Source organism: Eleutherodactylus coqui, chromosome 6 (genome assembly GCF_035609145.1).
Source record: "Eleutherodactylus coqui strain aEleCoq1 chromosome 6, aEleCoq1.hap1, whole genome shotgun sequence".
Lineage (NCBI taxonomy): Eukaryota > Metazoa > Chordata > Amphibia > Anura > Eleutherodactylidae > Eleutherodactylus > Eleutherodactylus coqui.
In genome coordinates, this window is record NC_089842.1 from 227,382,811 (window position 1) to 227,444,906 (window position 62,096).

General features: G+C 45.1%; 2 protein-coding genes across 2 annotated transcripts; both read right to left on the bottom strand.

Moving 5' to 3' along the window:
• Positions 1 to 30,175: 30,175 nt before the first annotated feature.
• LOC136631630 (uncharacterized) lies at positions 30,176 to 35,420 on the bottom strand. The gene is made up of 2 exons (XM_066605917.1): positions 34,880 to 35,420; positions 30,176 to 30,899 (listed from the first exon to the last, which is right to left on the bottom strand). Exons 1-2 carry the CDS (start codon positions 35,307 to 35,309, stop codon positions 30,481 to 30,483), a joined length of 849 nt encoding a protein of 282 aa, XP_066462014.1. The 5' UTR covers positions 35,310 to 35,420; the 3' UTR covers positions 30,176 to 30,480.
• An 11,180-nt stretch (positions 35,421 to 46,600) lies between these two features.
• Positions 46,601 to 53,423, bottom strand: LOC136633348 (uncharacterized). The gene is made up of 2 exons (XM_066609020.1): positions 52,967 to 53,423; positions 46,601 to 50,025 (listed from the first exon to the last, which is right to left on the bottom strand). Exons 1-2 carry the CDS (start codon positions 53,292 to 53,294, stop codon positions 49,052 to 49,054), a joined length of 1,302 nt encoding a protein of 433 aa, XP_066465117.1. The 5' UTR covers positions 53,295 to 53,423; the 3' UTR covers positions 46,601 to 49,051.
• Positions 53,424 to 62,096: the final 8,673 nt, after the last annotated feature.

Here is a 62,096-nt window from a genome sequence, read left to right on the forward strand (position 1 = left end):
CGTTCGGCGCGAGACAACCCCGATGCAGGGGTTAAAAGAGAACACCGGACAGCGCTTACCTGAATCCCCGCGCTCCGGTGACTTCTTACTTACCTGCTGAAGATGGCCGCCGGCATCTTCTCCCTCGGTGGACCGCAGGGCTTCTGTGCGGTCCATTGCCGATTCCAGCCTCCTGATTGGCTGGAATCGGCACGTGACGGGGCGGAGCTACACGGAGCTACATGGAGCCCCATTGAGAAAAGGAGAAGACCCGGACTGCGCAAGCGTGTCTAATTTGGCCATTAGACGGTGAAAATTAGACGGCAACCATGGAGACGAGGACGCCAGCAACGGAACAGGTAAGTGAATAACTTTTGATAACTTCTGTATGGCTCATAATTAATGCACAATGTACATTACAAAGTGCATTAATATGGCCATACAGAAGTGTATAGACCCGCTTGCTGCCGCGGGACAACCCCTTTAAATCTACAGTCCACAAGTACCCCAAGATCCTTTTCAATATTACTTTTCCCTAGCAGCACCCCATTTAGTGTATATTGGTGACATCTGTTTCTCCTGCCCATGTGCATAACCTTACATTTATCCACATTGAACTTCATTTGCCATTTTTCTGCCCAAGGCCACCAGCTTATCCAGGTCCGTTTGTAGCTGTACATTGTCCTCTGTTGTATTAATTATCTGGTATATCTTTGTGTCATCTGCAAATATTGATATTTTACTGTGCAGTCCCTCTATCAGATCGTTGATAAATATATTGAACAGAATGGGGCCTAATACTGAACCTTGTGGCACCCCACTAGCAACGGAGGCCCAATCAGAGTATGAACCATTTATTACCACCCTCTGCTTTCTATCTCTGAGCCAATTCTTTACCTAGATACACACCTATTATGGGGCACAGTGTCAAATGCTTGAGAGAAGTCCAGATATACAAGATCAATAGACTCTCCCAGGTCCAGCCTAGAACTTACTTCATGGTAGAAGCTGATCAGTTGGTCTGACATGATCGACTCCTCATGAACCCATGCTGGTGAGGAGTTATTCTGTTGTTCTCCTTGAGGTATTTTACGATGGTGTCTCTCAGAAACCCCTCGAATATTTTTCCAATTACTGAAGTGAGACTTACCAGCCTGTAGTTACCAGGCTCTCTTTTGGACCCCTTTTTGTATATTGGAACCACATTGGCAATGCGCCAATGCAATGGTACCACCCCAGTCTTGATAGTATCCATAAATATTAGAAATAGCGGCTTAGCTATCACATTACTTAGGTCCCTCAGAACCCTTGGGTCAATTCCATCTGGGCCTGGCGATTTATCGATTTGAATCCTCTTTAACCGATTCTGCACTTCCTCCTGTGTTAGGTATGTAATATTTTGCCAGGAGTTCATTTTATTCCCCTGCATCTCATGTGGCATTTCCTTTTCGTTGGTGAATACACTTGAAAAGAAACTATTTAATAGGTTTGCTTTCTTCTATCATCTTCAATGATTTCTCCTGCATTATTAGTTAAAAGGCCAGTGCTCTCAGTGCAAATCCTTTTACTGTTAATATAATTGAAGAATAGTTTAGGGTTAGTTTTGCTCTGTTTAGCGATCAGTTTTTCAGCCTCCTCCTTAGCAATTTTGATCTTTTCTTTGCATATTTTGTTTTTTTCCCAGTATGATTTTAGTGCTTCTTCGCTGCCTTCTTGTTTTAGTAGTTTAATATGTTTTTATAGAAATTTTTACATATTAATCACATATAAACAGGACAACAGGTAGAGATACATAGATAACATTGGTTTTATGGCGGGTCGTGTGGGACCCCAGCTTGCGATTGAGGGTTTTAGTAATGAATGTCGTAGTGACTGAGTAACAGAGTCCTCATTCAATGGGCCTTCTTCATGTAATCTTGCGGGCCACCTTCCTAAACAATTAGGGTGTGTCGCTAGGCCCTCGTAACCAGCATCTTCTTACATTTACTTAACTGCATCACCTCTTAACTCAATGTACTCTCAAACATCAAAATTGTTAACCAACTTTGTATAGGACCAACAAACACATAAGAAACTTAGTGAATGATTAGAGATAAGAGAGAGAAGAGAAAGAATAAAGGAGAATCTCAGGAGAAGAGAAAGTAGCACAAGTGCAGGAGGTGGAGAGCCCCCCGTGGGTCTCGCTATTAATAGTTGTCCGGGTGCCTCTATGTCGCAGAACCGGCTCCCTGCGCCTCCCGAGGCCCATCGCCTCATTATCCCACCGCGAGCTGGAACTGTGGTAAGTCACAGTACGTGTTTCACGACTGCAAGGCTTGGTTACTTAGCCTGGGACCCCCCGCCCCATCGTCACCCAACTCCTCCATATACATTAACTGGTTCAGTTCTTGAACAAATTTCAGGATTGAGGGAGCTCATATGCTGCACCAGTGGCATGGGATCACCGCCCTGGCCGCTGTAAGGAAATGCCGTAGTAGCCCATTTTTGATGGAAGCGAATGGGCCCAGGATAATTGACAGCAGTGGCAGCTGCGTGGTGACCTCCGCTGTGCAATGCGATGCCCCTTCGTACAACTCAAATACTTTCCTCCAAAAGGGCTGGATAAGAGAACAATCCCACCAGATGTGCAGCATGGTACCCCTCCCGGACCCACACCTCCAGCAATCCTCCGAGGCTGAGGGGAAAATGCGGTAAATTACATCTGCGCATCTGTACCATCTGGAGAGAAGTTTGAAATTTTTTTCTTACGCGGCACAGGCAAGAGGCATCTTGTGGGCGAGCGTGAAGGCCCTCTCCCAATCAGAGTCCTGCAATTCCACCGAGAGCTCCCCCTCCCAGACGCGGACGTATCGTGGCAAGCCCTGCGTGAGCCCATTTAGAATGATTTTGTAGATTTGGGAAAGGACCCGGACCGGGGGTTCAGTTCTTAGAAATAGTTCCTCGATGGTTTCAGGGGGTCGCCTAAAAGTACATGACCCCAATTAGGTCTTCCAAAATGAGGACAGTTGAAGATATTCCATCCACAGCAATCTCTGATTGGGGCTGGACGCCTGTAATTCGTTAAAGGATGGGAGGCCCCCTGAGCCACTATCTGGCACCATCGGACATCCTTCTCCTCCTTCCAGCCCAGAAAATTCCGTCTCTCTTGTCCTGGTGGGAATGCAGGATTGTGGAATAGCGGACTTAGGGCTCCCCTTTGGTTGTTAATCTGTCCCATATTTCCAGACAGTTCAACGTTAATGGGGTGTGAGGCAGGGCTGCAGGTCTATCCTCCCTCCTAATCCACGGTAGTAATCGTAGGTAGGGCCAGATTAGAGTTGCTTCCAATCCCACACATTGCTTTGAAGCTGAATGATACTGCCAGTCTACCAGCCTGGTAAGCACCGACACTGAATAGTATATTTTCAGATCAGGGAGGCCCACTTCTCCCCTGGATTTTAGGCGCGACATGGTTCTATAGTTAATGTGGCTATTCCTCCCTCCCGACACGAATCTGCAGAATAGTTGGTAAATCTGTTTAAAATACTGCCCTGGTAGCTTAATTGGCAAGGTTTGAAAGAGATAGAGGAACTTTGGGGTCACGTCCATCTTTAGTACATTTATCTGCCCAAATCAGCTTAATTGTTTAGTAGCATACCCCTTCAGTTCTTTTGTCATTTTTTCTAACAGGGTAACATAATTAAGGTGGTATAGTGATGAGGCATCCGCCGCTATATGAACCCCTAGATATTGTATGGAGGTAGAGCGCCATTTGAAGTTGAACTGGTCCGCTAGGTGAGCTAAATCACTGGGGGGAAGTGAAATATTCAGGGCCCCCGACTTATGCAAATTTACTTTGAAGTTACTCAGATGGCCAAAAATCATCCGGGTTATTCCGCAATGCCACAGCTAAATGTTCCATGACAATGGTGTATAGGAGAGGGGACAGTGGGCATCCCTGTCTCGTCCCATTCCTAATAGGCACCAGGTCAGACAGGAGGCCATTTACTCTGATCTGCGCCGAAGGATTCCCATATAGCGCCAGAGTCCAGTTCAGAAATCGCGGACCTAGACCCAGATGCATCAATGAGGCACCCAGGAATTCCCAGCTCACGTGATCAAAAGCCTTCTCGGCGTCCACCGAGAGGAGGCGAAATGGTTGCGGCAAGCGTTGGGCCTGACTCAGCAGGAGGAGGGTCTTGTTGGTATTATCCCTTGCCTCCCGCCCCTTTATGAATCCAACTTGGTCATTGTGGATATGAGATGGGAGGATGGGAGCCAGTCTGTTCGCCAATATCTTTGAAAATAGCTTAACATCAACATTAAGAAGTGATAAGGGGCGATAACTGGAGCATAATCCAGCATCCTTGCCTGGTTTAGGTACTACTGTGATGTGGGCCATTGAGGAAGGAAGGGAACTGGGGGCGAAATTTGATTGAACGTCTCTTGTATGATAGGGGCGAGGGTCTCCTGGAATTGTTTGAAAAATCGGGGGGTAAACCCGTCTGGTCCTGGGACTTTCCCTGCTGGCGAGGACCTAATAGCTTCGTTAATCTCTTCCGCCGAGATCTCGGAGTCCAGGGACTCCCTAATCTCTCCCGAGATACCGGGAAGGGCTGTCTTCTGTATATACGCATCTATCTTGGCTCTTTGGCCGGCAGGGGTCATATCGGCCAATTGTCCCTGTATGTTATAGAGGTCGTGATAGTAAGCCCTAAAGGCCTCTGCGATTTCCCGAGGGTCGTGCTTCTTTTGGCCTGTACTATCTGCTATATGAGAGACATATGCAGCGCTCATTTTGCTATGTAGAAATCGCGCCAGCGAGCGTCCACATTTATTAGCATGCTCGTAGGAATATCGCTTCATATTGTCCCTATATCGCAGATATTTTTGGTCTAATAGATGTCTCCCCTGTGTTCAGCAGCTCGCTCTGCGTGGATTATTTTCTTGACTGGCGGAACTTTTTTTCTAGATTTGCTATTTTATCTAACAGGGAGATTATTTTGGCTGCTTTTTCCTTTTTCAGACGTGACCCATGTTTAATGATCACCCCCCTCAGAACGCACTTAAGCGTCTCCCACTGGACCGCTTTAGATGTTAGGTTAGCAGAGTGGTCCGCAAGAAAGTTTTCAATGGTACTTTGAATATCTGTGCAACACAGCGCATCTTTCAGGAGGCTATCATTCAATCTCCATGACCATGGTCTCTCCAAAACCCCTGGTACTGTTAAAGAGAGAAGAACTGGTGCGTGGTCTGACCAGATTGCTGACCCAATAGATGCCTCTGGATTCCATGTCAGAGCATAAGGATTTGTGACTATTAGGTCGATGCGGCTGTGAGACTGGTGTGCTTGAGAGAAGTACGAGTAGTCCCGCTCTTTGGGATGTGTCACCAAACGTCCACTAGCTGGAGCCGCCTAAGAGCGCTGTGAAATATGCGGAGCTGTGCCGCTGAAATTGATGCCCGTCCAGCTGAGCAATCCCGTTCCAGGTCCAGTGGAAAGTTAAAGTCGCCCCCTAGTATGACAACACCCTTCGCAAAATTTGCTAACCTGCCCAGGACAGCCCTACCCACTTGTGCAGGACTCTGATTGGGAAGGTACCATGCCGCAAGGGTAAAAAGCTTACCCCATATACGGACCTTCAGAAAGACATATCGCCCCTCCGAATCCAGCTCTGTGTCCAAGACCTCATGTGGAACCGCTCTGTGTATCGCGATTGACACTCCTCTCAATATGGTGGTGGGGTTTGTGCTGTGGTACCATGCCGCAAAGCGCCAATAACCTCAAGGCTGGAACATGTCCTGTACGAAAATGTGTCTCCTGCAGGAATAAGACATGAGATTTTAATTTATGCATTTGGTACAAAATCTGGCTTATTTTCTGCGCCACATTGAGGCCCCTAACACTGAGGGAGCAGAAGTTTAATTTGGCCATAATTATGGACAGCGGTATCGGCACAGCAGAGGCCACCCACAGCCCACTTCAGAGGGCACAGAGAGGCGGAGAAGATGAGGCTCAGAACAGCGCTTATAAGTATGGTTCGTCCCAGAGGTCTACTAGCAGGGGACGCACACAAGAGTTACCACCCTCCGGAGACTCAGTTAGAGGAATAAAAGGAAATAAGAGGAAGGAAGGGGGAAGAGAGGTATAAACAGGAGTTGAGAAAACAAGTAACCAATAACTCAAGCAGTGAAGTAAAGTTCTCTCAGTGCTAAATTGTCAGCGGTCCATTCAACGTTCGCTGATCAGTTGGGGCTCACACACCCCCCCCCCCCCCTTCTAGTGGGGAAGACGCCTGAGCCCCTAAGAACAGGAGACCCTCAAGATGACCTAATGTCCGTCTAGGGCCCCCAGTCGAGGATGTGCTTTCCAACGGCGGAGGACCACCCCGGAGGCGCCCCCAGCCCACCGTGCAGCAACAAAAAGTCATTATGCAACTTTTATGGGAAACCATTAATTAAGTGTCATCAGAAACAGCATGCTAGCAGCATATAGAACCTGTAGAGCATAGGCATTTTCACAGCCCTTTAAGTCTTGGTCAGCCACGTGGGGATCTGATGGCGAACGCGCTCAGTCTCGTCCTTCTCTGCATCTTCTCCTCCTTCTATTTCCCCTGTAAGGCTGCTGAGGGCGCTCATACCCCGGCAACGATGGTAGGGTTGGCCAGCCAAGGATGTCCGGGATCGGGAGGTTGAGCGGCTCGCAAAAGGCTGGTAACTCTTCTGGGTGTTGCAGCTCTCTCATGATTCCTCTGTGTCGGACTTGGAGGCGAAAGGGGAACCCCCAGCTGTAGGAGATCTCTCAGCGTCTGAGTTCTTCCAGCAGGGGATGGAGGGCCCGTCTTTTTGCCAGTGTGAATCTGGATATATCCGGCAATATTTGGAGCTGTGCCCCCTCATACTTTATGTCTCGTCGCTCTCGGGCTCCTCTCATTATTGCTTCCTTCAGCTGGAATTTGTGAACTCTGCACACTATATCGCGTGGTCTGTCAGGATCTCTAGACCTCGGCCCGAGGGCCCTGTGACATCTGTCCATTTCCAAAGGGGCATCCGGTGGGGCCTGTCGTAGGTCATTAAAGATGTTTCTAATAGTCATCTCTAATCGAGAGGCCTCTGATTCGAATATTATTCCTACGACCCCTGTTCTCGATGTCGCCTAGGGAGTCCATTAGGAAATGTAGCTGGTGGGATACCGTTGCTAAGGTATTTTCATGGCTTTCCACTCTGTCTGCATGGGATGCCACGTCGCCTTCAGTCGTCAATGCCCTCTCTCCTAGATGGTGGACCTCTTGATGGACAAAGCAGATCTCGGCTTTGTATGCTGACTCTAGCCGCAAGACATATGCCTCCATGTCTTCCCTAGTAGGAATAGATTGTAGCTGGGCGCGCAGTTCGCGGAGTTCAATCATCGTATAGTCATGAATCCCCTGGTGGGGAGGAGGTGTATTTGGGGCATATGGACTCCCCATTATATTCTCCATTCTCTGCGGCGCCTCTGAGCTTCTGTCTCTCGTCGTGCCCTTGTTTAGGGGTGATTTATTTGCACCGGACGCTTGTGACTCCTGTGCGATGCAGGGGTCGTTTTCTTGTGAGGGTGGCTGGGCGTGTATGTGTTTCTGGCCCCCATTTATGTTTGGGTTCAGAGCCCTTGTACTGGGGAACTGGACAGGGTCCATGGCTCCAGCTCCCTCCGCTTGGTGGGCTAATGGGGACCATCCCCTTGTGCCCTCAATGGCTTGTGCTTCCACCATGGGCTGTGGGCCTATCATTGAATGTCTATTACTAGGTTGAGTCCCCTTCACGTTGCCCCTCACACCTCCATTTGAGGTGAGGGGTGCCTCTTTAACTGCTGTATCATAGCTGTACTGCTGGGAGTCTGCTGCAAGTGCAGGGGTAGGTAAGTAGCAGTAGCCGCCATCTTGTGGGCTGCCATGTGTCGGTGGGGGCTTTTCTTGCCTGTTGGGGGAGGCTTGCATCTCCCTTTGGTGCTGACTTAATTCCTCAGGGGGTCGGATAAAGAGGTTCTGAGGCAGCTGCGGTCCCCTCCCAGTTCCCTCCATCCTACCTCCACTTTTCTCTTGCTTGCCACCTGAAGACTGTGTCGCTCCCCCTGCTGAAATGGGCGCTCTGCTCCACGTGGCGTTCTCAGTACTGGGGCCGGGGGAGCTGCTGCCGGTCTCCTAGCGCTGCTCCCAGCTCTCCTCGTTGCTACTGTCCATCATGAGAGCTGCTGTAGGGGAGCAGGGGGGATCTGCTTTCTCGGCTGGCTGCTGCATGGAAGCGCTGTGCTCGCATGGCCCTTCCGCCGGCGCCATCTTGCTGTCTCCGGCTCCGCTGACCTCCGAGGATGAAGGCTTCCAGTCCCCATCCCGTGGAGGTCCTGGAGAAAGTTGCGGGGTGTCTCTGGGGTCTGGTCTTCTTACTGCTGCTTATTGTGGTCTCCGGTTGGTGTAATTAGCCGCGCTGCGGGCTGTCGGCGCCCCCAGTCTCAGGAGCTCTTAGACTCTGCTGCTGTCCTCCGCCATGGCCAGGCCACCATTTTTAAAAGGTATGAACTGCTCACAGCAGGTGATAAGGATGCTTTTAAACTTTTCCCATTCGTCTGTACTGATATTTTTGAGGACACTGTCCCAATTAATGTTACCGATAGTAGTTCTAAGCTCATCAAATTTTGCTTTACTAAAGTTTAGTTTATTTGTCGCTCCCTGATAAGGCTTCTTATTGAATGACAGCTGGAAGTTAATTATCTTGTGGTCACTGTTCCCCAAGTGCCCCTCAACCTGCACCCCCATTATTTGGTCGTTTTTTAGTACTAAGTCCAGAGTGGCCCTCCCTCCAGTAGGCTCCTGTACAAGTTCGGTAAGGTAGTTATCTTTAATTGTTCTCAAGAACTTATCACCCCTGTGAGATTTGCAGGTCTCTTTATCCCATATTATATCTGGATAATGAAAGCCCCCCATGGTAATTACTTCATTGCGATTTGACATCTCTTCTATCCGCCTTAATAGTAAGGTTTCAGTTTCTTCTGTTGCTTTTGGTAGCTTATAGAAAACCCCTATCAGGATTTTGTTATTTTTTTTCTCCCTGTATTTCTACCCACAGAGATTCCACGTGTTTCTCTCCTGCCCCTGTATCCTCCCGTAGCCTCGGCATTAAGTAGGATTTAATGTACAGACATACCCCTCCCCTTTTCTGTTCCCTACGGTCTCTTCTAAGGAGATTGTAACCTTGTAAATGTTCCACCCAATTGCACTTATCATCAAGCCATGTTTCCGTTATTCCAACTATATTGTAGTTTTCATCAGTCATTTTTGCTTCAAGCTCACCCACTTTGCCATTCAGACTTCTTGCATTCGTAACCATATAATTTATACGGTTGTTTTTGTTCTTTAAATTAATTTTGCTAATTAATGGCTGTTCTGTCAATTCTAACTGTACTAATCCCAACCCCTGCTCGACCCCCATTTCCATTACTTAGACCCAGGTCACTAGCTACACTGACTACACCCTTGCCTCTCTTTTTGCCCTCCCCCAGTCCCTAGTTTAAACACTCCTCCAGCTTTCTAGCCATCTTCTCCACCAGCACAGCTGCACCCTCCCTATTGAGATGCAGCCCGTCCCTATGGTAGAGCCTGTAGCCGACAGCAAAGTCAGCGCAGTTCTCTAGGAACCCAAATCCCTCCTTTTTACACCAACTCTGGAGCCACTTGTTTACCTCCCTAAGATCCTGCTGCCTTTCTAGTGTGGCTTTAGGTGCAGGTAGTTTTTCCTGAGAAAACTACCCTGGAGGTCCTCGTCCTAAGCTTGGACCCTAAGTCCCTGAAATCATTTTTGAGGGCCCTCCATTGACCTCTAATTTGTTCATTAGTGCAAGCATGCACCATGACTGCTGGATCCTCACCAGCCCCTCCTAGTAATCTGTTGATCCGATACGCGATGTGTCAAACTCGAGCTCCAGGAAGACAACACACCGTTCCACGATCCCGGTCTTCATGGCAGATTTCCCTTTCTGTCCCCCTTATAATTGAGTCCCCCACCACTAGGACGTGTCTAGCCTGCCTGAACTCCCCGTCCCCGTCTCACTGGAGCAGTCATCTCCCTGTTGTTCAGAGGGCATGTTGTGCTGCAGCGGTGCTGGCTCTGTAATGGCATCACCCTCATCTGCCAACTTTGCAAGCTTGTTGGGTTGTGCCAGTTCAGGACTCGCCTCCCTGGTTCTCTTCCCTCTACCCCTCCTTCTATCTGTCACTCAGCCTAATGCCTGCTCCCCCTGCTCTTCCGTACTACCATCCTTCCCCACTTCTATTCCAGCAAACGTCTGCTCAGTAAGCACCAAACTCCTTTCCATGATGCCAATGGATCGCAGTGTTGCAAGTCGCTCATTTAGATCCAGGATTTGGGCTTCCAAATGTGCGATGTGCACGCATCTTGTGCAACAACATGTACACTCAATCAGCTGATCAAGGACCGCATACATTGCACAAGTAGCACACTGGATGAACTTTTCAGGCATGGAGCTCATCTTATTCGGGGTCTACAATTTACTTGTGCTCACACAACAAACATGCCTCCGCATGTGCGCAATCACTCCCACTTTGCCACTCGCGCGCGCAACCGCTCCCTCTTTGTCGTGCGTGCGCAACCACTCACTCTTTTTGAAGGCTCAGCGGACAGTCCCCCAGCCGCTCCGTCGGACTCATGGTGACCTCCTGGCACTGATACCGGCTCCTGCACTACTCCAGTGTCCCCTTCCTCCCTGCTCCTGGATAGCTTCTGGCGCCCGTTTCTGGCGTCTGACGTCACTTCCGGAATGTGAGGAGAGACCCACTCCTGCGAGGAGAGACCCACTCTACATGAAACTTGGGACTAGATATTAGAAAGCGAAAAGTTCCCCTTTGGATGGGTGTTTACGAGACAGAATGAAATTCCTTGTCAGCTCTCAGTAAGATCATAATAAACAGGACAACGTGACCAGCGAAGATGATCTCTCTCTTGTGGATCCTAACGGGAATTTGCCTTCAATGTGAGTATTTATTTTATAAGACTTTGCTTCAACATTGTCTTTGACACAAAGTGTGTTTGTTGTTATCAGTTGATTATGGCATTTGATACTTTTATATTGGGTATCTGGTTACCAATGTATGTGCCGGTAGAGTATGTTCACAAAGGACACCAAGAGAGAACATCCAAGCTCCTCGCAGTTGGTCCTTCAATCGAATTTGTAGCCAGGACTGCAGTGCTGCAAAATCAAGAGCAGAGCTCCTAGTGAGTTGCTCTGGTGGTCATAGTCCCGCATCCAAAAATATAGCCACATTTGCTTCAACTTTGTTACTATTTCCATAGCTGCAATACAAAATATCAAGTACATCACTGCTCAGAATACTGACATGGGTCTCACGTGCCAGAGGGAGCGGGCGCTTGGCTGTACGATAACAGCTGAGCTCCAGCTCTAACAGCTAGGACCAGAGAAACCTCTGATGCCAGCTGGTTCTCCCTTTATATGCTGTGGTCAATGTGACCATGGCATTTTAAAGGCTGACAGATGGAAGGGACTTTGAATGTGATGAAAATACAATTTAGTATTGTAAGGGGTCTAAACAGACCGTTCGGCTAATGCTGTCTGCCTCCCAATTGGTTTCAGGGTTGAGTACTCAAAGACAACTTAGATGGATGGCCACACAGGTATGTGGTTAGCCAAAGAAGAAGTGAAGTTTATTCAAAGAATTACAGATGATATAGAAAAGGTTTGCTGACGTATTGATTTGATTACTGGGCATGCCCCAGGCATGCCCAAGGCTACATAACATCTGCAAATTTTAATTGACAATACACATCTTTCAAAGAAGTCTCCTACATGAGCAATATATCAATGTCCGGTGACAACTGTAACAAAAACAAAATGTTCCTGGACGCTTCTACTAGAAGGGAGTGAGCTTTCTCAAGGGAAAGGAGACATGAGAGAGAAAGCGGATAAGGCATATGTGAACATATCCAAGGTCATTATTATAATTGGAATCTAACATCTTTCTAGGTAAAAGGTGAAATTAATACAGATACATGTATTGAAGCAAAACAAGCAAAGAGATACAAAATGGAGTCGCTGCAGTCTATTATTAAAGCGTCGGCCCTTACACATATAAGCTTAAACCTTTAGCAAAAGAAGACGCAAATTATAAACACATAAGTATTCTGTGAAATACACTTATCAATTTAAAAGGCATAAACGTGAATTAACCCCTTACATTCCCCGTTTTGGACATGGAGTCAAGACAAGTATGACTCCTAGTCCATAAACACGTGATTCATATTGGCGAAGAGAAAGCTTTTTCAGTACATTTAGAAATACATGAAATTATAACCTTAATTGCTCTATAAATGCATAATAAAATCATCACAACTTGTAATACACTTTGTAGAATCCCCATAAACCAACCTCCTAAACCAGAAAACCAATTGGCAGGGTTCAAAGAACTAAATGTGTTACCCCACCAGCTATCTCTGGTTTCTGAGTTTTCATTTGTCCATGCAAACAGTTCTTTTGACTGAACAGGAACAGCCAGGAAAGGAAAACCAGTGGCACCAGGTGTGTGTACAAGTCCAACAGTACTTGGTGGTGTCTAACAAGGTGGTTCTGGGCATTGTCCCTTTGCACCTTCTCACAAGGGCGAAGCATGGAGTGAGGAGTCCAAAAGTCCATCAATAAACAAAATGTCCTTCATTTTGTTTCCCTTCTCACGGGGGGAAAGGGGGGGGGCAAAGGTAGGGCGTGAAAAGTCCATTAGTCCCAAAACAAACAACAACTCCTTCAACCTTTACCACAGTAGGTGCGATCAGCAGGACTCGATAGGGCCCCTCGAGTCTGGGCTCTAGAGATTTCCGGACAAGCCTCTTTACGACCACCCAATTTCCAGGTAGTAGGGAATGAGATCTCTCTAGGTTGTCTGGGCCAGGAATGGGAGAAAAATACTAGATTCTGGGTTACCATTAGTTGGTCACACAGGTGCTTTACACATCCGGCTACTATGTCATAGCCCTGCTGTAGGACCTGTGGATGATACAGCCCCAATCTTGGCATAGAGCCAAACAACACTTTTTTTAACTTAAGCGTACCCTTTAGTCTTTTAACTTTGTCTAAACTCTGCAGGTGTGAAGTGTGTACCTTTGTTTGAGTCAATCACTTCCGGTGCCCCATATCTGCGGATTACCTCATTCATCAGCTCCTGTGCGATTACCTGCTTATTTACTTTGGTAACAGGGTAGGTCTCCGACCTGAAAAGACATCAACAACAACAAGCACGTATTCATACTTCCCAACAAGTGGGAGCTGAGTGTAGTCAATTTGCAATCCCTGAAATGGGTAGAGTGGTCTAGGCAAGTGTTATGTGGCAAATTTACTTCTGCCCTGTTGCTTACGGCAAAGATCATGCAAAATTGGACAAGTGATGATGCAGCAACTACAGAAAACCCAGGAGCCACCCGTCCTTGTTCAAGCGTCGACATCATTGCTGCTTTGAACGGGGTGCTGGATGAGGCAAGCATCGCCACCATGCTGAAGGAGGTGCTAGAAGGCCTGGAGTACCTGCATAAGAACAGCCAAATCCTCAGGGATGTTAAGGCTGGGAACATCCTCCTGGGTGAAGACGGTTCCGTGCAGATCGCAGATTTCGGCGTCAGTGCGTTTCTAGCCACAGGAGGCAACATTATCAGGAATAAAGTCAGAAAGACCCTCGTGGGCACGCCATGCCGGACGGCAGCAAAGGCGACGGAGCAGACTAGAGGACATGACCTCAAGGCGGACTTCTGGACCCCCGATAGGTGTGTCTTTCCGTGCATTCGCTGGGCCATCATGGGGCACAGGGACCGTGGTGGGCAAGTTCTGTTGACTGTTCGCCATTCACCGTCCCATTTCTGCTGCTCCCATATTTAGTCCATTTGTCTTTTTCTTCATTGCTGGCTTGTAACTGTAAAGTCTTTAGCATATCAAAGTCCAAAGTTTGTATCAAAGTCCAAGTTCATATCAAAGTAGTCAAAGTCCAAAGTTTATATCAAAGTCCAAAGTTATTGTTAAATTCTTCTTTTCTTCCACGGCTTAAGGGCCGCTGCCTTTGCTGTGTGATCTGTGATGGCGTTGCCTCTTGTTTCTCTGCTGTAGGAATTGGTGTGAGCTTTCCACTTTGTCACCGCTGCACCTTTCTTAATTGGCTGTCCTGCTGAGGTAACAAGCTGTCAGGCCTTCCATGTTAGGCCGTAGTCATGAGCTATGCCAAATGCATACCGGGAGTCAGTGTAAATGTTTGCCGTCTTACCTTCTACCACTCCACACGCCTCAGTGAGGGCCTGTAACTCCGCTTCCTGTCCTGGGACATGCGGAGGCATTCTGCTTTTAGGACATCTTGTCGCGTGACCACTGCATATCCAGCGTGGAGTCGTCAATTACCCTGGTACCATCTACAAAAACAACTCAGAATATGCATTATTAACAAGGGCTTTCAGTTAACATAAAGAAGAGACAGTGTCTGCAATTGCATCTTCCTGGACATGTGCCAGGGGGTACTGACGGACCAAGGGGGCTAAGAGCTTGTTCCTCTGCGTACGTAAGAGTGAGGATGGGTAGAGGTGTCGCTTGGTCTGCTGCCATCCGACATAAGGTCGGGTGACTTTCAGACCCGGGGTGTATACGAGCCTCACCGGACAGGTGAAGTTTGATACAACCTCGCAGGGGTCCCATCACGTCAGTTCTCAATATGCTTTCAGGACCTTGCAGCATAAGGAAGCGCGTGAGGTATCGTGATCCTTTAAACATTATCTCAAGCGGTTCAGTTTCTGCCAGCTGAATTGGCACTTCTGAAACCCCTTGCACCGATTACCGCTAGACAATCAGGCTAGTATTCTATTTTAAATAGATCATAACCTTGTTGTACGAAGGAAAAGAAAAAAAATTAAAAATTTAAAAATAGCTGACCTGCAATACCTAGATCACCTATATCTTCTCTCCCCCCCCCCCCTTTTGAACTAGGGTACTTAATTAGAAGGGTAACCGAGTTCAAGGTAGTAGCAACAGTGAGAAGAATGACAAGAGCACATTGACAAGAGCACATTGTAGCTGGATTTGACGGGCCAGAAATAAGTGCCTGGGTTGCACTTGCGTGTATATGCTCCGGGTGTCATGGGGGGGGTGAGGACCACTAGGGGGAGTTGGTTCAAGACCAACTCCGAAGATTTGTTAACCATTGCCTGTACTGCTGCCACCGCACAAACACATGAGGGAGCTCCTCGAGCCACTGGATACAGCTTCATGGAGTAGCATCCAGGTGGCCGTGGTTGTCCCCTGTGCTTTTGTGTCAATACTGTCGTCCCCTGGCCAGAAAATTCCGTACAGAAAAGAATAAAGGATAAAGTGTAAAAGGGTGAGAAATGAGCTTCAGGGGTGAAAGAGAAAAAAAAGAATGATTGAACGAAAACAAAGTGGACCCATGGGCGGCAGTATGAAAACAAGGCCCAGAAAGGTGTGGAGTTTGGCAGCAGATGTAAGTACAGGTATGGCCGTCCGTACGTTTCTTCTATAGAGCATTCTCAGAAACAGTATAATTGTGACTTGTTGGCAGGCTTCCAAATTATCAGCACACAGGGCCTACATCACACATTAACTCTCATCCGTTCATGCAGTCAAGTCTCATTCAAATATTAGTAAGAGTTCACACAGGACGTAACGCGTATGATGCAACTGTCCTCATCTTGCAAACAAATGCATTCAATCACTCCCACCCCTCCCTGGAATCAGTCAAACTTTAACTGTCTGTAATACCAGAGAAGTATACCAGATTTCACAACACTAATATTTCCCATAAAAGGAACACACATTTAGCAATTATGCACACGTCCAACCAGTTACAGAACTGACATTTACACAAAGAACAGCAAAACTAATATTCACTGGATTCATTACGGGTTTTGTTCTATTCAAGCAAGCAGGGTTACTCGTCCAGTGTTCTCCGCTCTAATCTTTGGCCTTGAGAGGCACTCTCACTATACCCCCCCTTCGGAGACAAGGGGGGGGGGGGGGCTTGCAGCTGCGGCTTTTCACAAGAAGCACACATTAACCCTCTATCTCTCTTATATTCTTCCATTTTCAAAACCATATAATTCACACAATACATTCAATGTCTGTCTTTCTTCTCTGACTTTGAATTTTTCATCTCTCTCTGGAACAGAAGAATCTTATATTTTTGGAAAACAGCCAGAATATCCAGGCTCCAAGCAACAAGAGAAAACTAATATTTATCTGCACTGACTATCAAACCCAGACGGCAGAGGAATAGTTAAACACATAAAAGAAAGGACAAAACGTATAGATTACATAACATGAAGACATACAGACAATATTGGTTATTTGACACATAATTAACCACAGATTCTACATGAACTTGCTTTATGTCCCAAAGGAACACAAACTATAAAAGAATTCCCTTTTTTTTTCTGATAATTACCGTATCTACACGTGCCTTACTCCATCCATCTAACATACGTTACCCAACTTTGGCTTATCTCTGAATCTTTCTGAGACTTGTGGGTCTCAGATTCCCAAAATTCTAACTTGCTTTGTCTGTCCTTTGTTATTTCTCTAACTTGCTTTTCTCAACAACTTGCTAGATTATCTATGGGGTCTGTCCCGGAGCTGGACCTTCTCCTCCTGGTTGCTATAGTATTTAACCGCCACTGCGGGGCGCTTCTCATCCATAGCAAACCCTACTGCCTTTTTATACAAGTCTCTGGGCTTGGCTTGTCGCCAGTCGGGGGTGCATGCTTTTATTTTATCTGCCAATGATGGGCCAACGCCTTGCATGAACGCTTCACACATCATTGGGTAGTACACTTCATCTGCACAGAGGGTGAGACCCACGTCTCTAGCCTTTGTTTCTAGTCTGCCAAAATAGCATTCAACGGTTTCATTCTTTCCCCGTCTACACATAGTTAAAGCTGTTTGTTTTTGTAAAGGGTTTTATTGTCCGCACCTGGGACAATGCCAATAAGGTTTTTCTCTTCGGGGCTCTTGTGGCGGATTTGCAGCGGTACAACTCTGATACTCAGGAAGAATTCCAGAGCTTTTTGTGGTTGGTAAGATCGGGTGCATTCTGGCTGGATCAGGCACCGGGGGTGCATACACAAGTATGCCCTCATTCCTCGGTTCACAATCCCACCGTTCTACGTTTACCTTTCTACTGTATTTGATTATGGCCTCTATTCCTTTATCTAGACCAGCGTCTTTGATAGCTTTCATGTGTTTTGTTCCGTACTGCCGCCAGAACTCATAGTTAAAAGTTCCTGCTCTTTTAAGCCCTATCAGCTTGTAAACTTTACGGGCTTGCTTATAACTGTCCTCCCCCTCTCTCTCCCTAATTATCTCAATAGGGGTCAAGAAAGTCTTAGACTGTCCGGACCCCATACTAATAATTGGACTTGCCATTTTTGATTTACCACAATCACGGAGTAGTGGGTAAATCTGGCGGTCGCAATGACCTTTTAGTCCCTTCTGCCATGTCGCGACTGGCAGGACACGAATGTTTACTATGGACTTGATGTCCGCTGTTTCTACCTCAGTCCTTCGGGTAGATCAGGACAGTCCCTTCTGCCAGGTACGCAGCTGGCAGGACACGTATGTTTACTTATTAGTAGACCTTTTTATGGAGAGAGAGGAGACCACGGATCACCTCTATATGCGGCTTTTGTAATCTTATAACAAATTACAGCTAGGAAAATGAGTGCGGCAGTCAAAGTACAACAAAAAAGCTATCAGTTCAATGCTTGCAGCAGACAGCATGGCAATATACACATGTGGGTTCTTCCGTCTAGCACGGTTATCAAGAACACCGTAAATAACGGGCAGAAGTATCCTATAAACATGCAGCAACAAACCGTTCTGTCGACACGTGGCTTGAAGTCAGAGGAGCTCAGATCTAGAATGGTAAGTCAATGGCTTACCTTACACCGGTGTTTTGTAGATCTGGGGTCCCGTGGCCTCCAGTCCGGCTGGTCGGCAGGCAGGGTCGTCAGGTATCGGCTGCAGGTAAAGAGTTAAATTCTGGCCCTCGTTGATGCGCCAAGTAATGTAAGGGGTCTAAACAGACCGTTCGGCTAATGCTGTCTGCCTCCCAATTGGTTTCAGGGTTGAGTACTCAAAGACAACTTAGATGGATGACCACACAGGTATGTGGTTAGCCAAAGAAGAAGTGAAGTTTATTCAAATAATTACAGATGATATAGAAAAGGTTTGCTGACGTATTGATTTGATTACTGCGCATGCCCCAGGCATGCCCAAGGCTACATAACATCTGCAAATTTTAATTGACAATACACATCTTTCAAAGAAGTCTCCTACATGAGCAATATATCAATGTCCGGTGACAACTGTAACAAAAACAAAATGTTCCCGGACGCTTCTACTAGAAGGGAGTGAGCTTTCTCAAGGGAAAGGAGACATGAGAGAGAAAGCGGATAAGGCATATGTAAACATATCCAAGGTCATTATTATAATTGGAATCTAACATCTTTCTAGGTAAAAGGTGAAATTAATACAGATACATGTATTGAAGCAAAACAAGCAAAGAGATACAAAATGGAGTCGCTGTAGTCTATTATTAAAGCGTCGGCCCTTACACATATAAGCTTAAACCTTTAGCAAAAGAAGACGCAAATTATAAACACATAAGTATTCTGTGAAATACACTTATCAATTTAAAAGGCATAAACGTGAATTAACCCCTTACAGTATCAAAGTAATTGCAGAATTAATTTAACATGTAATTAATATTGCAAGGTGAACACCATTAAAAAAAGTAAAAAGAAAAATACCAGAATTGCAGTCTTTTGATAATCTTGTCTCTGGAAAAGCAGAATAAAAAGTCATCAAAATGTAATATGTGACCAAAAATAGTAGTCTAGAAGTCCCAGCCTCTGGCTGATCCTCTTAGGCTAAATTGTTACGTCTTTGCGAGCGTCTAAGCATCACCCCCAGCACAAGTCAGTTTTCACATGGGACAAATAAACCCCAGAAAATCCCACATAAAACACTAAAACCACCACTAAACATAAACAAATGGGAAAAGATAGAGAATCTAGCCTTAGCAGCCGAAGGGGAAGGGGTGGGAGAAACATCCCTGGCTAAAATGAGGTGATCGCCTCGATAAGGATGGCCCCACACTGGAACCTAGGCCACCTGCACTTTCCCTGGGTGGAAATAGGGAATATCTAAAAAAAAAGTTGGTAACAACTAATGACAGTAGGAGCCAAGGCAGAAATAATACTAAGATAGAAACCAATACATAAACTACTTAGCTTGATCAGGATGGCAGGGGTAGAAATATATAAACCCCCTTTCAACTAGATTGGCCAACCAAGTAAAAGACAAACCACTTAAGGTAATTTACACATACGACTCCAATAACCCTTTATCAATGATGGGGTAACCCAAGGGGATAACAAACATATAACCAAGAAAGTGTCAGAGCATGGCTCGGACTAACCCTGTGCCGCCATTCCTTTTCTGCCTCACACCTGGTATACTACAGAACTGTCATGACTGTCAAACTGTGACAATAATACACTGCAATACTGACTCATAGCAGTGCATTGTACCAACGGTCAAACACAGTGACATTCAAGTCCCGTGGTGGGACTAATATTAACAGTTTTTGTAAAAAAAAATTTAAAAAATCAAAACCCCACCTTTCCCCCTTTATTATGTAAAAAGAATAGTAATAATCTTTATTTTTATAGCACTAACGTATTCCGCAGTGCTTTCAAGCATGGGAGATCACAGACAATACAACAAATTACATGTGGTATACAAGCAGTTTGATTCAGGAGGTACAGGGGGAGGGGGAGATGAGGCATGGGGAAACCTAGGCATTACGGGAATTACATGTGGAAATCAGTTATTAGGAAGTAAATGGGGTGGGGGTAGTAAGGAGGTACAGGAGTAGAGGTCATATACAATAGGCAGGGTGGAAGGTGTGAGGTGCCATGGGGAGGGGCAGGGGGACTAGGTCAAGAGATTTGGTATTCCTCCCTGAAGAGGTGCGTTTTTAGGGTGCGTCTGAGAATTCATGCATTGGGGATTGTCCAGATGCCTTGGGGTAGAGCATTCCAGAGGATCAGTGCTGCTCTGGTGAAGTCCTGAAGGCGAGCATGTGAGGTTCGTATAAGAGGGGTATTTAGTCTGAGTGTGTTTGCAGATCGGAGTGTGCGGGCTGTGTGGTGTACTGACAGGAGGGAAGTGATGTACAATGGAGAGCTTTGTGGGTGATGGTGAGGAGTTTAAATTTCGTTCTGCAGTGGATGGGCAGCCAATGCAGTGACTGGCATAGTGCAGAAGCATCTGAGAAACGGCTGAATAGAAAAATGAGTCTAGCTGCCGCATTTAGTATGGATTGGAATGGGGAGAGTCTGGTGCCAGAGGAGGCCGATGAACGGCAAAGTGCAGTAGTCAAGTCGGGAGTGGATGAAAGCGACAAGTGTCTTTAGCGTGTCCGTGGTCTGGAACGGCCAGATTTTAGCAATATTCTTGAGATGAAGGTGGCATGTTTTAGGCCAGAGATTGGATGGGGGGAGTAAAGGAGAGGTCAGAGTCTAGTGAGACCCCCAAGGCAGCGGGTGTACTGTCTGGGGGTTATGGTGGTGCCAGATAATGATATGGATATGTTGGGGGGAGGTCAGCTGGTTGAGGGTGGAAAGACAACCAGTTTTTGAGAGGTTACGTTTCAGAAAGAGGGAGGCCATGATGTTAGTGACAGTAGACAGATAGTCGGTGATGTTTTGGAGGAATGGTGTTGATATTTCACAGGAAGAGGTGTATAGCTGGGTGTTGTCAGCAGAGAGATAATATTGGAGGCCAAATTTGTGGATGGTTTATCTGATCGAGGCTGCATCAATAGAGAAGAGGAGGAGACCAAAAACCGAGCCCTGGGGGGACCCTGACAGCGTGAGGAAGTGGAGAGAAGGTAGAGCCAGTGAAGCAGAAAGAGTGGTCAGAGAGGTAGGAAGAGAACCAGGAGAGAGCAGTGTCCTTTAGGCCGATAGAGCGAAGCACAGTGAGGAGGAGGTCATGGTCAACAGTGTCAAATGCAGCAGAGAGGTCAAGAAGGATTGGTAGGGAGTAGTGGCCTCTAGTTTTTGCCATCATCATATCATTTGATACTTTTGTGAGAGCGGTTTCAGTAAAACGTATGGGGTAGAAACTAAACTGAAGGGGGTCAAGGAGAGAGTTGTCAGAGAGAAAGCGTGTGAGGCGGAAATAGACCAGGCATTCTAGTAATTTGGAGATGAAGGGGAGGTTTGAGGTGTGTTGGTAGTTGGCAATGTCTGTTGGGTCAAGGGTCGGTTTCTTTAGCAGAGGGGATATGATGAGTGTTTGAATGAGGGTGGAAAAATACCAGGGGTCAAGGAGAGGTTGAAAATGGTGGTGAGGTGGATAACGACTGTCGGGGAAAGGGACCAGAGGAGGTGAGAAGGAAGAGGGTCGCTAGCGCAGGTGGTGGGGCGAACAGCGGAAAGTAGTCTGGAGACTTCTTCCTCTGTCATTGGCTCTAATGTAGAAAGTGAGTGAGTGATGGATGCAGTTCTGAGAAGACTGGGATTCGGGCTAGCCGTGCAGTTTTCGGCGATTTCTTTTTGGATGTTGCCTATTTGTTTCTTTGTAATAGGAGGCTAGTTCTCCAGCACTCAGATCCGTCACAGGGGGCCTGTTTTTTGGGGCTGAGGAGGCAGTGGAAGGTGTTAAAGAGTTTGCCGTTGTGGGATAGTGCGGAGACTAGGGAGGTGAAATAAACTTGTTTGGCGTGGTGGAGGGCTAGGTTATATGTTTTAATCATAAATTTGAAGTGAAAGAAATCTGCGGGCTGCTTTGATTTTCTCCACAGCCGTTCAGCACACCTAGAGCACCGAAGAGTGTATGGGATCTGTGCATGAGTGAGGAGAGCAGGGAAGGGCTCATGTGGAAGCAGTATGTTGGGACTGGGTGTAGGAGGAAAGTGTTGAGGCTTGCAGTGAGGATAGCTGTGGAGGTTAGTGTGAAGATGAGGATATTAATGTGCAGTGTGTGAGTGAGCATGGAGTTACCTGTCTCCTGCCCTGTCTCCTGCGCTGTTTAATCAATCTCTCTCTCTCTCTCTCCAGAAGCTAGGGGTGTGACAGCTGTCACCACAACTGAACGCCCGTCACGCCCTTAGTTTTCAATTGTGACAGAAGATACAGCAGGGACCAGGGGAAATTCACAGCGCTCACCTACCCCATGTGCTTGCTGTCACTGTGCTCCCCGGGCTGCGTTCACCTTCCCCTTGCGGCCGCCCTAACTGTGCTCGCCTCTGTCGCACTGAATGCTGGCTGTGTCTTGCCATATGCCCCCTGCTGCCGTCACTATCCCCCCCTGCTGTTAGCCTGGGGCAGTACATCTCCTCCCTTCTGCAGCAGGCCGCCCTGCAGGGCCACGCTGTACATCTCTCCCCCACACCCACCGAGGAGACTGATGGCAGGGGACCAGTACCGCAGCAGGACACTAACTGCCACGCAGCTGCCGGGACAGAGCCGGGGCTGCCGATACAGTGAAGAAGGCAGCTAGCTGGCGCACAGGGAAAACTCACAGCAGAGGACCTGTTCTGCTGCCAGACACTCACAGCTGCGCAAGCAGCCGGGGAAGAGGCACGGCCACCAGTACTGTGAAGAAGGGAGCTTTGCGCACTGCCGGACACTGACAGCAGGGAAACAGTCCCGCCACTGGACACTCACAGCCACGCAACACTCAGGGAAGATGCTGGACACTTACAAGCGAGACAGGGAAGACCGACATGAAAAGGTGAGGGAGCAGCCATTGCATCAGGACGCGGGAATGCGAGCGGGGCGTGCCCTTAAAGTTCCCCTGGTCTCTTCTGTATCTTGTTTCCCTATCCGATGCTAGGGGCGTGACAGGGGCGTTCACTCCTGCTGGCAGCTGTCACACCCCCTAGCTTCCAGTGGCGTCAAGATACACCAGTACCTTTATTCTGCAGGCTGAACAAAAATGGTATAATTTCTTTTTTTTTTTCAATCTTCTCCCTCAATAGGAGTAATAAGTTATACAACATATTATATGTACCCCAAGATGATATCATTCAAAAATACAACTTATCCTGCAAAAAAAACCCACCCATCATGCAGTTATATCAATGGAACAATTAAAAAGTTATGGTTCTTGGAGTGTGACGATGAAAAAAATAGAAAATTGGTTGGTCATAAGGGCCTAAAATGTGCCAGTCATTAAAGGGTTAACTGCTGTTGATTACCCGTACCCAATTAGTAATTAGTATTAGTATCAAAGAGAAAACCTGCTTTTTGTATATTATGTCACTAGAGGGTGCTGCAGTACCATTACTGGAAACTCCTCATTATGTTTATGTCTATAGCATCTGGCATCTCTCCGCTATTATGTTTCATGCACCACAACTTCCTTTACTGCTGCTAACTGACACTGAGCTGTAATTTGATTTCTGTATACACTGAATGGCCACTTTATTAGAGACCCCCATCTAGTAACGCGTTAGACTTCCTTTGGCCTTCAGAACCACAGTAGTTTATTGAAGTGTCTATCCACAAGTATCAGAGGACCTGGATGTGCCAAGAAAACGATCGCGCTTCATCCGGTAGTGCTCTATGTGCGCCAAGCGGCTGTGGAGAAAGTCAAAGCTGACAGTAGACTTCCTCCACTTCAAATTAATGCTTAAAACTTATAACTTAGCCCTTCACCATGCCAAACAAGTTTATTTCCCCTCCCTTGTCTCCTCACTATCCCACAACCCCAAACGACTCTTTTAGACCTTCCACTCCCTCCACAGCCTCAAAGAACAGGCCCCTGTGACAGACCTGACTGCTAGAGAACTAGCTGCGTATTTCAAAGAAAAAATAGGCAACATTCGAAAAAAAATCTCTGAAAACTACATGGCTAGCCCCGATCCCAGCTTCCTCAGCACTGCTTCCAGAACGTACTCACTTTCTACGTTAGAACCAACAACAGAGGAAGAAGTCTCCAGGCTCCTTTCCACTGCCCGCCCCACCACCTGCGCTAGCGACCCTCTCCCCTCTCACCTCCTTCGGTCCCTTTCCCCAGCTCTCATTACTCGCCTCACCACAATCTGCAACCTCTCCCCCACCTGTGGCACTTTCCCCTCCTCATTTAAACACTCCATCATATCCCCTCTGCTTAAAAAAAAACAACCCTGGACCCAACTGATCCTGCCAACTATCGACCAGTCTCAAACCTCCCCTTCATCTCCAAATTACTAGAATGCCTGGTCTACTCCCGCCTTACTCGCTTTCTCTCTGACAACTCATTCCTCAACCCCCTCCAGTCTTGTTTCTGTTCTCTACACTCGACCGAAACTGCCCTCACAAAAGTAACAAATCACCTGATGACTGCAAAGTCGAGAGGTGACTACTCCCTACTAATTCTCATTGACCTGTCTGCTGCACCTCTTCAGGGAAGCATACCAAATCTCCTGACCTCCCTATGGTGCTCCACCCCTTTTGCCTTCTAATAACTGATTTCCACATGATATCCCCTATTGCCTGTGTTCCCCATGCCTTGCTCTCCCCCCCACCCCCTTGTACCTCCTGTACCACCCACAACCCATTTGTTTCAAACTGAATGTACCTCACATTGTAATTGTTGTATTGTTTTAAATTTATCCATGCCTGAAAGCGCTGCGGAATAAGTTGGTGCTATACAAATAAAGATTATTACTATATTATTATCCCCACACTATCACTCCATCTCAACCAGCCTTGAAAACCGCCCACTAACCCACTACTGCCCATTATCTTCCCATTAATCCCTTCCCGCCAAAGGATACAAGTTTACATACCGGCTCGAAAGGGATTCCCGCGAGAGGATGTAAACTTACATCCTATGGATGGTGTAGATTCAGAAGATAAGCCTGCGCCCTCTGCAATGTGAGCCAGCTCTGACAGTCAGCCTCCCGCTACATCAGTGGGGACTGGTGAGAACACTGATCCCCACTGTCAACCCCGTACATACCCCAATCAAAGTTGTTGCACCATGTAAAAGGTTCACAGAGGGAGGACACTTACGCGGCCAAAAATCGCACCATATGCACTATCTTTTCCAGACGATCCCCATTGATCTACTATTGATGTGCTATCCTAAGAATAGGCCATCAATAGTTTACAGATGGACACTCCCTTTAACCCCTTGTGTGGCACGCCCGGAAATTTTCTGCGACAAGCTCCACTGCCCATAATAATATAGCCTGGAAAATTTCCGGGCTATGTTTCACTATGGACCTGCAGAGCACAATACCATAAGCTGTGGCATTGTGATCTGCCTGCACAGTCCCACACAGAACAGTGTAGGACTTTAAACAAAGAAGCAGGAAGATAGAATCAATCTGCGGGAAACTTCCCGCTGCTATTTTTAAACTCCTGCACTGCTTTGTTTACAGGTTGCCATGGAGACCATCGGCTCTATGCGACTGCAGCATGTAAAGGGCTGTCACCATCGGACTCCCGGAATGTGATCATGGGGTCCTGATGGGTCTCTGTGGAAGTCCCCTAAAAGGGACAAAAAAATTTTTAAAAGTTAAAAAAAGTATTAAAAAAATAAAAACACTTTTCTCCCTTTACTTTGTAAAAATATTAAAAACAAAATTACACCTGTGGTATCACAAGCATCGTAACGACCAAGAGAAGGAAGTTAATACATTATTTAACCCCTTAATGACGCCCCCCGCCTTTTTTTTTTCCTCTATTCTTTTTTTTTTTTCAAAAAATCATAACTTTCTTTATTCATTGACGTCGCTGATAGATCCTCGCCTGCTGATAGTGCAGGGGACAGCAGGAGAAGAGCCGCATGCAAATGCGTTCTTCATCCCTGCGGGGGACACAGCAGCGGCCGACCGGTAAGTAATTTTTTTTTTACACTACCTTAAATTCGCTTTTCAGGGAAGGACTTATTAAGTCCTTCCTGAAAAGCCATTGACATCTGCCTGGGCTCAGCGGCGACTTCTGCCACTGTCCCCGGCTCTGTAGTGCTGCTGAGCTATCAGCAGCGAGGGATTTAAAACCCCTGGCTGCTGGTAGTTCTGATTGTGATTGGCTGAAGCGCCAATCACAATTAGAGCTACCGGTACCAGCAGGCGGGGATTTTAAATCCCTGGCTGCTGATAGCTGAGAGCTACAGAGCCGGGGACAGCGTCAGAAGCCGCCGCTGAGCTCCGGCAGGTGTGTATTTTTTTTCCCCAATATTTTAAAAGGCTTTTCAGGGAAGGGCTTATGAAGCCCTTCCCTGCAAAGCCATTGACAGCTGCCGGGGCTCAGCGGCAACTTCTGTCGCCGTCCCCGGCTCTGGAGCGCTGCTGAGCTATCAGCAGCCAGGGATTTAAAATCCCCACCTGCTGGTAGCTCTGATTGTGATTGGCTGAAGCACTTCAGCCAACCAAAACCAGAGCTACCAGCAGGCGGGGATTTTAAATCCCCGGCTGCTGAGAGTTCAGAACTACAGAGCCAGGGACAGCTGCAGAAGCCGCGGCTGAGCCCCGGCAGGTGAGTATTTTTTGTTGTTGTTTTTGGACACTATTTAACAGGCTTTTCAGGGAAGGGCTTATGAAGTCCTTCCCTGAAAAGCCATTGACGGCTTCCGGGGCTCGGCGGCGACTTTGGCCACTGTCCCCGGCTCTGCTCTGCTGTTTTGAGCTATCAGCAGCCGGGGATTTAAAATCCCCACCTGCTGGTAGCTCTGATTGTGATTGGTAACGGCAGCAGCGGAGAGGTAAGTTTTTTTTATTTTTTTTGTTTTGCACTAAAATGTTTCTTTTTCAGGGAAGGGCTTATATGTAAAGCACTTCCCTGATAAAGAATGCAAAAGGCCGGCAGAGCATTGTTTTCAATGGAGCCGCCAGCAGGAGCCACGGCTTCATTCACAACAAGCACACAGCTGCGTTCACACGTGTTTTTGCGCGTACCTAGGTGCGGATGTATGTACGCACAAAAACACGCTCGTCTGAACGCACCCTGAGGGCTTGTTTTTTTGCGGAACGATTTGTATATTTTAATGGTGCTATTTAAAGTACCATATAATGTACTGAAAAATTTTATACAATTCTAAGTAGAGTAAAATGAAAAAAAACCAATGACATTCCACCATCTTTCAGTGCGTTTTGTTTCTACGGCACACAAATTGCAACAAAAACAACATGATAACTTGTTACACGACATAGTTAAGCTCATTTTTTGCGGGATGTCCTGTAGTTTACGTTAGTCCTAATTCGTAATACATCCGACTTTTTGATCGCTTTTTATTGCATTTTTTCTGGCAGACAGGGTGACTGAAAAGTGCATTTGTGGTATTCTTTATTTTTTTTTCGGACAAAGTTCACCGTGCGAGGTAAATAATGCACTGCTTTGATAGATCAGACTTTTATGGACGCAGTGATACCAAATATTTATTTTTCTTCTATGATTTAGATTTTTATATTATAGATATGGCAAAAGGAGGGTGATTTAAACTTTTATTACTTTTTTTTTTTTTTTTTTTAAACTGTGAAAAAGTAGTGACAAAGTGAAAAACTATTACAATTTGGTATTGGCATAATCGTACACCTGTAGAATTACTTTAATATATTATTTATACTGCTCAGAGAATGCAGTGAAAAATAAAAATAAAAAACATCCCAGAATTATAGATTTTGTTAATCTTGCCACTAGAAAAAATGGAATAAAAGCGATCAATATTTTACATGTTCCTAAATTACATGCATTACTCACATTATTAATTCTGCACGCTGAATGCCATAAAAATGAAATCTAAATACCAAATTGCAGAATTTCTTTTTTTTCCCCAATATCCCTACAAATCTTTACAAAAGTTATGCAATACATTATATATATACCCCAAAATGATGCCATCAAAAAGTACAACTTGTCCCGCAAAAAACAAGCCCTTATATGCCTGTGTCAATGAAAAAATGAAAAAGTTATGGCTGTTGGAACAAGACTGGAAAATTAGTTAAAATTAAATGATTGGCCCATTGGAAATTAAACCTGCCCTGGTGGGTCTGACAGGGTGGTAAAAAACCTGCCACTCAAGGGGTTAAAGCTACTTACATATTTTTTATATTTGTATTACTATAGAGGCTGCAGATGGGCTACAGTAGTGAGAGACCAAACATAAACAGCCATCCAGGAGAAGTTATCATAGTAGCCTGGGCTGGATGAAGAAGAAAAGGAAACAACTACAATCAGAGAAGACAAAACTTGTGATCGCTGGATTTATAATAAGCCATCATATTTATTGACATAGTGAGAAGAATATACAGATAGGGTGAATATTTGGAAAATATATATTCTGCAATACCTGCCTCACGACAAGCTCAGCACCTCAACAATCTTCACCCGTTAACAAGCTACAAGTCCTGTCATGATAGGTTTCTTTACAAGCATTTTTCGGTGGTGTTCCTTTGCTCATAAATTTTGACTATCTGTGTACTAAATTGTCTTCTAGGGAAGCTACCCTCCAGTAGGTGGTGCGGTTAAGGAATATTCCATCGCTCATTTGCAAATCTTTTTCCCAGGGAACATTGCATAGCCTATAAGACTTCATACCCCACCACAGTGCTCTCCATGAGGAGAAACATTAGCCACCTGGACTGAGGAGCTTTTAAAGACTATTTTAGAAAATCTATGTCAGCAACATTTATAAACTCCGGATGGTCTCCTATACCGTTCTGCAGTGTGAGAGGACGGGATGAATGTTTAGTGTAGCTCTTACCGTAAAGCATTTTAATAGTTAATTGCAGCATATTTAATGATAATATCAAACTGTAGGAATTCCATTAATAAAGCACAAGTGTGTCTCAAAAGTGTGGAAGCACTCATATAGAATGAAAATGGTTTGTCAGACAGTGATGCAATTATGCATAGATGCTGTGGGGGAAGGGGGAAATCTGTTAGGCCAGGTCACCATCATGACAGCCATTTTGAATGCCATCATCTTGGATTTAACTCATTTTTTTTCAGTGAGATGTCTTATAGTAATAATATATGTATTGTATTATATATTATATATTTCAATATGTTTCTCACATCAGCCTGTGCAAGCACACACACACACACATATATATATATATATATATATATATATATATATATATATATATATATATATATATATATATATATATATACATATACATAAGATATTATGTGTTTAGTAGTAACACACACCTTAAGGCATTAACATGTGTCAATCACTACAAACTAAGCCAATCATGAGTTGTTATGATGTTGGGGGAGTGTATTTGTATTACTGCATCATTTTTGGGTATATCTGTACCGTGATGTTTATAATAAACCAGAGGGATATTGCCTTTGATACAGATGTGTGTGTCCCTGTCTCTCTGTCTCTGTCTCTCTCTCTCTCTCTCTCTCTCTCTCTCTCTCTCTCTCTCTCTCTCTCTCTATATATATATATATATATATATATATATATATATATATACACGCATTCTGTTCTCAGTATAATTAATTTGGAGCAGACAGTGAATTCAAAGGGACAAAGGGAGTATGACTTGTTCCCATACAGAAGGTAGGTGTTCTATATTAAACTGATGGAGAATTTTCCCAAGAAAACAATGGTGTGCTTCATTTTAACATAATTTAATTGTTTTCACATAATAATTTTTTTTAACTTCATTACTTTCAATGTGAATGATGGTGTTATCACATGCAGAATGTGATGAGAGATTTTGTCATTTTAATTTAACCCTTTCCAATCCGTTTATTTTTTTCTCATCCATTCTCCCCAGCTCCAATTTCTTTGGAGCTGGGGAGAATGGATGAGAAAAAATAAATTTTCCCTTCACCCTCCTGAGCTGACAGAGTTCAGGAGGGTGCAGGTGCTCACTGCACCGTGGGGGAATGCGGAAGTAATACTTCCGCATTCTCCCTTCTGCCTCCCGATTCTGCTATCATGTGACCGCTGGGGTCAGGTGGCACCTAGCGGTCACATGATCGCCGGGGGGCAGAAGGGAGAATGCAGAAGTATTACTTCCACATTCCTCCCACGGTGCAGGCTCCCGTCTCGGCGTTCATGTGACCGCTGGAGGTCAGGTAACACCGGCTGTCACATGATCGCCGGCCAGAATGTCTCTGCATTACATAGCACTAATTGAGCGCTGCGTAATGTGTAAAGGAGAAGGCAGAAAGGGTTAAAAACCCTTTCTGCCTTCTCCTCGGGGGTCCTTGATGAGGATCAGTGCAGGAGTGCATCTGCACCCGATGTGTCTGATGATCGGGTGCAGATACACTCCTGCACTGCAGTGTCGGGCCTGTCCCGACATCGGAGCTGTGGAGGGAAATGATGATGTTGGGGCAGTCCCAACATTGGATTGGAAAGGGTTAATAAATTAAGAAATTCCCTCTAGGATTTGCACATTTTGCTGATGCTCCTTTATTGACCAGTTCATGGAGCCTCTTGTCTGACTTCTACATCACAATGCTGCTTCCTCCTTCCTCAGGTCTGTCTTCTCCATGTCTTTGTTTCTTTTCTTGCCTCTTCAAACTAACTTCATAGACACCACTGTAATCCTTCGCTGTCTCCTGAGTGGATATAAGCTTTTGCATATGTAACATTTCCTTCTGCTGATCACAAATGCCATCCCTTATACTTGTCAGGAGGCCATTGGTGAATTTTTGCAGTTCAATTAACTGCTCTAATTTGGCTTCCAATTCTAGTGGTTGCTGTGGAGATTCATCAGCCGTGGCGAGATCAGTTGTACCATTTAATGCCACAGATAGGTTTGAGCTTGAGGATTCCTCTGAAGATAGCAACAGTGAAGACAAACTGTCATTATGGAACCCAGAGAGCGGTCCTCCATCAGGGCCATCTTCAACAATCAAATCATCTAGAGAAAAACACCAAATTAGATGCATGTGGTAGAGTTGGGAATAATATCTGGCAACCTAACAAGCGCTTTTCAGACAGTTCTCCCCTACAGTACTTAAGGCCAACTTAAAAGGGAAACATGTCATAACTTTTTAGTCCCATAAATCATCACTGTGCCATAATAGGAGGTTTATATCGGTAGGCCATGTAGGGTCATTAAAGCCAGTTCAAAATCTTATGGCATGACCAGTGTAGCTGTGCCAGCAGTAAGTGTGGCCCCCGCTAAGTGCCCCAGCTGTAAAAATGCCCCAAGAGTGGTCCTAGTTGTAATAGTGCTCTCCAGTGGTTTCAGTAGTAATAATTTCCCCACAGTTGCCCTAGTTATAATAGTGCATCAACTTATTTTTGCAACTGCATCCGCCCAAGCGGAGCAGGGCACACAAAGCACCTCTGACATGGCAGGAGCAATCACTTGTTTTATTACACATCACTGCCAGGTCTGAGGGGCTCTGTGTGTTCGGCTTAACTCAGCGGCTACAGTAGGAGAAAGAGTGCGAAGACTCAGCGGCGCTCTTCCCATATATGCACCTTAGGACTCACACAGGATGTGTAGTTTTGGTCCACAAAATATACAGCATTTTCACAGACCGAATATTTGCTTCTTGCAGGAGTATTCACTGCATTTTTCACGAGCACAAAAAAAATTTACAAGAAGGACCGAAGGATTTCTCCTGCCTTCCTCTGTAAATACGCATGTATACTCATTGTCAAAACCAATTGCTCCCCTAGAAAGAGTTGTGATAGTCAACTGAAACTTACTTATATCAATGTTACAATAGGGAGGCTCTAGTAGCCTGTTTTACCAGCTCTAGCTTGGGTACAAGATGTGATACGGATGGGCATAGAGGCTCTAGTACCCTGTTGTACCAGCTCTAGCTTGGATACAAGATGTGATATGGATGGGCATGGAGGTTCTAGAACCTAACACTGGCAGCTCCAGTTAGGGCTCATGCTTATGAAGGACTCAGTAAAATGCTGCAGATCTATCAGCAGCGATTTAGCAATGTTTGCAATCTACCGTCAGAGACCACGTATTGCTGCTAGTGTAATGCGTATGGCCGTGTATCACGTGCACATGAGCATGCGTAGTGTGACTCTTTTTTTTTTAAAATTCCTAGTTCCGTTTGAGAGGAGGATTATATATGAAAACACCACCCATAATGCCCATATCAATATATAGGGGTCACACTGTGTGGTATGCAGAGAGATAGAACATGCTGTGATCTATTTCTTGTACATATCTTGTACCTCTAGGGGCACACTGGGTCTACACGCACATGCGCATGGGTCAATGAAAGTCCATTGACTTTCACTGACTCAAATCACTCAGTCAAGTTCTGAATTTTTATGAAGTTTTAAAGCAAAAAAAAAATTTGATTTGGAGGAGGACATCCCTCTTGACCTCCTTCAGAGCTTTCATATTTTCCACTTATGCAACTTCATAAAAATTCAGAACTTGACTTGTAATAATGTTGCCATCCACTAGGTGGTCCTGCATCTCTTTCCATGTGCAGGTTTAAGGAAAGAGAAGACACATTATAAAACTGTCCTGAGCTCAGTGGACTGATTTACGATGTATGTCTCCCCTCTGTTTGTCTGTTGTTTTAAGTTTTGAGTGCAAAACAGTCTCAAATTTCTTTAGATCAACAGGAATGTGTTCTCCTCCCCTCTTCATCTGTATGTTATAATTATGTGCCATCCTAACTAGTTTCATTCAATAGCCTGACAAAGGGGGCGATATCCCCAAAAGCTTGCTGTAACATCATGTATTTTTGTTAGCCATTAAAACGTATCATATCTACAAGATTACTTGGTTTCTCTCACTGAGAACAATCACACTTTGCTCTGCTGGCTAACACGGTACCAAACCTTTTTTTTGTTTTACGTGATTGACAAAAACGTGCTAATTACTTTATTGTGATATACCGTTTCATCGATTTTTCTCAGTATCAAATTTTCAGTTGACTTTATTATATTTGGTGGCCTATAGAAAACCCCTATGAGGATTTTATTATTGTTTTCCCCTCCATGTATCTCTACCCATAGACACTCCACATGTTCATCTCCCTCCCATATATCTTCCCATAATGTGTGCTTTAACCAAGATTTTACATAAAGAAAAACCCCACCCCCTTTTCGGTTTTTGCAATCCCTTCTGGACTGTAACCTGGTAAGTTCACCACCCAGTCACAGCTTTCTTCCAACCAGGTCTCAGTTGCTCCCACTATGCCATAGTTTTCCTCAGACATTATTACTTCCAGTTCATCAACATTATTGGTCAGACTTCTAGCATTAGTCCCGTCATTAGTCACCGTACAGTTTTTGAAGGTTTTAGTTATTTTTACTTTAAGTGTATCCCTATTAACTATTCTGACAGTTTTAAGTGTACTAACCCCACCCACCACTCGCCCCTCTATTTTCATTACTTAGTCCCAAGTCATTGTCTACAATATCCTCCCCTGCATCTCTCTGGTTGCCCTCCAATCCCTAGTTTAAACACTTCTCCAAACTTCTAGCCATCTTCTCCTCCAGCACAGCTGCCTCCTCCCTGTTGAGATGCAGCTCAACTCTATAGTAGAACCTGTAGCTGACAGCAAAGTCATCCCAGTTCTCCAAGAACCCAAACCCCTCCTTCCTCCACCAACTCTGGAGCCACTTATTTACATCCCTAATCTCCCGTAGCCATTCTGGTGTGGCACGTAGTATAGGTAGTATTTCAGAGACTACTACTTTGGAGGTCCTCGCTTAAACTTACATCCTACCTTCTTGAAGGACTGTCCACCAACCTTGAACTTTGTCATTGGTGCCATGTGCACCATTACCACTGGATCCTCACCAGCACCTTCAGGTAATTTGTCGACCCAATTCACGATTAGTAACTCGAAAGCTAGGAAGACAACACACCGTTCGACAATCGTAGTCTTTGTGGCAGATTGCTCTGTCTGTCCTTCTAATAATTGAGTCTCCCACTACCAGGACCTGTCTAGCCCGTCCTGCACTCCTATTCCCCTTCTTGCTCTAGCAGACATCCCCCTGCGATCAGAGGGTATGTTGTGCTGCAGCAGTGCTAATCCTTTTAATGGCACCCCCTCATCTGCCAACTTTGCATACTTGTTGGAGTGTGCCAGTTCAGGACTAGCCCCGATGGTTCTCTTTTCCTCTACCCCTCCTCCTGTCACCCAGCTAGCTGCCTGCTCGTCCTGTTCTCCCGACCTACCATCCACCCCCACATCTACCCAGCGGGTGCTCAGTGAGCAGCACTTTCTATGGTGACTGTGGATCTCAGTGTTACAAGCTGCTCATTTAGATCTAAGATCTGGGCTTCCAAATGTGCAATGCGATCACATCTCCTCCAGCAGTATGCACCCGGCTGGTCCAGGATGGCATACACGGCATAAGATGTACACTGTACGGCATTGTCAGTCATGGAGCGCATTCTAAATGGGGATCATAGAGATAGATTAGATGAAAGTAGTATATGCAAAAATTCAAATAGATAAACAATTCTTAAACCCAGGTGAAGCTTCCAAAGTTCCTGACTCCAAAGTCACTAATCCCAAGCCACACTTATGATACAGGAGTTAGCATACAGCCACACACACTCACTCAGCTCGCACGTTCGCCTAGGCTTTGATTGATATAGCACTTAGCTGTAGCACTTCTATTCTTCCTCTATTTGGGATGGACACAAAAAATTAACGGGCACAAAACCCGTGGATTAATGGTGTGGCCTAATGATAAAGAAAAAATAGTCGGCCTGAGTACAAAAACCACATGCTACATTAGCACAATAAAGATATTTTTTTTAAGATTACCCTCCCCCATCAGACCTACCCAAAGTTCTAAAACAAAGCTTTAAATGCAAACAAAAATACATTGTTGACATAACCCATCATTTTGAGCCATGATTAGGACCAAAAAGATTTTTTTTGCCTTTACCTGGACGGTTTTCCTCAAGTTCCGTGCGAATTGCTTCATCGATATGAAAGTATCGGACAATCCTCATATCTCTTTTACCTAAAATGGTCTCCAGCTGGTGAAGGCTTTCTGATGATCTTCTGACTTTCTGTTTCAGGCTTCTTTTGTAGCTATTCCATCTAACCTTACATTCACCAATGGTGTGGCTTGTCGGACCTGCTTTGTTCACTTCCTTCATTACTTCTCTCCAGGCACTGATTTTCTTCTCTCTTGAATTAGCTTTAAATAATTGGTCTAAGTTCTGGGAGATTTCAGTGATGAGTCTCTCAACCTGAACAGCACTAAACTTTTTCCTTTTTTTCTTGGAAGGTTGTAGGTTTCTTGCTGCTTGGTCTTCACTTTGAAGCATACCTTGTCCCTGTTCTTCCGTCCTCCCAAAGACTGCGGACATGATGGGCTCGTTCTTCTGCTACTGAATCAAACAGTGGAACATGAGAATAACCATTGACGAAAGGCTTACAGTAATATAATACTGTCTTCCAGTTGGACTAGAACAGACATGTACAGGTCTCATCTGTGACTTGTTGTGGTGTCCCTCTGGGTACAGTTCAGATGCTGCAGTTTATGTCATTTGTTTGTATGTTCCAGGAACACATCGTAACATAGTAACAATGTGTAAGGCTGCAAATAGACATATCCATCCAGCTCAGCCTATTACCTCCCAGTCTATCAATCAACATAATCCCTGAATCAACAACTCCACACATTTCTCTGTTTTACCTTGTATCATTGGTTCTACATAGCGAAAACGGAGTGCATATATATTAAACAGGTGCCCGTGTTTGTAATTGCTGAAAATCAATTTGATATTGTACTTATAAATGTTTTATTGCATAATATTACGTCCCATGTCTACGAATACAGCGAGTATAATACTGCCCCTCATGTTCAAGACTGTAATTATGCCCCCCTATGTACTAGAATAAAACTGCTATAATATTGCCCCCTATGTACAAGAATATAGCTACTATAATACTGCTACTATGTGCAAGAATATAACTACTATAATACTGCCACTATGTACAAGAATATAACAACTATAATACTGCCCCCTATGTACAATAATATAACTACTATAATACTGTTCCATATGTTGAAGAAAATAACTACTATTATACTGCCCACTATGTACAAGGATATAACTACTATAATACTGTCCCCTATGTACAAGTATATTACTACTATAATACTGTCCACTATGTAAAAGAATAAAACTACTATAATACTGCCCCCTATGCACAAGAATATAACTACTACAATCCTGCCCCATATGTTGAAGAACATAACTACTATAATACTGCCCCCTATGTACAAGAATATAACAACTATAATACGGCTCCTATGTACAAGTATATTACTACTATAATACTGTCCCCTATGTACAAGAATATAACTACTACAATGCTGCACCCTTTGTACGAGAATATAACTGCTATAATACTGCTCCTATGTACAAGTATATTACTACTATAATACTGTCCCCTATGTACAAGGATATAACTACTGTAATACTGCCTCTATGTACAAGAATATAACTACCATACTACTGCTCCTATGTTTAAGAATATAACTACCATAATACTGCCTCTATGTACAAGAATATAACTACCATACTACTGCTCCTATGTTTAAGAATATAACTACCATAATACTGTCCCCTATGTACAAGAATATAACTGCTATAATACTGCCCCCTATGTACAAGAATATAACTACTATAATACTGCCCCCTATGTACAAGAATATAACTACTATAATACTGCCTCCTATGTACAAGAAAATAACTACTATAATACTGCCTCTATGTACAAGAATATAACTACTATAATACTGCCCCTATGTACAAGAATATAACTACTATAATAGTGCCCCCTATGTACAAGAAAATAACTACTATAATACTGCCTCTATGTACAAGAATATAACTACTATAATACTGCCCCTATGTACAAGAATATAACTACTATAATACTGTCCCCTATGTACAAGAATATAACTACTATAATACTGCCCCTATGTACAAGAATATAACTACTATAATACTGTCCCCTATGTACAAGAATATAACTATTATAATACTGCCACCTATGTACAAGAATATAACTGCTATAATACTGCCCCTATGTACAAGAATATAACTACTATAGTACTGCCACCTATGTACAAGAATATATCTACTATAATACTGCCCCTATGTACAAGAATATAACTACTATAATACTGTCCCCTATGTACAAGAATATAACTACTATAATACTGCCACCTATGTACAAGAATATAACTACTATAATACTGCCCCTATGTACAAGATTATAGCTACTATAATACTGCCCCTATGTACAAGAATATAACTACTATAATACTGTCCCCTATGTACAAGAATATAGCTACTATAATACTGCCCCTATGTACAAGAATATAACTACTATAATACTGCCCCTATGTACAAGAATATAACTACTATAATACTGCCCCCTATGTACAAGAACATAACTACTATAATACTACCCCCTATGTACAAGAATATAACTACTATAATACTGCCTCCTATGTACAAGAATATAACTACTATAATACTGCCTCCTATGTACAAGAATATAACTACTATAATACTGCCCCTATGTACAAGAATATAACTACTATAATACTGCCTCCTATGTACAAGACTATAACTACTATAAAACTACCTCCTATGTACAAGAATATAACTACTATAATACTGCCTCCTATGTACAAGAATATAACTACTATAATACTGCCTCCTATGTACAAGAATATAACTACTATAATACTGCCCCTATGTACAAGAATATAACTACTATAATACTGCCCCTATGTACAAGAAAATAACTACTATAATACTGCCTCCTATGTACAAGAATATAACTACTATAATACTGCCCCCTATGTACAAGAACATAACTACTATAATACTGCCTCCTATGTACAAGAACATAACTACTATAATACTGCCTCCTATGTACAAGAATATAACTACTATAATACTGTCCCCTATGTACAAGAATATAACTACTATAATACTGCCCCCTATGTACAAGAACATAACTACTATAATACTGCCTCCTATGTACAAGAACATAACTACTATAATACTGCCTCCTATGTACAAGAATATAACTACTATAATACTGTCCCCTATGTACAAGAATATTACTATTATAATACTGCCCCTGTACAGTATTATAAAGCCGCCCCTGTACAGTGGTGAGAGTTTTTGGTCTAAGGCCGGTCAGGGCAGGGCAGTGGGGAATATCCTGACTGTCATGTTGGGTATGTGAGTGGAAACAGAATTTAGGAACAGGGACAGAGAAATGTGTTGCTGGGAGAACATTTGTTAATGTAATTTCTCTTAATGTTCTGCTCTTGGGCCGCTATAATTCATACACTAATAGCAATTCTCTATATTGGATCTTATTGAAGCCATAGTCAGCCCATGGGACTAAATATTGTTGCAAGATAAAGCAACTTAGTGTTTTATATTTGCATTGCTGTAATGGCTGTGGATGGGCTACAGTAGTGAGAGACCAAAGAAAAACAGTCATCCAGAAGAAGTTATCATAGTGGCCTGGCTGGATGTAGAAGACAAGGAAACGTACAATCAGAGAACATGAAGCCTGTGATCACTTATAGAGGTTGGGTGCTCGTTGCTTGAGTCGAACTTTTCGTAATGCTCGAGAGTTTGTTTCGACTAACGAACCCCATTGAAGTCAATGGGGGACTCGAGCATTTTTTTATGGGACCAATGCTCCGCATAGCTGATGACTTGTCAAACACCAGAAAACATCAGAAAGTCATGGAAACACCACAGAAACGGATAGGGAAGGGCAGGGGCAGCATGCATGAATGCATCTGAGGCTCCCAGGTCCCACTATTAAGCCAAAATGGGGGCAAGAGTCTGGCGGTCACCCCCCTAACAATTTACTTCGGACAAATCGGCATAAGCAAGGCACACGCGCTGGCACACCTTAGCTAAGCACCACACTACCTGCAACCAAGGACAATCACTGCCTGCGGGTGACAGCGCTGCCTCTTCTCTTGGGTTACATGCTGGCATTGCTGTCCAACCCCCTGCACGACCCTCCGTCCACAACACACACAAAAGTTTCCCAGTGCAGCGTTCAGCTGCCCTCATGCCACACGCTTGCTTCACAGCCACACCACCCTCATGTCTATTTATAAGTGCGTACTGGATCAGGAGGAACCGAAGGCACACACTGCAGAGGATTGGCAGGGCCAGGCAGTGACCCTCTTTTAAAGTGTGGGCGATAGCCCACAATGCTGTTGAGAATTGATGATAAATTGACTACGATCATCATTCCAATCCCGTGCCACCTCCGTCACAAAATTGTCAGGAGCCGCAAACGTGGGCATAAAGGGGTCTCAGGTGCCAGCACTTCTACACATCTCCACAATGCAGCAATACTCTGTGTAGGAAGCACATGAGGGGGCCCAGGGTCAGGCTCGGTCCCAACCTTCACCTTGTGTGACCCCAGGTGCAGCGAGTTACATAGCAATGGTAAATCCATGTGTCCCCACACAATTCATTCTGTGTAGGTGTCAGATAGCTCAACACTGCAATGGGAAGTCTTTGAGTTCCTTGGGCTCGCCTATGGCAGAGTTTCCCCCCGCCCACATTTCTACCCTAGTCAGTCAGTGTATTTCTAGCAAACAGGTAAAACACCGCTATGGGAAGCATAGGCGAGCCCAAGGAATTTGAAGATGGTATTACACATGAGGAAATCAGAGCGCCCAACCATGGCAGAGTTTCACCACACCAAGGACCTTGGCCCACATTTCTAACCTAGTCAGTCAGTGTATTTGTGCCAGACCGGTAAAACACCACAATGGGAAGTCTTTGTGCACCCACAGCATAGGCGAGCCCAAGGAACTTAAAGATGGTATTACACATAAAGAAATCACAGCACCCAAACATGGCAGAGTTTCACCCCACCAAGGACCTCGGCCCAGATTTCTACCCTAGTCAGTCAGTGTATTTGTGCCAGACCGGTAAAACACCGCAATGGGAAGTCTTTGTGCACCCACAGCATAGGCGAGCCCAAGGAACTTAAAGATGGTATTACACATAAAGAAATCAGAGCGCCCAAACAAGGCAGTTTCAACCTGCCCAGGACCTCAACCTCGGCTCACACCCTCCTTAATCGTGGGCATAAAGCCGACTCAGAATGCTAGTGCAGCTGTGAACGGCTCATTAATGCAGTAAATCTCCTTTTGTTTGGCCCAAACCAGTGTCTCAGATAACTGTGGTAACATGAGAGAAAATACATGTTGCCCAGCGCTGATCCCCAGACCCCAAGCAGGAGGAGGAGGTGGCCTTACAAGGCCAAGAAACCATGACCGAAGTAGGATCTGCAATACTCTGTGTGGGAAGTACGTGAGCATACCCTGGGTCAGGCTCGGTTCCAGCCTCCACCTTGTGTGACCCAAGGTGTCGTGAGCTAAATAGCTATGGGAAATCCATGTGTCCCCACACAATTCATTCTGTGTAGGTGTCAGATAGCTCAACACTGCAAAGGGAAGTCTTTGAGTTCATTGGGCTCGCCTATGCTGTCAGTGCACAAAGATGGAATTACTCAGGAAGAAATCAAAGTGCCCAAACAAGGCAGAGTTTCACCCCGCCAAGGACCTCGGCCTTGGCACACATTTCTGCCCAAGTCAGACAGTGTATTTGTGCCACATAGGTAAAACACCCCGATGGGAAGTCTTTGTGCACCCACAGCATAGGCAGACCCCAGTAACATTTCTGTAGCAAAGGTATAGGCGGACCCCAGTAACATTTCCGTAGCAAAAGTATAGGTGAACCCCTCAACCATTCAGTTGAAACTGCATAGGCGCACCCCAGTAATATTTCTGTAGCAAAGGTATAGGCAGACCCCAGTAACATTTCTGTAGCAAGATTATAGGCAGACCCCAGTAACATTTCAGTAGCAAAGGTATTGGCAGACCCCTGTAACATTTCTGTAGCAAGAGTATAGGGAGACCCCTGTAGCATTTCTGTAGCAAGAGTATAGGCGGACCCCAGCAACATTTCAGTAGCAAAAGTATAGGCGGACTCCAGTAACATTTCCGTTGAAAAAGTATAGGTGAACCCCTCAAACCATTCAGTTGAAACAGCATAGGCGGTCGCCAGTAACATTTCTGTAGAAAAAGTATAGGCAGACCCCAGTAACATTTCTGTAGCAAAAGTATAGACGTACTCCAGTAACATTTCTGTAGCAAGAGTGTAGGCGAACCCCTGAAACATTGGTGTACCAAGAGTATAGGCGGAACCCCAGTAACATTTCTGTAGCAAAAGTATAGACGAACCCCTCAAACCATTCAGTAGAGACTGCATAGGCAGACCGCAGTAACATTTCTGTAGCAAAAGTATAGACGTACTCCAGTAACATTTCTGTAGCAAGAGTGTAGGCGAACCCCTGAAACATTGGTGTACCAAGAGTATAGGCGGAACCCCAGTAACATTTCTGCAGCAAAAGTATAGGCGGAACCTTGTAATATTTCTGTAGCAAGAGTATAGGCAGACCCCAGAAACATTTCTGTAGCAAGAGTATAGGCAGACCTCTGTAACATTTCTATAGCAAGAATGTAGGCGAACCCCTGAAACATTGGTGTACCAAGACTATAGGCGGACCCCTGTAACATTTCTGTGGCAAGAGTATAGGCAGACCTCTGTAACATTTCTGTAGCAAGAGTGTAGGCGAACCCCTGAAAAAATTTGGTTACCAAGAGTATAGGCAAAAGCCGGAAAAAATAGTTAGAAAACAATATAGTGGAGGGCCAGAAAAATTGGTCTACCAAGAGTACAAGTGCACCCCTGAAAAATTACTCAACCGCGAGGGCAGGTGAAACCCATAAACATTTTTTAAAGATACAGCTTGCTGTTGCTTAATTTGTAACAGAGCCTGGAGCCAGTCCTGTGAAAAAAATTGGTGTCTGTTAAAGTATCAATACTCAAGAAACGTTGAAAAATTGTAAAACTCTTTTAAACAGAGCCTTTTGGCAGTTCAGCGTGACGACATGCTGTTTTAGAAGGAGTAGTAGGAGGAGGAGTAATAATATCTGAGTGTGATTGACAAAGCTAATTCCCCCTTTTTTTGTGGTGATAAAGGATGCATTTTTCTCCTGTTGCAGTGAAAAGAATCTTTGGGTTCCGCTGCTTTCTGCCAGTGGAGAAGAGAAGTCTGGTGAAATTCAGCCTTTGTTCATCTTTATGAGTGTAAGCATGTCGGCACTGGCAGTTGACAGGCGCGTACGCTTATCCGTGATGATTCCCCCAGCTGCACTAAACACCCTCTCTGACAAGATGCTAGCGGCAGGGCAGTCCAGAACCTCCAGGGCATACAGCACAAGTTCGTGCCACGTGTCCAGCTTTGACACCCAATAGTTGTATGGAGCAGAGGCATCACGGAGGACGGTGGTATGACCGGCTAGGTACTCCCTCACCATCTTTTTACAGTGCTCCCTCTGACTCAGCCTTGACTAGGAAGTGGTGACACAGTCTTGCTGGGGAGCCATAAAGCTGGCAAAGGCCTTGGAGAGTGTTCCCCTGCCTGCACTGGACATGCTGCCTGATCCCCGCTCCTTACCTGCTGCTACTTGGCCCTCTGAACTGTGTCTTCTGCCACTAGTGCTGTCAGATGGGAACTTTAGCATCACTTTTTCCACCAGGGCCCTGTGGTATTGCATTACTCTCGTACCCCTTTCCTCTTCGGGAATGAGAGTGGAAAGGTTCTCCTTATACCATGGGTCGAGAAGGGTGTACACCCAGTAATCCGTATTGGCCAAAATGCGTCTAAAGCGAGGGTCACGAGAAAGGCAGCCTAAAATGAAGTCAGCCATGTGTGCCAGGGTACCAGTACGCAACACATCGCTGTCCTCACTAGGAAGATGACTTTCAGGATCCTCCTCTTCCTCCTCCAGCCCATACACACTGAACAGATGAGAGGCAAGCAGCATGGGTACCCTCTGCAGTGTGGCCAGCTGTCTCTTCCCCCTCCTGCTTCTCCCCCTCCTCCTCCAAAATGCGCTGAGATATAGACATAAGGGTGGTCTGGCTATCAAGCGACATACTGTCATCCCCCGTCTCCTGTTCCATCCGCGCCGGCCTTTATGCTTAGCAGGGAACTTCTCAGCAGGCAAAGCAGCGGGATGGTAACGCTAATGATTGCCGTATCGCCGCTCACCATCTGGGTAGACTGCTCAAAGTTTCCGAGGACCTGGCAGATATCTGCCATCCATGCCCACTTCTCAGTAAAGAATTGCGAAGGCTGACTACCACTCCACCACCCATGTTGCAGCTGGTATTCCACAATTGCTCTACGCTGCTTGTACAGCCTGGCCAACATGTGCATTGTAGAATTCCAGCATGTGGGCACGTCGCACAGCAGTCGGTGCTCCAGCAGCTGAATCCGACATTGCAGGGTCCTCAGGGTGGCAGCGTCCGTGGTGGACTTGCGGAAATATGTGAGCAGGTCAGACAAGTGGGGGTAGTTTTTCAGAAACCGCTGAACCACCAGATTGAAGACGTGGACCAGGCATAGCACGTGTGTGAGGCTGCCGAGCTGTAGAGCCACCACCAGGTTATGGCCGTTGTCACACACGACCATGCCCGGTTGGAGGCTCAGCGGCGAAAGCCAGAGGTCGGTCTGCTCTATCAGACCCTGCAGCAGCTCAGGGGCCGTGTGCCTGTTGTCTCCTAAGCTGATTAGCGTTAGCACGGCTTGCTGACAATTGTCCACCGCTGTGCTGCATCGTCGTGCGCTACCGACTGCTGGCGACGTGCTCACACTTCTTAATTGAGAGGTAGAGGTGGCAGAGGAGGAAGAGTGGGAGGGTTTGGAGGAGGTGGCATAAAACGCTGCAGATACCAGGCCCGAGGTAGGACCCGCTATCCTGGGTGTGGGTAAGACGTGAGCGGTCCTAGGCTCTGACTCGGTCCCAGCCTCCACCAAGTTCACCCAATATGCCGTCAGGGAGATATAGTGGCCCTGCCCGCCAGTACCTGTCCACGTGTCCATGGTTATGTGGACCTTCACAGTTACTGCATTGGTGAAGGAACAATTTATTTTGCGGGAGACGTGCTGGTGTAGGGCTGGGACAGCACACCGGGAAAAATAGTGGCAACTAGGGACCGAGTAGCACTGGACCACCGCCGCCATCATGTTTTTGAAAGCCTCCATTTCCACAAGCCTGTACAGCAGCATCTCCAGGCTGATTAATGATTATGTGCATGTTTAAAGCTTGTGCATGTGGGTGGGTGGCGGTGTATTTGCGCTTTTGCTCCAACGCTTGTGTTAGCGACTGCTGAGAGACATTGCTGGATGGAGTGGAGGACGGTGGAGGTGAGGGTGTGGGTGCAGGCCGGGAGGCGCTCGTGCCTGTGTCCTGGGAGGGGGTTGGATCTGTGTGGCAGGCTGGGGCACAGGGGAAGAGGCAGTGGTGTGACCTGGAGGCGGTGAATGGCCTTTGTCATACCTTGTGGGGTGCTTGACCATCATGTGCTTGCGCATGCTGGTGGTGGGGAGGTTGGTAGTGGTGGCTCCTCGGCTGATCTTGGTGTGACACAGGTTGCACACCACTGTTCGTCGGTAGTCCACGTTCTCACTAAAAAAGTTCCACACCCTTGAACACCTAGCCCTCTGCACGGAGGCTTGCCGTGAGGGGGTGCTTGGGGAAACAGTTGGAGGATTCTTCGTTCTGGCCCTGCCTCTACTCCTGGCCACAACACTTCCTCTTCCAACCTATCCTGCTGCTGCACTTGCCTCCCCCTCTGAAGCCATATAGGCTTAGCAAACTAGGGGGGGGGGGGGGTCAGTCACCTCATCGTCCAGCTGCTCTTCCCCTGAATCCTCTGTGCGCTTCTCCCTCGGACTTACTGCCCTTACTACTACCTCACTGACAGACAACTGTGTCTCCTCATCCTCATCCACAAAAAGCTCTTGAGACAGTTGCCGGAAGTCCCCGGCCTCATCACCCGGAGTCTGGGAACTTTCCAAAGGTTGGGCATTGGTCACGACAAACTCCTCAGGTGAGAGAGGAACCATTTTTTTCCCACTCATGGCAGGGACCCGAGAACAGTTCCTGGGAGTCTGCCTGCTCAGAATATGTCATTTTCCTGGAGTGAGGAGGCTGGGAGGAAGGAGGAACAGCCAGAGGATTTAGAGTTGCAGTCCCTAGGCCGGGAGTGGTGGACTGCATAGAAGACTCAGTGGACGATACATTGCCGGGGGCGTTTTCTGTCATCCATGACAGGACCTGCTCGCACTGCTCTGTTTGTAATAAAGGTCTACCACGCGGACCTGTAAATTGTGATATGAAGCTGGGGAGCCCAGAAACTTGTCTCTCTCCTAATCCCGCAGCAGCCGGCTGTGATTCCCCTGGACCAGGAACTCGGCCTGTGCCCACACCCTCACTTGGACGTCTGCTTCCTTGACCCCTACTCCTCATCATGGTGGATTAAGAATAGAGCAGGCCCAAATAAATCACCCCACTGTACAGCACTGACAACTGTGGCTTAATTCACCGCACACAGAGACTTGGAGATAGCGGAGGCTCTATGCTGTAACATGAAAAAATTAACCCGCTGTCTTGCGCTGATACCTAGGGGTAATTTACTGCTCGCAGAGACTTGTAGATAAGAGAGGCTGTATGGAGTGGGAGAAGACTCTAAAGCCAGTGGATAGTGCTGGTAACTGCGGCTATCTCAACCCCACCAAGGAAAGGGTATTGTGAGACGCTCCGCACAGCAGCAGAGCTGAAATAGTTTGAAGTGCCCCAGGAAATATTACAGTACTGTTTAGCGGTGAGACCTCTGCCTAATGCACTGCAGACTGAGACCGGTATAACTGAAGTTGTTTACAGGAGGCTAGGAAATATTAGAGAGCAATTTCACGGTGAGAGCTGGTTGTACGGCACTGCAGGCTGAGAACACTATTACTGAAAGGCTGGGAACAGGCCTAGATGCATAATACAAAAATTTATGCACTACTACTCCCAGCAAGCCACAACTATAATGCATATGACCAGATGTAGCTCTTGAAGACAGGATCCTACTCTAACACTTTCCCTATATAAGCAGCTCTTTCCTTTAACTCTGCCTACAGCACTGCAGACAGAGAACAGTATAGCTGAAATGGCCTGCACAGCCCCAGATGCTTAAAAAAAATTGGTGCACTACTGCTCCCAGCCAGCCACAACAGTAATGCACACTATGAAGAGTAGCCCTAAGAAGGACCAATGGGGTTCTTGAAGACAGGATCCTACTCTAACACTTTCCCTATATCAGCAGCAGCACTTTCCCTAACCTCTGCCAGCATGCGTCTGAGGTGAGCCACGGGCGGGACGAGTTTAAGTACTCGGTGGTTACCTGATCAGCCCAGCCAGTCACTACTGTGGGGATGGAGAGGGCTGGCCCGTCACAGCAGGAAGTGGTAATGGCTTCCCCGCATGTCTATTGGCTAGAAAATGGCGCTAAACATGCGGGGAAGGAAATGCAATTGAATCGAGTACCGCCTGGTGTTCGTCTCGAGTAACGAGCATCTTGAGTACCCTAATATTCGACGAGCATCAAGCTCGGACGAGTGTGCTCGCTCATCTCCTCATAAATGTTGACTTCTAGCGCAAGACAAATTAAACACATTTTTAAATGTAAATTGTTTATTTGTAAATTTTTTAGGTTGGGTACAGAAAAGATAAAAGGGGAGAGTATTAAGCAAAAGAAATACATATTTATTGATTTTCACCAAAAAGAACAGATTTTACCTCTCTCACTTCAGTATTACAAAAACTGTATAGAAAGGGGGGCGGGGTTTGAACTTTTTAGACATATTTAAGAATTACAACTTTTTAAAAATTTACAAAATGTGTTGCAATCTGACTCCCGTATCTGTGTGGTGTACTAAGTTGGCCTATAGGGAAGCTGCCTTCCAGTAGGTGGTGCTAAGAAGGAATATTTCATTTGCAAAGCTTTTTCCCAAAGAGCATTGCATGTTCTTTAAGACTCCCTACACCCTCACTGTGCTCGCCATGAGGAGAAACATTAGCCACCTGGACTGAGGAGCTTCTTAAGACTATTTTAAAAAATTGGTATCAGCATCATCTATAACTTATGGATGGTCTCCTTTACCATTCTGTAGTGTGAGAGGACGGGCTGAATGTGTAGTGTAGCTCTTACCGTAAAGCAGTTTAATATTAATTACAGCATATTTATTGATATTATCAAGCCATAGTCATTAATAAAGCACCGGATGTCTGAAAAGTGTGGAATCACTTATATAGAAGGAAAATGAATATAGAAGGCAGCAGAAGAATCGTGGTGCATAAAAATCAAGTTTTATTCCTCCATCTTCAGTATAAAAAAAAAATGAACATGCAACGTTTTGACCGTCCAACGATCCTTATCAAGCATGAATCACAGTAATACTTACCCCCCTTAAAGGGGTTGTCCCGCGGCAGCAAGTGGGTCTATACACTTCTGTATGGCCATATTAATGCACTTTGTAATGTACATTGTGCATTAATTATGAGCCATACAGAAGTTATAAGAAGGTTTTCACTTACCTGCTCCGTTGCTGGCGTCCTCGTTTCCATGGAGCCCGCCTAATTTTCGGCGTCTAATGGCCAAATTAGCCGCGCTTGCGCAGTCCGGGTCTTCTTCTTTTCTGAATGGGGCCGCTCGTGCAGGATGCCGGCTCCGTGTAGCTCCGCCCCGTCACGTGCCGATTCCAGCCAATCAGGAGGCTGGAATCGGCAATGGACCGCACAGAAGCCCTGCCGTCCACCGAGGGAGAAGATCCCGGCGGCCATCTTCAGCCGGTAAGTAAGAAGTCACCGGAGCGCGGGGATTCAGGTAAGCGCTGTGCGGATTTTTCTTTAGGTCCCTGCATCGGGGTTGTCTCGCGCCGAACGGGGGGGGGGGGGGGTTGAAAAAAAAAAAACCCGTTTCGGCGCAGGACAACCCCTTTAAGTACTAAAACATATGACATTGCTACCAATCGAATGATTAGTATAATGCTCCTCCCCCTATCACAGCTGTATTGAGTACATACATATTACCCACCACCTTGTTAGGGCTGAGGCTGATTCTCCATCCGGATACCAGGTGCAGATGGTGCCGATCGCTTCTCAATTGGCGTCCATAAAGAGGATCACGCATGCTGCTGTTGTGTCATCATACCGCGAGACCACGCTCCTCTCACTGGCATCCCTGGCACCGCGCACCTTCTGTAAGCTAGGGACCCATAGCGTCTGCATTTATTTAAGATTCTCGGCAATCTTAAGTCTGAACATTACTGGATGCTATCTCAGCCTTCAGTTTGCATGAAAAAGGGGCATTATGATGATATAATATCTACTCCAACCTCCAGGGCCTCACATCTTATTATCAATAGGATATAAGTTAACCCTATCACTGCCTAATGCACAGCATTTTATCTCATACACCATCGGAGGATATCAACCAACCACAGGCGTAACTTGAAGCTCCTGGGCCCCAATGCAAAACCTGGAACGGGTCCCCCAACTATAATGCTTTGTTCATAGTATTTGGCTTCTTATATGGAGAAGAGAGGCCTTATGGGCCCCCCAAGGCTCCTTGGCCCGGGTGCAACCGCATCCCCTACACCCTCTAAAGTTACACCCCTGCAACCAACTATTGGATATCTACGACTTCCCACTTTTATTAGGTGTTGACTCCTCAATGTAGACTTATATATCTATTTCTCTACAGGACTCTATTGTTTGTAAGCCCACTACTGTCAATGCACCCAAATATGGAGCCAAATCAGAGTGCACTGTCCAACCACCTTTAATATATAGCATAGAAACAAATACATGCCTATGCATGACCAATCCTTCGCATATAAAATATAACAATCGAAAATATGGTAATCATGTATCAATGAACATTCCATGCGGATATTCTGCGTCGGTCCATCTGACACCTGGAGACCGGATGGATCAAAAACTTGAAAGACGAGACCAAACAATAATTAGTTCTCATCATAACTATTCCAATGTAGGCAAACAATGCATATGATTAAAAACACTAGCAGTACCCCTATAAGAATCTTGTCATCAAATATGCACTTAAGAGCTCTATCCTAAATTCAGGCCCTTAGGTGCCATGGTGTCTAACATTTGGATCCACTTCAGTTCTTTCTGTTTGAGCAACAACACCCGGTCCCTCCCCCTAGGTTGCTTCGGCACATGGTCAATGACCCTGAATCTCAGTTGGTTCACTGAATGTTTCAATTCCACAAAGTGTTTAGAAACCGGTGAATCTTTATTCTCAGTACGAATAGTACTTTTGTGTTTAACAATTCTCTTTTTCACCTCCTGTGTGGTCTCCCCCACATACCCCAGCCCACAAGGGCAGGTTAGGAGGTAAACCACATAGCTGGTGTTACAAGTATATCTACTCCTAATGGGGAACTGCTTACCTGTGAGGGGGTGCCTGAATGTATGACCTTTCATTAAGTTACGACAGCAGACACAGCCTAAACAGGGAAAATTACCCTTACGGGGTGGTATTAAAAACCTCCCCCTAGGACCTCTTTCTGCCTCTACCGTAGTATGGACTAATTCATCATTCAAATTCCTTCCTCTTCTATATGCCATCGTGGACCCAGAAGCAAACTCTTCCACCTCTCTGCAACCTCTCTGAATCAAAGGCCTGTCTTCTGCATGTCTTTCTCTCTTCTTTTGCCTTTTCAGACTAACTTCATAGACACCACTGTAATCCTTTGCCGTCTCCTGAGTGAACATAAACTTCTGCATATGTAGCATTTCCTTCTGCTGATCCACGCTGTCGCAAATGCCATCCCTTATACTTGTCAGGAGGCCATTGTTGCATTTTTGCAGTTTAATTAAATGCTCTAATTTACCATTCAAATCTAGTGGTCGCTGTTGAGATTCATCAGCCCTGACGAAATCAGTTGTACCATCTGATGCCACAGGTAGTTGTGAGGTCGAGGGTTGCTCTGAAGATAGCAACAGTGAAGACGGCAACCTGTCATTATGGGACACAGAGAGCGGTCCTCCATCAGGGCCAGCTCCAATAATCAAATTATCTAGAAAAAACATCAAATTAGACGCACTTAAAAGGCAAACAAGTCATAACTTTAGTCCCATTAATCACCACCGTGCACAGAAGCAGCCAGGTTTTAGGTTTTGATTGATACAGCACTTAGCTATAGTATTTCGATTTCTCATCTTTTTGAAATGGACACAAACAATTAGGGGACACTAAACACATGGATTAATGGTGTGGCCTAATGATAAAGAAAAAATAAATCAGCTTGTGTACAAAAACCACATGCTATACAGCAGTGCCTTGACATACGAGTTTAATCCATTCCGAGACGGAGCTCGTAAAGCAAAAAAACGAATATGTCAAAGCACTTTTCCCCATTGAAATGCATTGAAACACCATTAATGCGTTCCAATGCATTTTAACCCCTTCAATGTGCTTTTTGTGGGATAAGTTGTATTTTTTGATGGCACCATGATTAGATTGTGTGTGTCCTTTAAACTCCACAGAGCTAAGAGTCATTACAACAGCATAATACATTTGGTTTATGCAAATCGATAGACATTTTATACTGACTAATCATCATGTCTATCACAATATATAATGTATTGCATAACTTTTGTAAAAAAAAAATGTAGGGAGATTGGGGAAAAAAAGAAATTCAGCCATTTGTTTTTTAGATTTCCTTTTTACGGCATTCAGCGTGCAAAATAAATAGTGTGATACCATTATTCTCTGAGTCAACATGATTCCGGCGATAACGAGTTTATACAGTTTTTTTATATTTTGCAATTTTTGTACATTTAAAACATTTTTTTCTTAGAGGTTTGCTTTTGTGTCGCCACATTCCGAGAGCCGTATTAATTTTATTTTCCATTGCCAGAGCTCTAGAAGGGCCTGTTTTTTGTAGGATGAACTCTAGTCTTCATTTATCTAATTTTTAGGAACATGTAAAATTTTGATCGCTTTTTATTCCATTTTTTTCTAGGGGCAAAATTAACAAAATCTGTAATTCTGGCATGTTTTTGTTTTATTTTTCACTGCATTCTCTGCGCAGTATAAATAATATATTAAAGTAATTCTACAGGCCGGTACAGTTATGCCAATACCAAATTGTAATACCTTTTATCTTTTTCGCTACTTTTTCACAGTTTAAAAAAATATTTTTTTTTTTATCGCTGCATTCAAAGAGCCCTAGCATTTTTTTATTTTTTTTTTATCAACGGAGCTGTGTACGGGTTTTTATTTTACAGAATGAGTTGTACTTTTTATTAGTACCATTTATTGATCCATGCATAATTTTGATCACTTTCTATTCCGTTTTTTGTAAGGTGGCTAAATTAGCTATTTGGTGGAATGTCATTTTTTTTCATTTTACTCCACTTGGAATTTTATAAAAGTTTTTTAGTACACTATATGGTACTTTAAATAGCACCATTGAAAAATACAACTCTTTCTGCAAAATACAAGCCCTCATGCAGCGACGTCAATTAATAAATAAAGGAGTTATGACTTTTTAAAAGGGGGGAGTAAAAAAACGAAAAAGGGGAAAAAAAGGGGCCGCATCATTAAGGGGTAAAATAATGTACAAAGTTCCTTCTCTGGGTCATTACGAATGCAGGGATACCACAGGTGTAATTTTGTTTTTAATTTTTTACAAAGTAAAGGGAGAAAGGCGTTGTTATTTTTATTAAAGTTTTTAAAATTTTTTGTCTTTTTTGGGGGACTTCCACAGAGACCCATCAGGACCCCAAGATCACATTGTGAGGGTCTGATGGTGTCAGCCCTTTACATGCTGCGGTTGCATAGACCGTGGCATGTAAAGGGTTAACACAGCAAAGATCGGAGGTTTTCTCCATTCTCTGCTGTGTAAGAGCTGGTGCCTGGCTATCCTCTGACAGCTGACCACCAGCACTCTCTGCCACGCAGACCATTGGCCGGCTTTTGACAAGCCGATGGTCTGCGTGGCAAGCTGTAAACAAAGCAGTGCAGGAGTGGGAAGTTGGCAGCAGATCGGTAATATCTTCCTGCATATTTTTTTAAAGTCCTGCACTGTTCTGTGTGGGTTTGTGCAGGCAGAGCACAATGCCACAGCTTATGGCATTGTGCTCTGCAAGTTCCATAGTGAAACATAGCCCAGAAATCTTCCAGGCTATATCACTATGGGCAGTGGAGCTCGTCCCGGAAAATTTCTGAGCGCGCCACTGAAGAGGTTAATTGGGAAAATATCTGCAAGTAAAAAAAAAATCCATACTCACCTACCGCTGGCGTTTCTTGATGATCTGCGGCACTGCTGCAGGCTGTTGTTCCCGCCTCCACACCGACAGAGCATTGCTTTCTGGATGGAGGGCTTGAATGTCCCCTCTCCAGCAAGTTAATGCTCTGATTGGTTAACTCAGCGCCGCTTCAGCCAATGAAAGCCAGCGCTGGGTCAACCAATCCCAACAATTCAATGATGTAATTGAATAGCTGTGATTGGTTAACCCAGCGCTGGCTTTTATTCCCTGACACGGCGCTGAATTAACCAATCAGAGCTTAGCTTGCTGGAAGCAGAGCATTCAAGCACCGCATCCAAGAAGCAAGGCTCTGTGCCTACATTGAGGAGGTAGAGACAGCCTGCAGCAGCGCCGCAGACCATCTTGAAGTCAAAATGCCGGCGACAGGTGAGTATAGTTCCCCCTGAGCCTCAGCTTGCGAGTTTTTTGACTTGCAAGCAGGCTCGTACCCTGAGTTTTTGCTCGTAAATCAGAGCAAAAATTCAGGAGAGAGCCTGCTCGCAAGTCCAAAAACTTGCAAACTGAGGCGCTCACATCCCGAGGTACCACTGTATTAGCACAGTAATTATTTTTAATTTAGATTACCCTCCCCCATCCAACCTACCCAAAGTTCTAAAACAAAGCTTGAAATAAAAAAAAAAAAAAAAAAAAGCACTCTTGACATAACATGGTGTTTGGAATCATGATTATGACTTCTGCACTTACCTGGAGGGTTTTCCTCAAGTTCAGCACAAATTTCTTCATCGATAACAAAATATCGGACGATCCTCATATCTCTTTCACTTAAAATGGTGTCCAGCAGGTGAAGAGTTTGGTGTGATCTTCTGACTTGGCGTTTCAGTGCTGTTCTGTAGTTATTCCATCTAACTCGGCATTCTTCAATGGTGTGGCTTGTCGGACCTGCTTTGTTCACTTCCTCCATTACTTCTCTCCAGGCATTCATTCTGTTCTCTTTTGAATTAGGTCCAAATAATTGGTGTAGGTTCTGGGAGACTTCGTTGATGAGTATCTCAACCTGAGGAGCACTAAACATGATGGGCTCTTCTCCTGCTACCGAATCAAACAGTGGATCAGAGAAAAATGATTCATGAAAGGCTTACAGCGATATAATATTGTTTTCCAGTTGGACTAGAATAGACATGTACAGACATGTACCACTTGTTGTGGTGTCCCTCTGGGTGTAGTTCAGATTGCTACAGTTTATGCCATTTGTTTGTATGTTCCAGGAACACATTGTAGCATAGTAACATTGTGAAAGACTGCAAATAAACATATCAATCCAGATCAGAATATTACCTCCCAATCGATCAATCAGAATAATTCCTGAATCAACAACTCCACATATTTCTCTGTTTAAATTTGCATCATAACTTCTACAAACAGATGCCCATGTTTGTTATTGCCAGGAAATCCATTTAATATTGTACTTACTATTGCATGTTATTACTTCCCATGTCAAGGACTACAACTACTATAATACTGCCCTCTATGTACAAGAATATAACTACTAAACTACTGCCCCCTATGTACAAGAATATAACTACTATATTACTGCCCCCTATGTACAAAAATATAACTACTATAATACTGCCCCCTATGAACAAGAGTATAACTACTATAATACTGCCCCTATGTACAAAAATATAACTACTATAATACTGCTCCTATGTACAAGAATATAACTACTATAATACTGCCCCCTATGTACAAGAATATAACTACTATAATACTGCCCCCTATGAACAAGAATATAACTACTATAATACTGCCGCCTATGAACAAGAGTATAACTACTATAATACTGCCTCCTATTTACAATAATATAACTGCTATAATATTACCCCTATATACAATAATATAACTGCTATAATACTGCCTCCTATGTACAATTATATAACTGCAATAATACTGCCTCCAATACATAGGAATATAACTACTATAATACTGCCTCCTATGTACAAGAATATAACTACTATAATACTGCTCCCATGTACAAGATGATAAATACTACACTACTGACCCCTGTGTACAAGAATATAACTACTATAATACTGCCCCATGTACAAGAATATAACTACTATAATACTGCCCCCTATGTACAAGAACACAACTACTATAATACTGCCCCCTATGAACAAGAATATAACTGCTATAATATTGCCTCCTATGTACAAGAATATAAGTACTATAATTCTACCTCCTATGTACAAGAATATAACTACTATAATACTGCCCCCTATGTACAAGAATATAACTACTACAATCTTGCCCCTATGTACAAGAATATAACTGCTATAATACTGTTCCCTAAGTACAAGAACATAACTACTGTAATACTGCCCCCTATGAGCAAGAATATAACTACTATAATACTGCCCCCTATGAAAAAGTATATAACTGCTATAATATTGCCCCCTATGTACAAGAATATAACTACTATAATACTGCCTCCTATGTACAAGAATACAACTTCTATAATACTGTTCCCTATGTAGAAGAATATAACTGCTATAATACTGTTCCCTAAGTACAAGAACATAACTACTGTAATACTGCCCCCTATGAACAAGAATATAACTACTATAATACTGCCTCCTATGTACAGGAATATAACTACTATAATACTGCCTCCTATGTACAATAATATAACTACTATAATACTGCCTCCCATGTACACGAACATAACTACTATAATACTGCCCCCTATGAACAAGAATATAACTACTATAATACTGGCTCTATGTACAAGAATATAACTGCTATAATACTGCCTCCTATGTTCAAGAATATAACTACTATAATACTGCTCCCTATGTACAAGAATATAACTACTATAATACTGCTCCCTATGTACAAGAATATAACTACTATAATACTGCTCCCTATGTACAAGAATATAACTACTATAATACTGCTCCCATGTACAAGAATATAACTACTATAATACTGCTCCCATGTACAAGAATATAGCTACTATAATACTGCCCCTATGTACAAGAATATAATGACTATAATACGGCCCCCAATGTACAAGAATATAACTGCTATAATACTGCCCCTATGTACAAGAATATAACTACTATAATACTGCCCCTAATGTACAAGAATATAACTACTATAATACTGCCTCCTATGTACAGGAATATAACTACTATAATACTGCCTCCTATGTACAAGAATATAACTACTATAATACTGCCCCCAATGTACAAGAACATAACTGCTATAATACTACCTCCTATTTACAATAATATAACTGCTATACTATTACCCCCTATTTACAATAATATAACTGCTATAATACTGCCTCCTATGTACAATTATATAACTGCTATAATACTGCCTCCAATACATAGGGATATAACTACTATAATACTGCCTCCTATGTACAAGAATATAACTACTATAATACTGCTCCTATGTACAAGAATATAACTACTATAATACTGCCCCTATGTACAAGAATATAACTACTATAATACTGCTCCCTATGTACAAGAATATAACTACTATAATACTGCTCCCATGTACAAGAATATAACTACTATAATACTGCTCCCATGTACAAGAATATAGCTACTATAATACTGCCCCTATGTACAAGAATATAATGACTATAATACGGCCCCCAATGTACAAGAATATAACTGCTATAATACTGCCCCTATGTACAAGAATATAACTACTATAATACTGCCCCTAATGTACAAGAATATAACTACTATAATACTGCCTCCTATGTACAGGAATATAACTACTATAATACTGCCTCCTATGTACAAGAATATAACTACTATAATACTGCCCCTCTGAACAAGAATATAACTACTATAATACTGCCCCCAATGTACAAGAACATAACTGCTATAATACTACCTCCTATTTACAATAATATAACTGCTATAATATTACCCCCTATTTACAATAATATAACTGCTATAATACTGCCTCCTATCTACAATTATATAACTGCTATAATACTGCCTCCAATACATAGGGATATAACTACTATAATACTGCCTCCTATGTACAAGAATATAACTACTATAATACTTCCCCTATGTACAAGAATATAACTACCATAATACTGCCTCCTATGTCCAAGAATCTAACTGCTATAATACTGCCCCCTTTGTAGAGGAATATAACTACTATAATACTGCCTCCTATGTACAAGAATATAACTACTATAATACTGCCCCTCTGTACAAGAATATAACTACTATAATACTGCCCCCAATGTACAAGAACATAACTGCTATAATACTACCTCCTATTTACAATAATATAACTGCTATAATATTACCCCCTATTTACAATAATATAACTGCTATAATATTACCCCCTATTTACAATAATATAACTGCTATAATACTGCCTCCTATGTACAATTATATAACTGCTATAATACTGCCTCCAATACATAGGGATATAACTACTATAATACTGCCTCCTATGTACAAGAATATAACTACTATAATACTTCCCCTATGTACAAGAATATAACTACCATAATACTGCCTCCTATGTCCAAGAATCTAACTCCTATAATACTGCCCCCTATGTGAAGGAATATAACTGCTATAATACTGTTCCTTATGTACAAGAACATAACTACTGTAATACTGCTCCTATGTACAAGAATATAACTACTATAATACTGACCCTATGTACAAGAATATAACTACTATAATACTGCCCCCTATGAACAAGAATATAACTACTATAATACTGCCCCTTTGAACAAGAATATAACTGTTATTATAATGCCCCCTATGTACAAGAATATAACTACTATAATACTGCCTCCTATGTACAAGAATATAACTGCTATAATACTGTTCCCTATGTACAAGAATATAACTACTGTAATACTGCCCCCTATATACAAGAATATAACTACTATAATACTGCTCCCGATGTATAAGAATTAGAGATGAGCGAACACCAAAATGTTCGGGTGTTCGTTATTCGTAACGAACTTCCCGTGATGCTCGAGGGTTCGTTTCGAACAACGAACCCCATTGAAGTCAATGGGCGACCAGAACATTTTTGTATTTCGCCGATGCTCGCTAAGGTTTTCATGTGTGAAAATCTGGGCAATTCAGGAAAGTGATGGGAATGACACAGTGACGGATAGGGCAGGCGAGGGGCTACATGTTGGGCTGCATCTCAAGTTCCCAGGTCCCACTATTAAGCCACAATACCGGCAAGAGTGGGCCCCCCCCCCTCCCAACAACTTTTACTTCTGAAAAGCCCTCATTAGCATGGCATACCTTTGCTAAGCACCACACTACCTCCAACAAAGCACAATCACTGCCTGCATGACACTCCACTGACACTTCTCCTGGGTTACATGCTGCCCAAACGGCCCCCCTCCCCCCCACAGCGCACACCAAAGTGTCCCTGCGCAGCCTTCAGCTGCCCTCATGCCACACCACGCTCATGTCTATTTAGAATTGCGTCTGCCATGAGGAGGAACCACAGGCACACACTGCAGAGGTTGGCACGGCTAGGCAGCGACCCTCTTTAAAAGTGGCGGAGCGATAGCCCACAATGCTGTACAGAAGCAATGAGAAATACAATCCTGTGCCACCGCCATCAGGAGCTGCACACGTGGGCATAGCAATGGGGAACCTATGTGCCACACACTATTCATTCTGTCAAGGTGTCTGCATGCCCCAGTCAGACCGGGCTTTTTAATTCATAGACACAGGCAGGTACAACTCCCTATTGTGAAGTCCCTGTCGACCCACAGCATGGGTGGCTCCCTGGAACCCACCGGCGGTACACAGAAATATCCCATTGCATTGCCCAACACAGCTGAGGTAGTAATGTCGTGCTTAATGCAGGTGGGCTTCGGCCCACACTGCATGCCCCAGTCTGACTGGGGTTCTTTATAAGTGTACAGATGTAGTAAAAACTCCGTGTGCACCTACAGCATGGGTGGGTGCCAGGAAGCCACCGGCGGTACATAGAAATATCCCATTGCATTGCCCAACACAGCTGAGGTAGTAATGTTGTGCTTAACCCTTTCCAATCCAATTTGTATATGGTTTTCCTAGGGGGCTTACTCTTTTTCTGCTGTTATACAACGGCGCTATATGCTGGCTAAAGCCAGTACTGCATGAGCTGACACGTAGGATAGGCTCCGACAGCAGAGAGGCTGGCAATATACAGTAAGAGAACCCCGACGGACGTCTACCAACAACGGAGCTGTACAGCCTTAAACCCTAATGTCTTCACAGGTCACACAGTGGACTGGAAAGGGTTAATGCAGGTGGGTTTCGGCCCACACTGCATGCCCCAGTCAGACTGGGGTTCTTTACAAGTGGACACATGTAGGTTTAACTCCCTGTGGACCCACTGCCTGGGTGGGTGCCAGGAAGCCACCGGCGGTACATAGAAATATCCCATTGCATTGCCCAACACAGCTGAGGTAGTAATGTCGTGCGTAATACAGGTGGGCTTCGGCCCACACTGCATGCCCCAGTCAGACGGGTTTTTTAGAAGTGTACAGAAGTATTAAAAACTCAGTGTGCACCTACAGCATGGGTGGCTCCCTGGAACCCACCGGCGGTACACAAAAATATCCCATTGCATTGCCCAACACAGCTGAGGTAACGTCAGCTGTAATGCAGGTGGGCTAAAAATTAATTTGATTACACTGTAGGCGAGGGCCCACAAAAATTGCTGTATCAACAGTACTAATGTACATCCCAAAAATTGGCCATGGCCAGCCAAGAGGGCAGGTGAAACCCATTAATCGCTTTGGTTAATGTGGCTTAAGTGGTAACTAGGCCTGGAGGCAGCCCAGTGTAACGAAAAATTGGTTCAAGTTAAAGTTCCAATGCTTTTAAGCGCATTGAAACTTATAAAAATTGTTCAGAAAAATTATTTGAGTGAGCCTTGTGGCCCTAAGAAAAATTGCCCGTTCAGCGTGATTACGTGAGGTTTCACGAGGAGGAACAGGAGGAGGAGGAGGAGGAATATTAGACACAGATTGATGAAGCACAAATGTCCCCGTTTTGGATGGTGAGAGAGAACGTAGCTTCCATCCGCGGGTGCAGCCTACGTATTGCTTACGTATCGCTGCTGTCCGCTGGTGGAGAACAGAAGTCTGGCGAAATCCAGCCTTTGTTCATCTTGATGAGTGTTAGCCTGTCGGCACTGTCGGTTGACAAGCGGCTACGCTTATCGGTGATGATTCCCCCAGCCGCACTAAACACCCTCTCCGACAACACGCTAGCCGCAGGACAAGCAAGCACCTCAAGGGCATACAGGGCTAGTTCAGGCCACGTGTCCAGCTTCGACACCCAGTAGTTGTAGGGGGCAGAGGCGTCACCAAGGATGGTCGTGCGATCCGCTACGTACTCCCTCACCATCCTTTTGCAGTGCTCCCGCCGACTCAGCCGTGACTGGGGAGCGGTGACACAGTCTTGGTGGGGAGCCATAAAGCTGGCCAGGCCCTTAAAGACTGTTGCACTGCCTGGGATGTACATGCTGCTCGATCTACGCACATCCCCTGCAACATGGCCCTCGGAACTGCGCCTTCTGCCACTAGCGCTGTCGGCTGGGAATTTTACCATCAGCTTGTCCGCAAGGGTCCTGTGGTATAGCAACACTCTCGAACCCCTTTCCTCTTCGGGAATCAGAGTGGGCAGGTTCTCCTTATACCGTGGATCGAGCAGTGTGTACACCCAGTAATCCGTAGTGGCCAGAATGCGTGCAACGCGAGGGTCACGAGAAAGGCATCCTAACATGAAGTCAGCCATGTGTGCCAGGGTACCTGTACGCAACACATGGCTGTCTTCACTAGGAAGATCACTTTCAGGATCCTCCTCCTCCTCCTCCTCCTCAGGCCATACACGCTGAAAGGATGACAGGCAATCAGCCGGTGTACCGTCAGCAGCGGGCCAAGCTGTCTCTTCCCCCTCCTCCTCATCCTCCTCATGCTCCTCCTCCTCCTCCTGTACGCGCTGAGAAATAGACAGGAGGGTGCCCTGACTATCCAGCGGCATACTGTCTTCCCCCGCCCCCGTTTCCGAGCGCAAAGCAGCTGCCTTTATGGTTTGCAGGGAATTTCTCAAGATGCATAGCAGAGGAATGGTGACGCTAATGATTGTAGCATCGCCGCTCACCACCTGGGTAGACTCCTCAAAATTACCAAGGACATGGCAGATGTCTGCCAACCAGGCCCACTCTTCTGAAAGGAATTGAGGAGGCTGACTCCCACTGCGCCGCCCATGTTGGAGTTGGTATTCGACTATAGCTCTACGCTGTTCATAGAGCCTGGCCAACATGTGGAGCGTAGAGTTCCACCGTGTGGGCACGTCGCACAGCAGTCGGTGCACTGGCAGCTTAAAGTGATGTTGCAGGGTGCGCAGGGTGGCAGCGTCCGTGTGGGACTTGCGGAAATGTGCGCAGAGCCGGCGCGCCTTTACGAGCAGGTCTGACAAGCGTGGGTAGCTTTTCAGAAACCGCTGAACCACCAAATTAAAGACGTGGGCCAGGCATGGCACGTGCGTGAGGCTGCCGAGCTGCAGAGCCGCCACCAGGTTACGGCCGTTGTCACACACGACCATGCCCGGTTGGAGGCTCAGCGGCGCAAGCCAGCGGTCGGTCTGCTGTGTCAGACCCTGCAGCAGTTCGTGGGCCGTGTGCCTCTTATCGCCTAAGCTGAGTAGTTTCAGCACGGCCTGCTGACGCTTGCCCACCGCTGTGCTGCCACACCGCGCGACACCGACTGCTGGCGACATGCTGCTGCTAACACATCTTGATTGTGAGACAGAGGAGGAGGAGGAGGAGGAGGGTGCTTTAGTGGAGGAAGCATACACCTCCGCAGATACCACCACCGAGCTGGGGCCCGCAATTCTGGGGGTGGGTAGGACGTGAGCGGTCCCAGGCTCTGACTCTGTCCCAGCCTCCACTAAATTCACCCAATGTGCCGTCAGGGAGATGTAGTGGCCCTGCCCGCCTGTGCTTGTCCACGTGTCCGTAGTTAAGTGGACCGTGGCAGTAACCGCGTTGGTGAGGGCGCGCACAATGTTGCGGGAGACGTGGTCGTGCAGGGCTGGGACGGCACATCGGGAAAAGTAGTGGCGACTGGGAACTGAGTAGCGCGGGGCCGCCGCCTCCATGATACTTTTGAAGGACTCCGTTTCCACAACCCTATACGGCAGCATCTCAAGGCTGATGAATTTTGCGATGCGGACGGTTAACGTTTGAGCGTGCGGGTGCGTGGCGGCGTACTTGCGCTTGCGCTCGAACACTTGCGCAAGCGACGGCTGAACGGTGCGCTGAACTACACTGCTGGATGGGGCCGAGGACAGCGGAGATGAGGGTGTGGGTGCAGGCCATGAGGCGGTAGTGCCTGTGTCCTGAGAGGGGGGTTGCATCTCAGTGGCAGGTTGGGGCACAGGGGGAGAGGCAGGGGTGCAAACCGGAGGCGGTGAACGGCCTTTGTCCCACCTTGCGGGGTGCTTGGCCATCATATGTCTGCGCATGGTGGTGGTGGTGAGGCTGTTGGTGTTGGCTCCCCGGCTGAGCTTTGCGCGACAAAGGTTGCACACCACTGTTCGTCGGTCGTCAGGCGTCTCTGTGAAAAACTGCCAGACCTTAGAGCACCTCGGCCTCCGCAGGGTGGCATGGCGCGAGGGGGCGCTTTGGGAAACACTTGGTGGATTATTCGGTCTGGCCCTGCCTCTACCCCTGGCCACTGCACTGCCTCTTGCAACCTGCCCTGCTGATGCCCTTGACTCCCCCTCTGAAGACCTGTCCTCCTGAGTAAGCGTTGCACACCAGGTGGGGTCAGTCACCTCATCGTCCTGCTGCT

Bases quoted from the DNA above. Each gene is read 5' to 3' on its own strand.
- LOC136631630 (XM_066605917.1), bottom strand. From the start codon at position 35,309: ATGTCCGCAGTCTTTGGGAGGACGGAAGAACAGGGACAAGGTATGCTT. The intron at 30,900-34,879 runs GTAAAGGCAAAA...GTTTTTCTCTAG, and splicing joins ACTTGAGGAAAACCGTCCAG to ATGATTTGATTGTTGAAGAT.
- LOC136633348 (XM_066609020.1), bottom strand. From the start codon at position 53,294: ATGTTTAGTGCTCCTCAGGTTGAGATACTCATCAACGAAGTCTCCCAG. The intron at 50,026-52,966 runs GTAAGTGCAGAA...TGTTTTTTCTAG, and splicing joins ACTTGAGGAAAACCCTCCAG to ATAATTTGATTATTGGAGCT.